At 42.2% G+C, this 72,089-nt stretch overlaps 1 protein-coding gene across 1 annotated transcript; it reads left to right on the top strand.

Annotated features, from left to right (window-relative positions):
* The first annotated feature begins 29,887 nt into the window (after positions 1 to 29,887).
* On the top strand, positions 29,888 to 69,062 carry LOC143133521 (cadherin-18-like). Its single transcript, XM_076293284.1, has 11 exons — positions 29,888 to 30,151; positions 41,939 to 42,233; positions 43,609 to 43,728; positions 47,887 to 48,054; positions 48,359 to 48,546; positions 48,639 to 48,892; positions 60,422 to 60,558; positions 62,216 to 62,337; positions 65,086 to 65,200; positions 67,989 to 68,240; positions 68,545 to 69,062. Exons 1-11 carry the CDS (start codon positions 29,888 to 29,890, stop codon positions 69,060 to 69,062), a joined length of 2,433 nt encoding a protein of 810 aa, XP_076149399.1.
* Positions 69,063 to 72,089: the final 3,027 nt, after the last annotated feature.

Genomic DNA, 72,089 nt, shown 5'->3' with positions numbered 1-72,089 from the left:
AACCACAACCAAAGCCACATGTCTCCACGTGAGTTGCATGTTGTCAGTCTTAGTGTCTTGTGTTTTCAGAGCGCTCTAAAATAACAAACTAAATAAATAAATATGGTTTACTATGCAGGCAGCTTCTGAGGCTCTATTGCTCGCTCAGGTGTTAGGCGTCTCTGTGCTAATGTTGTTGGACTTGGTTCTCAGCCGTGCAGTACGGTGCATCGATTCTTTAAGCTGTACAAAAGAGCCCAAGGCGCTACTTTAACCTCATACAATACAGTACATGAATCTGATGACAGTGCAATGTTTTGCTCATTCAGTTACAAACCATCTGAATTCTGATGTACTGTATGTTACAGTAGGTGTGATTTTGAAAGGAGTTTTGGCTTCAATGAACTCATGATATTACAGACATTAAAACATTAAACATTATGTTACCTCAGGTCATAACTTCAGCTAGTCATTGAAGGTCCTACAACATAGACATAGAAATAATTTATTATCTAAAGTCGATATGATGCTAATGAACTGTGATACTATAAACGGTTTATAATGGATAGTATTTGAGGTTTTCTCATGATTCACTGTCTTGCTGGGATAAGCATATGGATGCACAGGTTTTTATTTCATATCACTGAAGAAGGTTTAATTTTAATATCACTGAAGAAGGTTTAATCAGGTTCAGCATACCTAAAGCAATCCGTATATGACTAGTGTCATCGTGCCATGTGGCAATTAGTAGGTTACAACTTTCAAACTCCAGCCTAATGGTAGACAACCTAAGCTGTTGTTTGATAACTGGCATGATACTTGCTTATGATGGTAATATTACACCTTTACATAGATGTTAGTATTATAATGATTAATTGCAGGATGGTATCTGTCATAGCATGTTTATGCTAGTGTAACAACACTCCCTATAAAATACTGTTCAGTTTGTTGTGGTCGAAGCAGAAGCTTAATTCCATTTCCTTATTTCCAATTTTCCAATATGTACTGGCAGGACATTACACCATTTTGATATTGGTAGTTGAGAAGGAATGCACACCCGAGTTTCATATTTACAATTGTTATGTCCTTCTTGTTTGTTGTTTTTCAAAGGGCAAAACATTGTAGATGTACGGTTATGAATCTTTTGATTTCGTACCGAGGTGGGGAGAGCTGGCGAGGCTCAGGCAGGGGACTTTCTGCTTGCATCCTGCTTGCATGGTGAGCTGCAGCTCGCTGGTGGGTGGAAGGCTTCATCTTCAAGCGTAGGTTCGAGTCTTCGTGATCGCTCAAGAATGCCAAGAGGACTAGTTTTTCATGATCTGCCTTTACCGTATATAGTGGCCCGTAAGAACATAATCGCGGAGAAAGGTGATTGGAGATCATTGACGACGATGATTAAGATCGATGACATCATCTGAGAATGACTTCCCATATGTTAACATTGAATGAACTTGACTGAAAGAGAACTAAACATTCTGAACAGATACTAACATTTCAGTTAATTTGCTCTCCTTAACGTCTATCTTCATGCTTGCCTCAGATTATTTGATATGTTCAAACAACTCAGTTCATGGATACATAGGCCTACATACATTTGAGGCAATATGTAAATCAACTGCTGTTTCACTCTGATCTACTTCCCATAAACTTCAATGGAGAGGGAGCGAACTTCCTGGCCCATGGAAATGAAAGAGCCATGATTAATGGATGTGATTATAAACCCTGAGCATGTGGTTTTATGGCCCAGTGACTCCACTGTTATCACTTAAACCCAGGGCAAGACTTTTCATCACACAGCCAAAGCTGATGACAGCTCCTGCATTTGAGAAAACAGGTGCCTGGGATGACCTATGATATGCAATATGATATCAGCAAATCAGGAAGTCTCATTCATTTAATCCTTATGGGCCGTGTGGTTAGGAAAATATCTCTACAGACTTTATGAACTTTTGTGACAAAAAAGAAGAAGAATGGGTGTGTATTTGTGAGTGTATGTGTGTGTGTGTGTCTGTGAGAGAGAGAGAGAGAGAGAGAGAGAGAGAGAGAAAAGAGAGGAAGAGAGAATGAAATGACAGTTAGGCCTGTGTAATTTCACGGGGCATTAATACATTTATAAAATACTTTAGCAGCCTGGAAGGAGGTGATGGCACAGAGACTTTTTAAGTTGGAACAAAAATGGCCATGGCTGCCTGGGACTGTGTGCATTTGGGACACTCAGAATTACCTGTGATCTGGGTTCACAAGCTGACAAGAAAAATAAAATTCATTTTGTAGCCGTTTGACTCATTCATGCATTCAGAACACAAGGTTTCAGTGTAAAGATCACCGTGCACTGTATCAGCGTTTACCTTTCCGCATACATTCTGAAATGCTATAGGCCAGTATATCTTAACTGGTGTGTCGGGATCCAAAAGTGGGTCGCGGAACCATTCTGGGTGGGTCGCGGAGCTTGTGGTTAAAAACAAACAAAAATAAAATCACCCATTTAAAATGTTACCTCAGATCTAATGTTGGACCTTTATTTTGATAGACATTTGTATGTCAGTCATTGCCATGGATATAGACAATATGTTTGTGACAGGTCATGTTACACATAATTTTAGCGGTAGCAAGTAGGCTATGACCCTGAATATTTGAAGTAGGATATGTTTTCACTTAAATTGAGACTAAATTGGACAGAAACCCCAGTGTGCGGTATTCACTGAATTGCTGGCACATGAGAGAAAATGCCACATGGAAACAAAGCACCCCTGTCAAAGACAAACCTGTCGAGTACTTTGAAAGGTGACATCAGGAGTTGAAGACTTTACAAATGTAATGCCAAACACCGAGTGCTGAAGATTAATCTGAGACATGTTTTAAGTGTCAATCTGATCCTTGTGCTTGCTGAGTTTTGGGCTAATATGAAACATTTCTCTAGTTGATTTCAGCCTCGGTCAGATCCTATGTCACCATGTCACTTTGGAGCTCAGGTTGTTAACTGAAAGAAATAAACCCTGTCACCCGAGAAAACACATAATCATTTGTGACTTTTCTGTTAGATGAAATTATATATAGTCTTTCATTTATCCTATCCTAGTAGCACAGTGACATGAAGTTCACAAGGTTTACTTATGGTGGCGATGGAAGACAAATGCCTCATCATTAGCACCGTCTAGGCAGCAGGATTACCAAACACGGCAGGGTGCTTTACAAACTCAACAGGGTGCACTAAGCCAGCCTCATGCTCAAGTGTGTCTGACTTATCTTACATTTCTGATCAAAGAAATTCCTTTGATTAGTTTGTGAGCTTTCATTCCTTGCAGTAAAAAGGGGGCACGCTGTCTAATGAGACTCAGCATACAATATATACTTTTTATTTGCACATATTCCTAATGTAAAAGTCAAGTCAAGTTAGTTTATTTATCCCCCAATGGGGCAATTTGTTGTGCAAACAAAACAAAACAGGTTATTTTGGGTAAGTGAGAGTGTTTAAACTATCAGACTATATAAACAGTAGCTAGGCCTTTGTAAAGATCATTGCATTTCATTTAATAGATGTTAGAGCAGCATCCGTCAAGTGTACAGCGGCTACATGTTAGCAGAAATATCTGCATATCCAGTGATATTATACACATGTTGAAACCATCTCATTCATATGCAGAAATCTATTCAATTCTTTCTTTACTGATAGAACCTCACTGAAAAGGCAATTTATGAAAGAACTTATTGAATTGCACATATTTAAGCAATTTCATGGTAGCTTCATATTCTAAATGTTAATCTACAGATACCCACTGGCTCTCCTGAGGTATTGAACCACATACAAATATAGTGTTTCTCATGCTGATGAATGAACAAATGACTTCCCTGTGCTTGTTATGTTGAATGAAACTCTTCACCATGGTACTTAAGTATGGTGAGGTCATATTCATAATGCACAGTGCGACCTCTGAAAAATACTACCGGTAAATGCCACGATTAATATGAATGTTGCTTCTCAGTCAGCATTAAAAATATATTACCAGCACCTACTGAGGACCTGAATACAGCAGCAGCAGGAATAAGTGCTGTTTATTCAGATATTAACTGATGTGGCCATAAGCCTCAGCTTCACAATCCTGTACAAGTTAAGAATGATGTCATGCTACTCACATGCAATGCTTTCCCAAAGCATACTACACGTAATATGAGCATTATGATGCATTACCCTGGATTTAGCTATAAAACGCTAATGCTTGCCAATTTGACTAGCTTTTTTATTATTCATCCTATAGAGTAACTACAGTATATATCTTATCTAAAGTTTCTACAGTCTTAAAGGATTTAGTCTCACCCCAAATAAGGCTTTGGGATTCAGTGGCATTTTGAACCGTGTACTTACATACTAATATGTTTTGCAGTTACTTTATTTTAATAGATTGTAGTGTAATAGATGCAAACATAGGTTACTATAAGGTGTAATGTAATGTATGTGAAAAATAAGTTTTGTTGATCATGTGTGACAGGCCATATAGTGTGTCTTTAGGAATGAAAGAGATATCAAAATACAACGTACAATAATGACCTCAGCCAAGCCAAACTTGATAATCTCTCTTGGTTCATCAATACTTGCATACCCCATTGCTTATGATTAACAGAAAGATAGATAGCAGTTTTTTTAATCCCCTTAGGAAAAAAGAGGCAAAACCTGAAGGCACTGAACAAGTTGATGACTATCGCAAATGAAATAACAAGTGGAATAATTTTCATATATATAATTAGGCCTCCACTCTTAAAGATAACATAGAGTGGATGAATGGAGTATTTTACCTTGGTCTCTGATGTTAACCCAGAAGGTATGCAACTTTGGTCTGTTATAAGCATGCTCAGATGCTATTTTACAAGCCCATTTACAACCCTAAATGGCCCATTTTAGCAGATATCTAGGGCCTCATGCTTATCTGTTACTGTTAAGAGTTACTGTACATGAATAATTACGTGAGTATTACCGCTATGTGTGTGTGTGTGTGTTTGTGTGTGTGTCTGTGTGTGTGTGGTGATCTGAGGGATGGCTTGCGTCACAATCTGCAGTTGTGTCAGCTTCTGTATTTGCGTCACTGTCTTTGTTAATATTCACATGTTTTTTCAAAAGTCTGAGATTTCCATATAAAGGAGGAAAGAACCGTGTTTCCGGTTCACAGTAGCTTTGTAGCCATGCACCAAACTCTCCTTATTCAGCAAAGCCAAGGTAAAAATGGTTTTCCATTCTATGTCTGCTTTAAGTGTTAATTTCTTAATAGAAGATTTCACAAATCTTCACAATAGATTTGCTGTTTTGCTGTTCAAGGGCTTGTACTGATCAAGTGAGGCGTATTCACACATTCTCAGGAAACACCCACACAAAAAGGTATGATGGCCAATGTTTTTGATTGGCAATCAAAATCCTTGACCAAAAGCAAGGAGCCTTGGTGAGCTGTTATGACGGTCCATCTTAGTGGGCAGTTTTTGTCGGAGGAAAAAGTGCAGTTGTACAAATCACCAAATTGTATTAACCACGTGACCTTGGCCCTGGACCCAAGAGCTGAGTGTAATTCAATGGAACAAAATGGGTGATAACGGGGTTACACAAGGAGGAGCAGGTTGGGTAATGGACCATTTGACCAGAGGCGGGCACTTACTTGAGGACGATGAGGTCTGAGATGCTACACTGCACCGCAGAGGTCTGGGCGAGGATGTGGACAGGCTGGGATATGAATGGGACAAATGCAGGCAGAAGTGGTTGGTCTGGAATCACAATCATGGTATTGAAATTAGGTCAGATTACCACTCCAGCGACTGCTACAGTGCACCGTTCACACTCCCTTGCATCTGATTGTCATTGTATAAGGATGACATTTAATAGTCTGTTGCCTTGATGCAACTTCACCATAATTAATTTACAATAGATTCCATCATAACATTTAAGCATAAGTCAAACACACACGTGCGTTTATTTTTTTGAATATATTTTGAAACTAATATTTAACTGGAGATAGAGAGGACCTTGGCACACTCCTCCTTATGATGTACACTTGAATAAGGAAATGTGACAACTCAGAGCCAAACCCATAGAAGCACAGCTCTGAGCAGCGGACCATCACAAAATTGCTATAAAAGTGATTATGAAAATGTCAGGTTATGCAAGGGAAGGAAAAAAGCTGGTCATGATGAAGATGTGAGATATCTGTAGAACTTGAATGCATAAGGCAGTGCGTTTAAAATGGGAACCAGTTATTGAAAGGTATTGAATGGTGTCGGCTGTTTTCAATCTACTTTGCATCATGCTACTGGAAATATCCTCTGCTGCAAATGCAATTCGTGTAGCATACAGTGTCCCATGTCCTCTCCTTCATGCGTCAGGGTCAGATTGTAAAATTGCAAGTGTTTTTTTTTTATTTTCAGTCCACATTGGTTCTTCTCCACTATGCTATGATACACTTTTTAATTTAGGAGCTAACATGAAGCTTAAAAAACAAACTGTAATGGACTCCTTAGCTCTCTGCATTATACTGATGGCATACATTAAATGTGTTCATTTAATAGCATTTACAGTAAAATGATTTTGCTTGTTCTGGTTACTATTAAGTCCAGTGTGTGTGTGTGTGTGTTGTTTGTTAAATCTGGCAGAGGTTCTTCATCAGTATCCTTTTCTGCCATGATCAGTACATGCATTTACCGTATTGTCACAATTAATTTCATAATAATAATAATAATAATAAGCTCTATTTATTTAGCACCTTTCATACACAGAATGCAACTGAAAGGGCTTTACATCTGGATCATTTAACACAATAATAGAGAGAAAAAATGGTAATAATACAAACAAACAAAACAATACTGTAAATAAAACATCAGATTTAGAATGAAGTAAAATGAGAATGGTAAAGAGATACAACAATACAATTAATGCAGCCAGTGAGAATAGGAAGACCCTGTAAATAGCAACAGTAGAATGTAAAATAATGTGAAGAAATAGGCTACAAGATAAAAGTGAGTTAACTAAAAGCTCTCATATAGGGTATGTTTTCATATATAGGTATGTTTTCAGATCTTTTTAAAAGATGTTTGCAGAATTTGCCTGTTTGAGGGAGGGTGTTCCATAGCTTCGGTGCATAATGGATAAAAGCAGCTTCTCCGCTTTGCTTGTGGAACACTTTGAGCACAATTAAAAGATTAGCATTGAAAGATCTAAGGGTTCTTTGTGGTTGATAAGATATTAAAAACTCAGAGATATATGAAGGTGATATGCCATTCAGACCTTTGTAAGTAATTAACAGAACCTTAAAATCAATTCTATAGGAAACAGGGAGCCAGTGCAGTTCAGCTAACACAGGGGTGATCTCTCCTCCTGGACTTAGTTAAAAGTCTAGCAGCAGAGTTCTGTATAAGTTCCAATTTCTTCATATGCTTTTTTGGGAGACCAGTAAAAGTGCATTGAGGCAGTCTAACCTACTAGTGATAAAGGCATGGATTAATTTCTCTCCATCTTGTTGGCTGCACTGGCAATGTGGAAATAAGCTGCCTGGGTAACTTTACTGATATGGGGATTGAAGCTTAACTCTGTATCTAAGATGACACCTAAGCTTGTTACTTTTGATTTGATCTGGTGTGCCAGGTTCCCAAGATGATTATTATTATCATCGCTTTGATTTTGGTCTAACCAGAAGTAGCTCTGTGTTGTCGTCATTTAGCTTTAAAAAACAAAAAGATATGCTCATCCACTGATTAATGGAGGCTAATTATGCGATAAAGGAGCAAAGGCCACCTGGGTCTAATGGCTCCACAGAAATATATAATTGGGTATCGTCTGCATAGCTGTGGAAGTTTATTGTCAGGATCTGGCCCGGACTGCTGATTTTGTGCCACCATGGTGGCCATTTTGTGTATTGTCCTGTGTTTGTTTTTGCCTGTTCCCCATATGCTTTGTGTTACCTGCCTGTCACCTGTCTTTGTCTCCGCCCCATCTCCTTATTTGGTCTGTGCTTCCTGTCTTGTTAGTTTTCCCTCCATTTCTGCCTCCTCACCTGTTCCCTGTTATTGTCTCGTTGGTTTCGTCCAGTCCTCTGCCTTTCTGTTAATTGGTGTGTATTTCTACCCTCCTGTTTCTCTGTTCCTTGTCGGATCGTCTCTCTGTTTCTTCTTGTCTAGCCCAAGTCCTGTTTGTTGTAAGTAAGTCTTTAATTGTTAAGTTTGTGTTAAAATAAATCGTGTTTTGTCCGTAATTCTGCCTGTTGGAGTCTTGCACTTGGGTCCGCTTGCACAACCCTGACAGTTCATATTATGTTGACTTATGATGTTTCCTAATAGAAGCTTATAGGGGAAAAAACAGAGGACCAAGACACCTCCCTTGGGCCACACCGAGACAGACACATGATCTCCTAGACTGACATAAAAATATCTGCCAATAATGTTTAAAACCAGTTTAAAACATTATCAGAGAGACCAACCCACTTTGCAAGGCAGTGAATAAAATGTATGAATGTTATCAATGTATGAATGTTATCAATGTTGAATGCTGCACACAAATCTAGAATAATAAGGATTGAGACTTTGTTTAAGTCAGTAGCAAGTCTGAGATCATTAACTATTTTTACTAGGGCCATTTCTGTGCTGTGATTTGATCTAAAACCTGATTGGAATTTTAGGGGAAGCTGCTTATAAGCAGTGGTAACTGGAGTTGAACAACCATTGCACAAGATGTATAGAGATCGTGAGGGGGCTTTGTTGGCCCATAATGGAGCATGGACAGAGACTCTGGCCTATGTAGGCATACAGTAACTAGGCCAGGTTGGGGGAGAGGAGTTATTTTGCAAGTTAGACGTTTTTACAGAATGCACAACATTCCTGTTCTTGTGCACAGTAGGATCATAGTCGTGCACAGTGATGTCCATCCAGAGGACTGGACTCATCCCTCACATGTAGTGAGAAGTAATGGAGTCACTTTACCTTGTTCTGTGTGACGCCTAGTCATGAAGCTGTGCTCAGCGGTATCTATCTCTTGATTGTGTGAAAGATGATCTGCTCCATGCAGCCTGTGGCTGTGGGGTAATATTGGCTTTCAATGAAGGGAAACACTGTTGCCAGCTGTGTAACTTTGCAACATGTCAAAATTACAAAAAGAGGCAAAAAGATTATTCAAGAATACAAAGGTGCTTAACTGTTGTTGTTCTGGTGCTTGACACTTGATTTGTAAAGGATATGAACATGTTGAACACAGGAAAGATTTCAAATTGGAGACTTTTTTTATTTGCCTATGAAACCACTCAAAATGACATGCTGAAATGTCTTAAATGATAATGTTTGCCATGGATGACTATTTCAAAATTGTCTTTAAAATCCCTTTCTGTCTACAGTCTGCTGCAGAATGATTCTGTTATGTCAAGATCCTTTATCGTAAGTAAATATAGTTTTCAAATTAGTCATGCCTGCTGTTATGGTAGTTATGTTTTTGAAGATACTCCTCAGCTCTATCTGCCATGGGAAGCTTTCATTCACACACACGTAGATGTCCATAGCAGGTGCATGTTTAAATTTGACTTTAATTTTGATTGTTCATGCTTTGTAACAATTGTAACCAAACACATCATCTTTCTCCCTTGGATTCCTCAAAAGACATACATATGATGCAGAATGTTATTTCATGGCCTTATCAATGGGCCAATGTGGCAATAGGAAATGGTGGGAAAAATGAGCTAGTTCAGTGGAAAATGAAATAAAATATTAATGAATGCTGTGTTTGGAATTCAAAGCAGATTACTGTAATTCATTTTTAATGATTTATTAGTACAAGATCATTTGACTACATGGAACCACTGATAGTTTGGATTAATTGAAAGCCATTTTATCAGCACAGTGTAATTACCATCGTTTCCAGGCTTGGTATGTTAAGATTGCCATATATTTGAGGTCCTCAATGAGGGTTTCTCCAGGCGTTTTAAAGTCATTCAGGATGCATTAAGAAAGTGTCAGTCATTTGTGTGTAACAGTGTCATGTCGTGATGGCACTGATAAGTGATGAATTACTGAAATCAGTGAGCCACTTGTGATATGACAAATAAAGCTACTTCAAATGCTTTATTCGAAATGGCTTGCCAAGTACTCAATTCAGCAGAGGCATGTTTTTCACCCCTCATCAATGTAATATTGCTTCTCTCTTCACTGTGAATCATACTGAATACTGTAATCATATTAAATAGTCACACACAGACACCTTACCTCCAAACTGTGCCAACTACTTCCACCCATCATATTTGCCAAGCACATATCTTGCACCTCTGATGCAGTATTTAAATACCCCCCCCCCCCCACACCACCACCACCACCCCCAGCAAACCCTGTAGCCTGATGCCATTAAATAATTATTGTCAAGCTATTGCTGTAATTATAGTCTGGACACTCAGATGAGGAGAGATTGACTTAGCATATTTTCTTTAATCAGTAGGTTATGGGAGATGGTTCTACTGCTCTGTTTCAGCAAACTCAACAAGGTGGCTGAAGTGGTTAGCAAAGGTGCCATTAGAATCTGTTTGTCTCTTTGTACACCATGGACCCTATCTTGGCGATCTGAAACGTCTGGGCAGAGGTGCAAAGTTTGAAGATGTTTAAGGCGTGTCCAGTCCACATTCGCTAATTTAATGGTGTGATTTTGTGATCAAACGCTGGGTGCAAAAGGTTTGTTCTTATGTTTCTTAATCAGTCATGGTTGTGTTTTGGGCGTAACATCCTTTAAAGTTTAAACCAATGAGAATGAGAATTCCCTTTAGAGCCAGCAACACATCAAAATCAGTATTTTGACAGTCAACGCATCTGAAGGAATCTACTTGCACAATTCCACTAGTAGGCTACTTGCTTTGTGACTAGCAGAGTATAGCCTACAGTACATGCATTCTGCACTCGCCTATTACTGTATTAACTCATAGGCAAAATGAAACTAACTTCACTGTGGGCTCTTAGTCAACGGCAAAACAATTCTACAGTTATTTACTTTCACTATTGACTGAACTGGTTAATTGAAAACCTAGCCTGAAAAAAGCAACACTTATCCAAATAATGTTCAAATGACTGAATAAAAATCCTAAGGATATTTATCCTGCAGAGGAGTTGTTTGGGACTGGTTGCAAAGGGCTGCTTACACATCATGACAGTGCATCTTCAGCTGTGCTTTATGTGCCTTTCGCTATAGACCAGGTTTTTCTTTGTCAGTGGCGTAATGATTTTTAGAGGGTGTAAGATAGCGATTTTTGTCCCAGACCACACCTTATATCGCTAATTACCATAACCATGGGCGCAAGGTTTAATAAAAGTGGAGCGCATGGCGAAAAATCAATCACTGACTATGTTCATCAATCACTGACGCTTTGCGCCACATTGCGACACGTGCACGATAGGGCCCCATGTGTGCAAAGTTCTATGGCAGGCCACTCAGAGGTCCAGATGGTCAGCGTGTGACTGAAATCAGCATAAACATTTTGACTAAATGACATGGACTGCATTAAACACAGCTTAAAACTCTGTGTAACATGGCATACATCCGGCTTTACTCATCAAATAAATCTGTTCAGCTGTGTTTTTGCCATGTAGGCCATTAGTGTGTGTATTTCCAGCTTTTCTCTGTAATCACGTCAATATCAAGTGGTCTTATGGCCCGGAGGAGAGCACTTTGCAAAGATTAGTGATTATTTCAAAGTGAGGTGTGCATGTTGAATCATTAATGGGCACTCTCGGATGCATTACTATTCCACTCGTTAGAAAAAAAGCTTTCGTATACAGCCGACCCAAGACACGAGATGTTCTCATCAGGGATGGACAGGGACAAAAAAAGGCCCTGGACTTTCTTCCATATTGTCCCACTACCATACGCAGTATAAGCGCACACAGACCCTTGCTGTCTCACATACATTGCCAGTCAAGGTATCACATTCAAAAATAGGTGGTCTTAAAAGTCACACCTGTTAAACTCACCTTAACATGATATTTACTGAGGGTAGAAGAAATAAAATCTTATAAATCTTATCTTATAGCCTAAACAAAGACTATAAGACTTTGCCTTTGACCTCGAGGCCATCCCTTCAGGTTTTACCCCTAGTCTATAGGCAAGGCAGGGGTAGCTCACTGCAAATAACCCCTTATAACAAAGATGATCTGTTTACCGTACATGTTATATTCTTGTTTTTTTATTTAATATTAATTTAATTATATATTTTTAAGAATTAAGTGGCCTTCTGCCTAGTGTATGTACTGTAATGCTTGATAGAATCCAGAAAGGCTACAGGTCTCATGAAGAAAGTTTGATAACACTTTATTTTAATGTGTCGCTGTTACAGTGTACCTACCTAATTAGGTACAGTGGTACAACCTGTGTAACAACATGTACTATCAGGTACTATCATTGTACTTGCATTATGTATTTGTGGGTACCTACATATAGTTGTTACATTGTAATACTGAGTGCTTTTACAAAACTTTGCCAATTTGCCTACATTTTCATCAGAGGCAAAGAGCTGACCTGAGACCTGCTGGATGGGGTAAATCTGGTCATGATAGATTTGATATACAAACCATTCTTAGCTCCAGTCAAGGCCTCATTGTCTTCAGTGTACATGTAACAGCTGTGCTGCTACAACCTTGTTACTTTTTGATACAGTGGAATAAACCTATTAAGTGTACCAGTTAATTACTTACATGTACATATGACATGTATGTTGTGTCTTCGATGTCTTGGAACAGGTCTACTAATTCACATGTACTGTGTGGTGTAACAGCAGACACATTTCAACATTTCATTGGTTTTCATTTTTGATAAGTTCTTCCATGAATACATATTAACTGTTGAATTTGGGGGAAAGCTTTGGTGAAATTGATACAAACTTATCTCCTATCTCAAACATTTCTCCTTGGTATCACTGGTTCTACCATTTGTAAGCAGGCAAAAAACGGGCAACAGAGGAGGAAAATAGAATATGGATGGTTGCTTTGCTTATGGCATTTTTGCAAAATTAAAGCTAATGACATCAACATGAAACCTTGTGCAATACTATCAAAAAGGTATATTGCAGATATACATTTCAAATTTAATATATGCATAGAGTAGATGACGGGTATTAAGGTAGCCTACTGCTTTTTGAGCTGCTGAACTACCTGTAATAATAGCAATCAAAAAATGCATGTGCCTGCTTGTCAGCGATGTCTCCCCCATTACAGACAAACGTATCGACGAAGACCTTGTAGCACAAAGCAAGCGCCAGAGGACAATGTATGATTTGTGCTCTGGCCTCACCGCGCGCTGAACGAAGAGTGAGGGCCGGCAGCTATGGTGCTGTGCCAACCTGACACGGGTATAAATCACAGCACCTGTCTGGTTACAGTGACATAAAGCCCCCCCGGCCATGGCCATGGCCACCGCAGCGCCACCTTCCCCCCCCCCCCTCCGCTCTGGAGGCAGAATAAACAAGTGATTAATGTCTGGCACAGCGCGCGGGTTCCTGCTCTCTGGCCAGTACGCCACTCAGGGAGAAAGCTGCTTTGTCACGTCGGCGGGAATAGGAAGAGCCTACAGACATGGCATTCAAAGCCGCGTTGGAGGAAGAGGAGGAGGACTGGCAGTGCTGTGGGATAATGGGACAGGGAGGCCAGTGCTGGAGCAGCAGAGTAGCCTGCCGCTAGAGTTTGAAGACTGAGCTGAAAAGTGCTGACAGCTGAGGTTCAGGTGCTCACTCTCTCTGGAGTTGTTTCCTTTGACAAAGTGTTTTGAGTGCCCTTTTCCCCTACGGTGGCCCACATACTGTAGGACAACTGTGTATAATAAGAGTACATTGTTTGACATCCAACTCGAATTAGGCTCAATCAGACAGTGACTTATTGAGTGCATGATATTAAATAAAACAGTCGGTTCGGTTGTTGTTGATGTTGCACACAATGCATTGCTTATTCAAAATGCTGGAGGCTATCTGGTCTGTAGAAATCAGGTTGCCAAATGGAAGGGAGACATTTACAATGTTCACATTTAAAAGGCCAGCTCATAGTAGTCCATCAGCACGTGGGAAGATTGGATCTGTGTCTTACTTTTGTATCAATCGGCTACTCTGTAAGTGGTAATGGCCACAAAGGCAGGCACAGTTTGGGCATTCTTTATTTGAAACTTTTCTCATACACACAATTAATTAACACATCAAATTAATGTATAGCCCAACCTAAGAGTAAAAGGAATGAACAGATATTCACAGACAGCTACTTTATCAAACATATCTTTGGCATGTCTGGTGAAACACATCTGATCGGACAATGTATTATAACTGTAATTGTTAGGATCTTTTGTTGGGATCATTTCAGGGCCATGTAACCCCCAAATAAATAAATAAAATCCAATAAACATAATAATGTGTTGTATAAAGTATTGCATTTAGATATGAAGTATGAAATTGAATCTGAGTAAGAGATGAACCATTTGAATCTGAGTAAGAGATGAACCATTTGAATCTGAGTAAGAGATGCCTCCCAACTCCGGGTTCACACTGGACTATGCTTTCACTTTGATTAAGAGCATTAGCCCTGAGAAGTACTGCAGTTGAACAGAAAAAAAGTCTTCTTGCCAGACCTGTCACTTTAGCTGACATTAATATATATCACTTTCAACTACGAGAGAATCTGCATCAGTGTGGTCACATGCTGAAAATATTATGGGTATTACAGATTAGCGGAAGGGCAATGCAAACATGAGCTATGATACAGGAAAAATACATATTATATAACATGATGATTGGTTGTAGTAGTATTTGACTGTGTGAGTAGTACATACTGTACAGTAGACCACTGATCACTCACAACATCAATCCATTATGATGTTGTAAATATCTCTATTAATGTCGAGTTGTATGATCAATAATCCATGTTTCATGAAAACTGGGCTTTCATGTTACCTAGACAGAAGAGACTAGGTGGCAAATCCAAGCCAAGGGATTCTCATTAATTGAACAGTTGAGATTTACCTACAGAGGTAAAATAAAGGTGCTGTATTTGCTTTGCAGCCATGTTGGTTCCACCACATGATCTGTTCGTTTGTATCCGTTCGAAACTAGGCCAGACTGAGAGCATACTGTAGCATTATGTTTGTGTACAAGTTAGCTGGAAGAATATAAGTGGCTTTTGGAGTATAAAACACACTAACGAGACAGCTGACAGCTTTCAGTGGCTTGACCTTCACTGTGATATTATAACATTCATCGCCACAGGTTATTTCCTAAAGCTTGTGTTTAATGGAATCAAGCGAAGCAAGTAAATAGGCAATATGAGTGTGTAAAGTCTTGATGCAGTAAGACAAACATCACGGCATGGAGTTCAGCCCAAAGGCTGTGGAGCATCTTGGTAGTGGGTGATTGAGGTGAGCCATTGTGACATATCATGAGTACCTCCTCAGTCTTCTCACAGGGACCAGGGTGACAGTGTGTGCTGTTCACGCCCACATGTCCTTGCATGTGATGACAGTGATGTTTCCATCCGTCTACCACTGTTCGCTGCTTTGTCTCGTACCTTAAATCGGCCTGATCATTTAATGGGATTCTCTCTCTCCATCTCTCTCTCTCTCCATCTCTCTCTCTGTCTTTCTCTCTGTCTGTCTCTTTGTCTGTCTTTCTCTCTCAGTTTGTCTTTCGTCCTCTTGCCCTCAATTTGCCTCAGCTTGACAAATAATTGAATGTGATTCCGTCTTTCCTCTGGATGTACAGTATACGTGTTAACATATTACTTACTTTCATTTATTTTTCATGAGAAAAGTGTTTCCACGTGTTCTCGATGCCATGCAGCGGTTCACTTTAGATTGCAAAATGCAATGCCAACTCAAGGGCAATGTGGTAGGACAACTAAGCATTAAAGGTGTGTGTGTGTGTGTGTGTGTGTGTGCGCGTGCATGGGTGCATGAGTGTGTGGGTGTGTGTGTGTTTGGGGGGGGGGGGTAATGATGTATAGCCACTAATAGAGATCATCTCATGTCCTTTTACACAATGACATGTAGAATTACTGGGAAATGAATAGGAGTCTTCAGCATGTTAACAGCTTGTCATTTCACATGGTTGTGATGTATAGCATACACCACTGTCATTGTCCACACTGTGCTTAAGCCTGTGCTCTGTCTCCGCAGTAGAGACAGGAGACAGTGGAGTGCCACACTGTGCAGTGATTGCCAGTAGCCTGCTGGCCTTTGCCTTTCTCTGAGCTCTAACACGCCATTACTGTAGCTGTTGGGATGAATCCTGTTTCCATGTCAACATGTATACCTTACAGTACTTCAACACCATTTTGAATTAACACCACCAGACCATGATGGCTTCAGATTACATAGCACCGACCAAAAATACATAGATTTACAACATCCACATCAAGGACAATAAAGGGATAACATTAGATTATGTGCTGCTCTCTTAAGTGGTTTTGTATAGTATTTTCTTAGTTATGAATCACAATGTTTATCAGTGTAATGCAAGCCAAAGAGCTGTTCACATTTAATATGTTGCTCTTGTTATAGTGTAACAGTTGTAATGAGTAACATGTACCTGCACTTGCACTTTTGCACCAATATAAAACAGCTCTTGTGATACCATCAATTTCCACCCCTTTCGATTGCAAGTGTGAAAAAAAAAGACTTTTTTTTTAAATGTGAAAAACAAAGACATTTTTTTTCCAACATAATATTTAATTTAACTTCTTCCATTTTTCAGTGGTGAAGTGTGTTAATGTGGACAAAAGCATTTATTGCCTAAATTACCTGATTGTGTTTACCACGCTCCAGTTTGGCACTGTGCTGTCCCTATTTCCACCCACTCACTCGGTCTCTCAAGGTGCTACGAGGGACATTCAACTACTTCATTAGTTAATCAACATTAGCTGAGATCAGTGGAGAACTACTACAGAAAAATCTGGGGAGAAAACTCAAGAGGTAAAAAAATTAACGTTAGACCGAGAATTCTTGTCACTAAATTAAAATTCCACTACTAGCTCCATGCAGTTTTGTATGCTGTATCACAAAACTGTTTAGATAATTATCCCAATTATTTAGATAATTTAGATACCCTTTTGGGATGGGAGCTTGTGTTTCTTTAGGAATCTGCTGTCCTGGTTAGAAATTAATATTAAGTGGCACACATGCGCGTAAGGGGGCGATAATAGAGGATGGACAGAAATAGGTGACTGTTATGTGTACATCTAGAATAAGACTGTGCTAATACAGTATGTATAGACAATAGCCTGTTTCACATGGTTATACATTTTTTACACTAATGTGTGTGCCTAATGTTTCTAGAAACCTAAGGACAATGTGATATAAATGGTCACTTTACCAGTTTTAGTTTTTATCATCTTGAGTAAAGAAAATCCAGTTTTTTTTTTTTTACAGTGATGCATTCAAATCTGTGTATGTTCTGAAATATTGACTTCAATGTTTTTCACCTAAAAAATCAGTTATGCTACTAAAAAGTTACAGGGTTCCTGTTTGACCATGCATTTCTCATGGATGGACTAATTGGAATTTATTCCTTTCTTGTAGATGTACTTTGACATGCTGTAACAAAGACTTCAGATAAAGAGACTAGATAATAAGCCCTTGTTAATTTTTTTAATCTGAAGGCAGTAAAATGTATTTAGGAGCTACAGTAGAAGAATGTCAATATCCAAATGAGCATATTCCATTTTTGAGAGTTAACAGCAAATGCTGAGAGATGTTGAGACCATACACAGTTATTGTCACCCAGGAGTGTACCCTGTTCATCCCACACTGTTTTAAGCTTTTCAGATCATACAGTATACAATAAATACAACATTAACTCACTCAGTTGCACCATGGAATGAATTCATATACTGTACTGTATCTCCAAGACCCAAATGGATGTGATGTGAACCAATAAGCATAAGCTCTGTATATTCTGTATATTTATTCTGATGTTTTGACTTAAGTCTGTTCATTGCTACTGGGTTTGCTAGAAGGGAACCCCAGTTTAAATGAAATGGGAAAACCTGACTATCCCAATGAAGTCAAATTATTCACACATAGCTGTCTGTCTAAACATAACAAAGCAAATCTAAAAGTAGGTCAAAATTTACATTGCACTGTGCAGTAAAGTGTAAACATAACACAAGTATCATTTCAACTACCTTGACTCATAGTGCAGTCACTGCAATACAGTTAGTCCTTCCACGACCATGTGCAAACCACCAAGAAGACAGTTATCAAAGATGGTTATTGCCTGAAATAAAATACATCATAAAGACTATTGTAGCGAAATGGGGCCAAAGCTGAACAATATGAGAAAGTAAACATGTCTCAGTTGTGTATAGAGTAGGATTCTGCTAATCTTGGAAAGTATTCATACAACAGCTTTCAAGTCAAATCAGTCTGCTGTCACCACCAGTCCCAAAACTCCAGGGCTGAGGAATTTGTAACAGAATATCAACCTGAATTCCTTGTGAAAGTTTTGTTTCGGGAGATAAACAGAACATATCTCTCTTTGAAACTACTTTGAATACATGAAAAGTGTGATGCAATAGAACCTGACAGGATGCTGCCTGGGGCAGAATTTGAGTTCCTGTGTGCTGGAGGCAGCTGCCTTCAAAATTACTAAACTTTACTTTGGCTTTACCAGAAAACGCTGTTCCTGGACCAGCAACCCAATTGAAGGGTAAAATCTCGAGCACAAACCAAACAAATCGTAATCGTAATTAGCGAATAAATCACAAACGAGTAATTTAAAGCCCCTACAGTATATGGACAGAAAGAACCTCCTGACTGCAGCTCAACCTGCTAATGCCGTGTGATTTATAAGATATCCTATGTCTCTTTGACTTCCTAATGGAAGAGAGGTACAATCAATGCTGTCAGTCAAGAGAGTCCCCCTGGTCAACTTGTGTTTTGCTGCCTTATTTACAACAATTTGTGATAAACAAAAAAAAACACTGGCTGCTCTGGAAACAGAACTTCGACTTGAATACTTGAGTACATTACAAAATACACATGACAAACACATTTCCCTAGAATACAATGGTAGCAGTTATCAGTAATTGCAAAGTAGGCCTACATAAAATAATCCTGACTTATACCACAGCTTGATTGAATTTCCCATTTTGATGCACCCTTTAGAATGTCAATTATTTTTCAGATATTTGCACACCTACTGTATGAGGTAGTTCCAGTTTTTTGGCCTTTTTACGCTTATATATAAATTTGCCAACTCATTGCCACGTTACATCAGAGCGATCTGAGAAACATTCAGACCATAGCAACATTGTAACTAAGGTGGCTATTAACTCAGTTACATGGCAGTAAGCTAAGTAGAACAGTGATTTTACAAAACTAAAGCTCAACAGAATCCTGGTATATGCTTGCTTGACAACAGGGGCGTGCAGAGACCTTTGAAGGGGCAGGGGCTCAAATTTTTAAAAAGGGCACATGGAACAAAATTTTCAGAAAACGTGTTAACTTTATTTAAAACTTAATTTTCATTACAACCCAATAGAGAATAGGCTACATGCAAATTTAAATTCTAGCATTATGCTATTTCAATGATGATGGTGGGACAGGCTATTATATGGTTTAGCAATTTGCAAAGTAGTCTAATGTACTGATAAACATTTTATACATTTTCATATTTATTCATTATGTATCAAGAAGAATGGGTGTAAATAGCAGACAGAGCTGTAACACATTTTTCTCATTTTTCTCCTTGGTTCTGAAAATTCAATAGGAGTGCATGTACTGTAGGCCTACTGTAACCAGGGCACAGACAGATAGGTCTTTTCAGTTTTCATTAGGCTATTGTCTACACAGAGATCATAGATCATAAGGCTACATCTTATTGATTAAATTCAAAGCTAATTTTAATAGCTTAGAAATCTAGACGCACCCTAACGGCAGCAAATATGTTATTGCCTAGGCTGGCTTATACTTGGGCTTGTCAGGCTATAATTTTAATGTTTATCACAATGAACTACCACCATAGCAAGCTGGTGTCTTGCAGATTCACGTGCTGTGCGTGTGGCCACTGAGTGAAATGACGCGTAATTTAGCCTACTGTAAATAGAGAACGACGTGTGGAGTTGGGTTAGTTAAACAACTACAGTAGCCTATGTCGTCGGCTTATGACGATTGAGAAAAGGTTTGCCTACTCTGTTTTATGAACTAGGTCTACTAACCTATAAGCTACTATAACATAGTAACCTAAACAGAATATGTTATGAACGTTCAGCCTTAGATTTTCGAAGCTGCCAGGTTATTGCAATGGACATGGTTAAAAAGGGTTCTGATAGCCTACTTCATTAAACATGAAACAACTTTAAACATTTTATTCTCTATCTCTAAGCTGAATACTATTGCATGTTCAGACTCTCCTTTCTCTGTTATTTCTACTCAATATTTTTATTTTTTGGCCTCAAAGTTGAATTTATGTTGACAGTTTACAGAAGCTCACAAGACTTGGTTCATGCTTGTAATGTTTTCATGAAGTGCTTTTTAATTTAAAGCAATTCTAAACCTGAAGGCTTTTGAGAAGTTGTTTTCATATACCTGACAGAGGAGCCAGGAGCAATGAAGAGGTATTTTGTCTTTTTTATGCAACCTGGCATGCTGTATTTTTCTGTGGTCTTTGATGAGTTGTATTACGGTGTAACCTGTAGACTGATTTAGTAAAAGTACATGCATGCAATAAAACAACAGTCAGGGCTGTGCACAGCCTCACCTGCCACTGAAACTGTCCTCTCTCTGGAACCTGAGAGGAACCATACAGTATGCCTGGGCAGAGTGCATTGACTCCTGATGCGCTGTGGAGCTAATGCCTTCTCACTCATGCCTGGCCACTACACTTCATTAACTCAGGTGTGTGTTAAATGGAGGGGGAAGAAAGCATTTGCTCTTGGCATCAGGAAACATGTGCAGCATGACCGCACATGTCTGTGGTGAAGGCCACACAATATGAGCCGCATTTGCTCTTGGCATCAGGAAACATGTGCAGCATGACAGCACATGTCTGTGGTGGAGGCCACACAATATGAGCCGCATTTCAACACTGGTGGTGCTTCCCTGCTGGACTTTTCAGCCCCGTGTAGCCTTTCCATGGCTTTGGATTTATTTGATTGTGCACATGGCACTTAACTAACCTCTCATTCTGCATGTCAGGCACTTTACAATCTGAGGCTTATAGTAGAATTAAATGGACAAACAAAATTATTTTATACATACATGCTGTATTTCAATGGGATGGGTAACTCATTAGTAATGTCAAATCCCATGAAATATCACAATTATGCAGAATACAGTGGACTTATGTGGACCCAGTATTCCGGAGGTGTGAGAGTTATCTGAGGCTGCTGGTTTAGTAGATTAAGTGGCAAGGAGAGAGAGAGGGATAGAGAGAGGGATAGAGAGAGAGAGGGAGAGGGATAGAGAGAGAGAGGGATAGAGAGAGAGAGGGAGAGGGATAGAGAGAGAGGGATAGAGAGAGAGAGGGAGAGGGATAGAGAGAGAGAGGGATAGAGAGAGAGAGGGTATGGCTGAGGCACTCACAGACTACTTGGGCTCATGCTGTAACCCAAATTGACTTTGAAATGAGATTTAGAAATCGTGTTGCTGTGTTTTTGGAGTGGTAATTGTTGGTGTCTGCATCAAGAGCCTGTGTTGTGTCTGGTTATGTTGCTGATCGGATAAGAAGCAATGAAGAGGAATAAAAATTGGTTGGTACAGGATCCATCATGAGTGTGAAGAGGGGTGGATCTGGAATGCTGTAGAGCCTTTGGGAGGTGTCGTGGCCCCAATTAAAGCAAAATCACAGATGAAGGTAGGTGCCTGCTTGATAACCCCAGTGAAATGCTCATGAAGGCTTCTCTGTTGGTGATGCAGTTTTATGTGCACAAAGGTTGCTTTGTTGTTAATTTTGTTTTTGTTGCTTTGGTTCTTTGTTTGGGCATTCAGGCTACTAGTAGGCAGCGCATGTGGTACTTGTGAAAAAGGTGCGTTGTAAAGTTAAATAGGCTTGTTGATTGGCCACTGTGGGAAATCGCCTACCTACAGCACATGGAATTTGAGGCCAGTTTATATGTGAAATCTGACCGAATATTTTAGCATGCAGACCATGTGAATTTTGTTTTTTAGTCTGTCTCAGGTTTTAGTTGGCCTGCCTTGCTTTTAGGTCTGTGCCCTTAACGTCCCCATAAACACCCAGTCATGACGTTTTTTATGCATATTCTGCAAGGTACAGTATGTTCTGACACAGTGGGACAGTTTTACACTGATCTTGATTTGCACATTTAACTCAGAATACTTAAGTTGTCCTACCAAAGGCGTCTGTAAGATGACAATGTACATTTTCAATTAAATTCTTGTTTTGGCAATGATTTTAATTGCTGCACTTGTGTTTTTCATTGAAGGAATGCAGTGAAACCCCCAGTGGCATTTAAGCACAGTAGTGTTATTTACTCCCACCATAATGGGGAGATCATCTTTCTCTTAGAGCATAATCTCACTTTGGCACCCATCTGTTGAAATAATCTAACTGGCAAAAGCACAAGTTGGTTAACTTCCAACACTGAAATTGAAATCCAGTTGCTCTGTGACAGAAAGCAGTCAGAAAGCATGACAAGGGTCATTGTATTGTATTTTATCGTATTGTATTTATTCCCTACCAGCCTCTCTCTCACACACACACACACACACACACACACACACACACACAGACACACACACACACACACACACACACACATAGAGCAAAAGCAACTCGGGAGCCCCTGTGCATGCCCCTGGCAGTGCTTATCACAGTTCCCTGCTAGGCTGCTATTTCTTCTCATTCTTAAGGATGAATACCCTTAGATTCTCTGATCAATATTGTCATTGTAATTTCATCGTGTTTTCAGAAACCATGATGAATCCTGGCTTGGGATGTGAACTAAAGTACACAGATACCAAGAGTAATAAAGTGCATTTATTTTATGTGCAGTAGAGTTTTTGTGGTCTGAATGAGTTTTATTCTCTGACCAAGCCCTGTGCCTCTCCCCTGTTCTGCCTTTCATTGATTTTCTCATATCTGCAAAACAATAAATAGAGGGAATATAGGGCTCCCTGTGGTTGAATTTAAACCTTTGATTTAGTGTCTTAAGCCCTCATGTGTAACCCTCTGCCACTGCACCAGCCCCCCCCCTCCCCCCCCCATACACACACACGTCACATAGAGTTCTGCTTATACACTACTACACCACATATCTTTCACTGGTGAATAATACTGAGAGATTACTGACACGTTATGACCTAATAGTAATTTTACAGTATATGAGCATTTTCTGAATATGAAATACAGTCTCAAAGCTGTAAAAGGACATTATTACCAATCTCATCTTCTTCAGAGTGAATATTCGTTTTATGGGGCATGATAAATAATAGTTGTGGTGCCACAGTGTGATAGAATCTCCTGTGCTTCCTCACAGCGCCATAAAAACACATGGCCTAAATTAAAATGATAACCCTGGATCCATGAGGCTGTATCATTTTACATAAGTCAAACTCAGGGGGGCCCACCTGCAAGGGCACAGATGGGGGGGGGAGTACATAAATAAATGAACTTGAAAAGATAAATCATCATCCTTTTCCCACCCCTGAATAAGGAGGGAGAGCAGAGACTGCCAGGGTAAATGATTGATGGGCCCTGAGAGGAGGCTGAGGGGTGATGGCTGGAAGCTGTGGTATGTAAACCTCCCTCTTTGCCCCCCTGACAGATCTCCAACACCCCCTTCTCCACCCCCCTCTCCAACCCCCACCCATCAGCCTTTTGTTTCATCACACTCTCATCTTCCATCTCCTGTGCCATGCCTCTCTCTCTCTCTCTCTCTCTCTCTCTCTCTCTCTCTCTCTCTCTCTCTCTCTCTCTCTCTCTCTCTCTCTCTCTCTCTCCTCGAGAGGGAAGGGGAGACACGGCCTTTGGTCTGGAGGGGCTTCACACTCAGGGTGCGCATCAGTCATCCCTCCCCCGCACTCGCACCCGCGCGCCCGCACCCGCTCTCTTCTTCTATTATTAATTGGGTTTCCTTTTGGAACCATGCTGTAGCCTCAAACCAAATGCTGCATGTGCTGTGGCTGCTGTGAGTCTCAGCACAGCTAGTGTGCTGTTTGGTAACAGGGATGGAGAGAGGGAGAGAGAAAGGGATGGAGAGAGAGAGAGAGAGGGAGAGGGAGAGAGATAGTTTGTGTGCGTGTGAGAGAGAAAGAGTGGCTGATAGGATGAAGAGAATGTGGAGGGAGGAGAGAAATAGAGAGAGAAAAGAACAAGACATGCAGAAAGGAGTCTGCTGAGCGTGATAAAAGAGAGAGAATAAGGAAGACAGAGAGAAAACATTAGAGAGAGAAAGAAAGTGAGGGAGATAGCGAAACAGCTGGAAATGTGTGAGGGAAAAAATAGGACTGACTTTCTGTGTATGTGTGAATCCATATGTTAGAGTCAGAGGAAAGGCAGGCGAGCGTGTGTGCATGTCAATCCCTGTTTGTGTGTGTGTGTGTGTGCGTGTGCGTGTGTGTGCGTGTGTACACGTGTGTGTGTTGGTATGACTGTGGGCTGGACTGGCCAATCCGAAGGGCTCTCCTGAGCTGCGGCAGGCTGGCAGATTGGGGAGCTCTGCTTTTGCACCGCTCTGCTCTGAGGTGGATTGGGAGCAGAAAACGCACACAGACTCACAGGGTGGCAGCTGGAATCAGGATGGTAACTCGGAGCCTTTCTCTTCTTTCTCATCCCCTACCACTCTTCAGGGACTGATACAAAGGGTAAGAAGCGCCAGCAGGCACTCCTTTCTCTCTCTCTCTCTCTCTCTCTTGTTGTCTTTAGTTTAGTCATATGCACGTTAGGAAGCAGTCCAAACTATTTTCTGCTTGTTTCCCCATTTGGCAAGGGTGAGCTGGTGTGGAAAGCAGCACCAGGGCAAAGTGTGACAGTGCATTTGGGTGCATGCATGTGGAAGGAAGATGTGATGCATGGAATAAAAGAGAGGAAAGAGGCATCCCCCCCCCCATCGATCCCTTAACCTGATTTTGTGGTCACAGTACTTTATCTGCACCTCCGTAACAGTTAAGTTAGGTGGTAATTCCTCACTGGCCCGCCTCATTTACTGTAGCGTGTCCAGGTCAAAAAATATCCCGAGGACATGGGAATGGGAATCATTTAGAAACTTGGAGATTTGGGCTCATTTCGGTTACCCATACCTCAGTCATTTGTTTGTATTTTTTATTACAGTATAGATTCTCTGTTTCTTTCCTAAATGTGGTAATATTTCATGTGATGGGACGTCTGTTTAAGATACAATTTGAACTTTGCTCTGCTACAGATCTTATTTTTCATCATACAACATGTATAGGTGCGCCTGTACCGTGCATCATTGATGCCAGTGTGAGATGTTCATTGATCAGTATATCTGATCGACTGGCTCTGTATGATTTTGGATGGGCTCCGCTTCATGCTGTGTATAGTGGACATAGAGTCTAAGCTAAACAGCTCTCCTTAAATTCTCACTGGCAGTGCTTTACCTCTGTCTCATCTGGTGTAGGCAGGGTGGGGTGGGGTGGTGGGTCACAATATCCCAGGTTGTTGAAGTCTTTCCTATTTTTTGCATATGGTGAGCATGCCAAGGTGCTGACATGTTTTTCGATCATTTCCTGGAGGGACCCTTTTGTTAATGTTAAGCCTGTAATGAGCAATCAGCTGCTCCCATCCTACTAGGGCTTTTTTTTAGCTGCACAAGATTACACAGTGGGGACTCCTAACTGGGTGATATTCTTAGGTTGCAAAACAGCCACAGCGTTTTTGCCAGACTGGCTCAAAGAAAGTCCTTCAGCTAGAATATTCCTGAGATATTCACCAAAGGCTCCTGTCATCATATCAAGACAGAATTTGTGGTCGGTGTGTGTATATATCTGCTGAGATACGGATGTGGGGAGATGATGAGAGGCGTCACTAATGCGAAGAAGAGCAGTCAATCGCCCAGGCTTTGGCATGTGCCAGCAAGAGGTGGAGGTATTCAGTGGTACCATTGAGAGGAGTGACACACACGTCTAAGAATGACGAGGGTTCCTGACTCACACACACTGCTGTGAATTCCATCCAATTGGAAACATATTTTCAGTTGAGGATGTTTTCAAACCACAGGCACATGGTCTCCTGGTAAACCTATAGTGGATACTAATCAGTATTTCAAACTTTTTTTCAAAAGACCTTGAGAATCCAGTCTGATTTAGTCAACTCTTTTACTCTTCAAACATAGAACAAGGATATATCACTAATGTCACCAGTTATGTCCTCATAAATTTTGACTCTGGTGTAAAAGCTGATAAAATCACTAAACATCTGTCTCTTATTTGAAAGTATTAAAAGGATTGTTCTAGAGTGCTGCAAAAATCCAAATTGCAGAGATAGCACTACAAGCAATTCAAGTGAATGGGAGCCAAATTCATAGTTTCTAACCTTGGAGAATTATAAAATAAGTGTTAAATATAAAGGTGCTTATCATTTTACAAACACAGGAAGCATAAATTGATTATTTGGAATACATATGCACAAAAATACTGTACAGAATTAAGGCTATCTCAGGGCTTGAAAGGGGGCAGGGGAAAAGGTAGTTTCACATACTGCTATCACTAGACTATAGAGCAGGAGGTGTACAGTATATGATTTATTTTTTGTTTATTTACTCTATAGAAGTGCAATTCCATGATAGAGTTGCAAGCCTAAATCCTATTCTTCTACAACATGCTTATCCCAGCTAAATGATATACCTATTTTATATGGTGAACATCTATGTAATCTTTGTAGCACACAGTTTTTTTTTAAAAATTGGCACACTGTGCCAATTTTATTTTGATAACAGCACATTTACAAGATGAATGTGTGGCTAACATGGGCAGTATTGCTCAAAAACCCAGTTACAATACTAAAATCTCTTTAAAGCACCATGCTAGGGAGACCTTTTCACAATTTGCCAGAAGAATAATTGCTTTAATGCATTGGAACAGAGCTGAAATCTGGGATAATTGATAATGATTAGTCTACATTGGTTCAGTTACTTCAAGGTTAGCAAAATGCACTGAGAACTAAAAAGGAATTCATATAACATACTGGCCTTTTATTAGCATTAATCATGTTAAGGCTCTGAAGGGACACTTCATAGCGTGTATGGTATGTGGACATGTAATGCATGTGCTTATGCCAGCTGATTGCCACCCAGCTAGTAGGTTCATGATATATTTAACACGTCTCATTACTGATCAAATGTCAATTGCCCTTGCACAAGTCTATCGGCCCCTTCCAGTAAAGCTATCCAATCATATGACTCCATCCTAGTGAGTTCCTCAGGCAGAGACCACACCTATTAACCATTAGGCAAAATGGTCTGGGCTGGTCATCATCACAACGACTGTAATCTTGTAAGGGAGGCAGAGTGATGCTTTACAGCTGAGACACACTCGCCTTATCACTAATGCTGCTTAACATCTGCTATAGCTAAGTGTAGTAAGTTTAAAATACAGAAATTGCTCTGGTATGTGTAAACAACATATAAGTAAACAGCATATGAGATGCTGCATAACCGACTGCATAACTCTGCAGTGCAGGAACTGGAGTCAGTCTGGCTCCCCAGGCTGTGAACACCTCCCAAAGCCAAGCAGACCATTTTTCCTGCCTTACATTTCATTAAATTACTTTTTTTTAGGATTGATCAGAGTGTCAGTTAAAAAGAATGGCTGTGGCGGTTCAGTATCATCACAGTGTGAGAGACCCTTCAATCTACTGCAATCTTTCTTGCGTAACTGCCCCATAGAGCAGTGGCTTGGGGGAAGTTGCTTGGTATTTTTGAGCAAGCCATCAGTTTGCTACACACTGAGTTACATCAGGAACAGCCAGGCAAAGTAATAAAGTAAATCAATTTCCAGTCATCACACTCCATTTACAACCAGGCGGCTGGGAAGTACGTCTCTGCAGAAGTTTCTGCTATCATTACAGGCTGATTTTTTTTTAACTCGCACCAGTCAAACGCCTCTGCCCTTCCAAGCACTGGCTAGTGAATCATGGTGTGAAAAGAGAGGCACGGCATCACATTCAAGACCACTCGTGTCATCCTCCATTCCCAGTGCCTTCACATGACAACAACAGGTCAAGGGGCATCTTGACATAATAAGCAGCCGACGTGCTTTAAGAGCCCCCTGCCCCTGTGGGCAGCAGACACAGAGGCTTGAGAGTTGCAGTGATGTCAGGTGATGTTTAGACCTGCCAATGGCACATCAAAAATGAATAAGAGATTAGAGAGTAAATCACTGCCAGACTGAAACATGGCTTTGACAGACAATAAATTATATAGACTATGGGGTGCAAGAGCAAGAGAGGGGTGCAAGAGAGGGGCAGAATGGAGTACATGGACACAAAGATACGGAACTACTGAATAAAGTGAATGTTTGAGATTGACTTGATTGATTACAGTGTGACAGAATTATGCGCAAAACCCTCAACACAAATTACATCCCTTTTTTCTGTCCTTGTGGCTGTAATATATTCTTTATTTGTTCTTTCAATAACAATGTAACATCCTACGTTGTTAGAGAAGTGAAAGTGGGTAGGGACACAGAGTAACATTCTCTGTAAAGTTTTTCACCTCAGCCACATAAATTATTTATGAAATAGCATTTTTTCTGAGCTATTTCTCAGCCAAGCTTGTCTGTCACTGACAGGTGTACAGATTTATTTGGGGAAGCTTGAGAATAAACATGAAAATGCACAATGTTTTTATCAGATCAAATACTCCTGCTAAAACAGAAAATGCTTTCGCTGGAGAAAATGATGTTACAGCTTCCCCGGAGATTAACAGTTTATACACATGTCAAGCTTATATATCTATTTCACACACCACTGGGGTGGGGGGTAGACAGAGAGAGAGGGAGAGAGAGAGAGAGAGAGAGAGAGAGAGAGAGAGAGAGAGAGAGAGAGAGAGAGAAAGAAAGAAAGACAGACAAAGATTGCCATGCCAATAAAGAATTTTTTTAATATGAGTTTGAGAGGCAGAGAGAGAAACACTCATGCTTTAATTTCAGCGGGTTCGGGCTCATTTTACCAGATTTATATTATCTGTAACTACCGTATTCATGAGTGAAATCTGAACATCATAAATGACAAGCCCTATATTTCTACATTTTTCCTTTGTATATTTATTGCCAAGATCATACTTACATTCATATCAAGACAAAACCATTTAGGAGTGGAATTCTTAAGTATTTAATTAATCCATTAAATACAATGGCAGTTTTGAATCTACCCTGACTATATATCAAGCCAGATGAGATGTATACTATGTGCAGAGCCAGGGAGTCAGTGTTCAGTGCATCAACGGAAGCATGTGCCACTGTGCCCAAAGCTCACTTTTACTCAGAAGTACAAGTGTTTTGGGCAAGACCAAGAGACATCGTAGGACACATTTAGATAGGGTTTCATGGTCCAATTTGGTCAAATCTATCAAAAATATCTGCATTTAAACCTATTTTATGAGGATATAGCACCACTTGCTGTAGTATTTCCAAATGGCACCTGAGAAAGTGAAGTTTGACCTATTAAAGATGTCAAGTTTTAATCTATGATTCTGTCCTTTTTTCTTTTCTTCACAGATACAACATGGATATATCCTCCTGTTTCTGATTAACCAACTGCACCACCATTTTCACCCAGTATGCCTGACCTCTTTCCTCAGCGTGTGTGATCTAAAAGGAGCTTCCTGATCGGTGGATGTAACACAATGGGCGACAGCAGAAGCCTCTGGATAGGTCTGATCTAAATGCTCGGTGGACAGCTGCCTGTCAGTGGCCTTTGAGTGGACAGTGTGCCCCGGGTGCACAGAGTGGGTTTGCCACCCCTTGGCTCTTACCATGCGATTATCCAGCACGGTCTCTCTCTGCCTCTGTCTGCTGCTGCTGCTGTGTCTCGGTGTGGTGCTGACCACCGCAGGCACACCCTCACCGGCCAGCCCCGTCAGAACTGCACTCACACAGAACCAGAACCAAAGCCTGAACCAAGCCAAACCAGCAGACCAGGAAAAAGACACGCATCACCGGCCCAAGAGAGGGTGGATTTGGAATCAGTTCTATGTTCTGGAGGAACACATAGGCCCAGAGGCTCAGCATGTTGGAAAGGTAAATGGGTGGTTTTTATATGCATTCATAATTAGGCCAATTTGTAAGCGTGTCCTTACACTGGTAAGCATGTAATACATATACTGTGCATTTGGCACGTTAAGGTTAATAATCCATTTCACATTTACATGATGAAATGCTTATACTAAAAGGCCTATATTCATTTAAGCTCTACTGTACAACAACTACATGACTTTAAGTGGCAACCAGATAACCTGAACATGTGCAAGCTTTTTTACAAGCTTTTTTGATTTTGTAAAATTTTAATTATGTAACTCCATGTCACATCACTTTATGCATGGCTAGTCACATTGTTCTGTGACTACCAAGAGGGATTTTGTTTCTTTCTTCTGTTTATCTTTCCTGTCCAGAAACGTGTTAGCCTGGCGAGCCAGACTCACATTTACATGTAGGGTCTGGACACTCACCGTTCGCAGTGCTCAGTCCGAGGGGCGGGATAATCAGTTGTCTTTCAAATTCCCTCTGCACGCAATAGGACAGCGGCAGCGCTATGAGTCCCATGCGTTTCCCACCAGCGGAGCTAGTTGGCTAGTTCAAACGTTTGCCAATTTAATAAAAGCTTAACTCGTGTCACACTGTTCGCCAACAGCAACATCCATCTTATTTGTTTTCAAGTAGCAGGGAATTCAAGCCAAACCGTTGCAACTCTGCCATCAATCATTATGTTAAGCCCACCTACCGACTCCATACATGATTTCATTGGCCCGGCGAAGTCTGGGGATCTGGAGCTCACAAGCCAACGGAGAGTTGCTAGACTAGCCTTTGCTGCCGCTAGGGGCGTGTCTAGATTTCTAGGCTAGAAATGTGTGTTTTCCTTCTCTAAATACTTATATTGCAGTAGAAATGAATTTGACTTCCTAAGTGGCTGACCCATAATCTCACGCTCTGGGTGTGTTAAATAGGAGTATGATGAAGCAGTGTCTCACATGAGCTGGGAGAGATTAATATGAGGAAGATAATGGCATTAATGACTTCCTGTGTACATTTCCGCTTGTGCTTCCTAGATCTTGCGTACCCTTAAAAAGGTCCTCTGGTATTTGAAATGCAAAATATCTTATTAGAACCAGCTTCATTAGGAGTCCTTCCTCATCAAATGTGGTTAAGAACCCCTGGGGGAAAAACTCAACATAGGATATTATAATACCAGACAGCAGAGTGGGTTTTTAAAGCAAACTATGGTCATCACCAAAAGTTGCATCCCACCAGTCCTCTGTTGAGTGCACAAAGTAGTGGATTGCAACAATGTTGCAAATCTATAGTGACATAATGTATTGACAATTTGCGAACATAGCAAGGTGAAGAGGACACAGATGGCTAAGGTCAAAAATGAGAATCAGCAGTGACCCGTGGGTCTTTTCCCAAGACACCTGAGCTGAACATTTGAGTTACAGTGGCTAGATTTGTTTTGACTGCTGTGATGCTAACAGACAGCCATTGATGGCTATAAGAGGCACATCTGCCCAACCACATTATATCTAGATGCCTTGGTTTCAATTTTACACTGGGCACACCGTACATAGGTAAAGTGTAAAACTCATGGGATGACATTCTCATCCACAGCATTAGATATGTATTTGTATTTCTACATGTTTTTGCAGTTTAACATTTAGGAACTTTAACATTTAAGTATCAGCGGTTTTCATCAGTGGCTGCATTGTTTTTGTCAGCTATGGATTTGGTTCACCTGAGATATGAGGTAGATCAGTGCTGTGCTAAGTATGAAATCATTCTGCACACGTAGAACAAGATGAATTTGCTCTGAGGAAATTGCAAACAGCACGTGGCCTCAACTTTCATCTAGTCATGTAGGGTCTGCCAGAATACGGCTGGCCAAACAATCAGACGTCAGCAACTCCCAGATCATCCTCCTAGACACAGGTGTAGGGTCACAGCATAATGCTGTGTAACAATTATAAAATGTGTCCTCAGGGAAGAAAACATTTTTGAAACATAAATGGAGCACTTGTTTCATGTAAGGTGTGAGGGTGGGGGTATAAGGACATGCAATCAAGGTAATCAATCCCTCATGGGTGTTACATAATTTAATGATGTTATGGTATGTGAATTAGTTACTGCGCAGCCTGTTATTTATGTATTATTTATTAATTTATTCATTCATTCATGTGTCTATGTTTGTGAATGTTGTCCGCTCAGACCTTTGTACTGCTCCCAACTTTTTTTTACATTGTCTACATCAGTAATCATACAAGATAACATTATGCCAGCTGCAAAGCTGCGAAATCAAAGAAACTCTGTGTCACAATTTTACCTTAAAGTAAAGATGTTCATATTAAAAGGGTATCAACTTTACAGCTGACCACTCCTGAGCTATGCCATTGGTATCCCTTCATGTTCCTGAGACATAAGGATTAACCATCCCATGTGTGTAGAATTATTACCAGGGCAAAATTAATTGGATTAAAATTATCAGAGTCTTTATCTTCTATACCAGTGTTTTTCAACCACTGTGCCGGGTCACACTAGTGTGCCGTGAGAAATCATCAGGTGTGCCGCAGAAAATTACCCAAATGTCACTCATTGGTCCAGAAAAGCAACTGTTGCATCAAAGAACTTATAACCACATGCTCTTATTGATTGTATGATTGCACTATTTGTGGTATGCAGGCATTGTACAATGGGGGCCCCATATCCAGTATTCACAGAATCATCACATATCCAGTTCATAACAACAGTTAAATTAGATATAGTCACCTACAAATGAAACAGAGTGTGCATGTTTTATTGAGCAGGTCTTGCATAGAAGCCATAATAAGGCCATATCTGTGAAATTTTAGGCTATGGTATGTTTATTTTTTCTTCACACAGGATGTTAGTGTGCCGTGGGACATTTTAAGTGTCAAAAGTGGGCCGTGGCACAAAAAAGGTTGAAAAACACTGTACTATACCACATAAAGGACAAAGATAAAGGTGTAGATAGCGTCTCAGGGACCACCACATGGACTTACATTAACTCTGAACCTGAGTAGCGTTCTGTGCACTAGGATAAACGTGTTAACATTATAGACCATACATACAGTATAGAATATAGCATATGTTTTTGCCTTTGTTCAGACAGGACAGTGAAGAGTGACTGGTAGCAAAGGGCAGAGGGTTGGTGGGGGAGGAGGGTTGGGAAATGGTTGCAGGTCATATTCAAACCTGGGTCCCTGTGGCACTTGAACCTGAATATGGTATATGGACGCTGCATGTGTATGCACCTCTGTGTCTGCAGCGTCTATGAACATTTCTGTCTTTGATGTTAGTGTAACTGCAATCCTTTGGGCTGCGTCAAATTGAATTTCTCTTAGTGTATGGGGGATCAATCAAGGTGTACTGGAGGTACAGCATCTGCCATTACTCTAGAGTTGAGTTGAACAAGGGCGTAGGTTTGGTCTGAGCTTTGGTGGGGACACTACCCACTAATTCCCCCGAAAAAAAAAGGGAACTGCGAACTGTTTATCACAGCAAATAGTGGCTATAGCACCGTTTAAAAGCTGAGAAAAGGCTCTTTCATGTGACACATGTGTGATGAGTAGCCTACTCGAGGAGTTCAACAGAGAAGAATGGATGAATTTAGACGCACTTCATATGCCTTGTAGTGAAGTGAAGCTGAAGCGCAGCGCAGGAGACTGCGGCTGACTGGTAGTTATTATGACCGCCGCGCAGCGAAGCGGTCATATAGGTTTAGTCAGAATAGTTTTTTTTTTTGTTTTTTTTTCTTTTTCTTTTTCGCATGTCCAAATTTCCGTCAATGATTCCCGGGACACTGAAAGACCGGGGTAGACGAAACTTGGTGGGCATGTAACCCCATATGGATAGCATGGAACCATCGTTTTTCGTTTTGATCTGTAGCCCCCCCCCCGCTGGACTGCACCCCCCGAAAGGAGGGTAGGGCAGACACAGTTTTCTGTGAATATCTCGAGAACCGTAAGGTTTAGGAGGACCATTTTTTTTTTGTATGTTGATCTCAAGGGGCCATGTCAACCCATTCCATAACCACTCATTTCATGTATAGTGCCACCTAGTTAAACACAAAAAAGTAAAAATGAGGTGTTGTAATCGTAGGTATCTGTGACCTAACATAGTCAAAACTGCACGAAATTGGAAGTGTAGGATCATTATGACACCCTCTGAATGCACGCCAAGTTTCGTGGAATTCCGTTCATGGGGGGCCACACAATAAATTCAATTATGTTACTATACACCAACTGGCCTGTAGGTGGCCGGATAATAATAATAATAATAATAAGCTTTATTTGTATAGCACCTTTCATACACAGAATGCAGCTCAAAGTGCTTTACATTTGAAGCATGTAACAAAATAATAGTCAGTCAGTCATTATCAATCACATTTCTTCATTGCTGGGGCCGTTTATGATCCACTCAGCAACATATCAAAAATATAGAAAATGACATGTCATAAGACTGGCAGCCTTAACCCTCTTACCCCCCACAAGCACGCCATATGGCAACTGTGGCAAGGAAAAACTCCCATATTCCAGGAAGAAACCTTGAGCAGAACCTGACTTAATAGGGGGAGCCCATCTGCTTCTGGCTGGCTGCGCCCTCCAATAGCAGCAGATGTAGAATAATCTGAAAAAGTAGTCTACAGGATAAGACGAGTTAACTAAAAGCTTTCCTGTACAGGTATGTTTTCAGATCTTTTTTAAAAATATTTACTGAACTCGCCTGCTTGATGTACAGAGGCAGGGTGTTCCATAGTTTGGGGGCATAATGGATAAAAGCAGCTTCTCCACTTTGTTTGTGGAGCACTTTGGGTACGATTAAAAGATTAGAATTGGATGATCTAAGTTTCCTTTGTGGTTGATAAGATATTAAAAGCTCAGAGATATATGAAGGTGCTGTGCCATTCAGAGCTTTGTAAGTAATTAACATAACCTTAAAATCAATTCTATAGGAAATAGGGAGCCAGTGCAGTTCAGCCAACACAGGGGTGATGTGTTCTCTCTTCTTAGTCTTAGTTAAAAGTCTAGCCGCAGAGTTCTGTATGAGTGCCAATTTCTTTAGATGTTTTTTGGGAAGACCAGTGAAAAGTGCATTGCAGTAGTCTAACCTGCTAGTGATAAAGGCGTGAATTAGTTTTTCTGCATCTTGTTGAGTTAAAAAGGGCCGCACTTTGGCAATGTTTCTCAAGTGGAAATAGGCTGTTTGAGTAACTTTACTGATATGGGGCTTAAAACTTAACTCTGCATCTAAGATGACACCGAGGCTTGTTACTTTTGGTTTGACCTGGTGTGCCAAGTTCCCCAGATTACTAAGAACAATATCTCGCTTTAGTTTTGGTCCCACCAAAAGTACCTCTGTTTTGTCATCATTTAGTTTCAGAAAATTTTTGCTCATCCACTGATTAATGGAGGTTAGGCATGCAGTGAGGGAGCAAAGGCCATCTGGGTTAGTTGGCTCCACAGAAATATACAATTGGGTATCATCTGCGTAGCTATGGAAGTTTACATTATGCTGACTTATGACATTTCCCAATGGAAGCATATATAGGGAAAATGCCGGAGACAGTTTTCTGTGAATATCTCGATAACCGTAGGGCCTAGGAGGTCCACATTTTTTTTGTATGTTGGTCTTAAGGGGGCATGTCAACCCATCCCATTACCACTTATTTCATGTATAGCGCCACCTAGTTAAAAATTAAAAAGCAAAAAATTAGGTGTTTTCATCACAATATCTCTGGCTGACATGGTCAAAACTGCACGAAATTGAAAGTGTAGGATCATTATGACACCCTCCGAATGCATGCCAAGTTTTGTGAACTTTCGTTCATGGGGGGCCTTACAATAAAATAATTTATGTGTACATTTAGTGACCGTACACCAACAAGGATTCCCGGGACACTGAAAGACCGGGGTACACGAAACTTGGTGGGCATGTAACCCCACATGTATAGCATGGAACCGTCGTTTTTCGTTTTGATCTGTAGCCCCCCCCGCTGTACTGGACCCCCCAAAAGGAGGGTAGGGCAGACACAGTTTTCTGTGAATATCTTGAGAACCGTAGGGCCTAGGATGACCAATTTTTTCCGTATGTTTGCCTCCAGGGGTCATGTTAACCCATTCCATGTGCACACATGTGCATAAACAGATACACACGCACACACATACATTCACAGTAATCATACGTATGACACATACTCACACAGTAGACATATGTACGCATGCATGCACATGCACAAACACACATACGCAGGCAAACACACAAGCACGCACACACACACACACACACACACACACACACACACACATAAATATAAACGTGTACACGCACACATGCACACAATTCAAGAATTTCTCAGAATTATGAACAGGCAAGATGATTTATTTTTGTGGAAAAAATGTGCTGGACTGGGCGGCGGTCATATTTTGTACCGCTCTGCGGTACATCTAGTTATAGGTAACTTCAAATCAGCGCGATTTACCCTTATAGGCTACTGCACATTACACGATCTGTAAGAGATGATCCGCAGCAAAGTGAGAAAGTATTTAACTCTTTGTAGCGCATGTGAGCGCTTTTCCCTCCATTTCAACCTGAATATTGGTGGGGACATTTCAGTCGTAATCTGACATTGGTGTGGACACGTCCTTCGGTCCCCACGCAAATCTACGCCCCTGGAGTTGCTGTGCTTGGCAACTAGAATTTATAAACTTGCATTCACAGCTTTTCTTTTGCTTCGCCTACACTAATTGCACATGCCTATTTTCCTTGTTGGAGATCAGTAAAGGTATTTGGCTAGCTAACTATTTGTAAAGCTAATGGTAAAATATTTAGCAAATGCACTTATTCAAGGTGAATTCGAAAAAACAAGCATCACCTGGGTATCAAGCCCAGGACTCCTGCATGAGATATACCTCTTCAAACCATTACACCACTATTAACTATTGTCAAAGTGGGCTAACTTTAGGTGATCAGGCTATAAACATAATTGCAGCTAAACATAATATAAACATATAATTGTAGGTAGGCTATATTTTATGTTTAAAGCAGGCTACCGGTGATTTTTGTTTTCATATTGTATAACATTTGATTGTTGAAGAATTTCTGCTGCTTTGCTGTTGTTGGTAGAGCACTTAATTCCCTCACGGGATCAAAAAAGAGTATATATATGTTTGCTGTTGTTGTTATTTATTATTATTTAATGGGTGCAAATCGCATTTCTGTATGGCAAGTGCTATTAGTAACCAGCTGCAAACAGATACTCTGTTATGGATATTGCATTGGCCTATTTCCCAGCATAGGAGTTGGGGAGTCTGCTTGTGTAGATGGCATAACTAAGTATCCGTGCCAGTGTCTAAGACAGGGATTACATTCAGTCCACACTTCTCCACCACCTGCTTCATAGTTCACACTAATGTCAATTTACTTGAATTGAGGAAGCTTTTCTCGCCCCTTGCATATGCTGTCTGGAGGGCCCTGGGGACCTTTCCATCACCACACCCTGTGTAATTTGTGGTTAGCCAAGGAGTCTGAGCCTCAATTTAATGAGCTTGGTTCTTCTTGTGCTGTGGACTTTCCATCAATCTCTACACAGGTCCACATGCACCTTGTTGTCTCAGATCTAGTTCAGAAAATCAGAGCAGTTTAAGTCTTGCAATCCTAATTCTATATCAAACTTTGGTCACACTATCTACAGATGCTCTGATTGTCAACAAATTATCTGTTGACACTCTATTAACTGCAAACTGCAACTCCGTACACTGAAAATGGAACTGGAAAAAAAGACATGACAAATCTGACATGAAAAAAGACATGAAAGTAGTGATGGGCAAATGAAGCTTTGGTGAACCACTAAACCACAGCAGTGTGAAGCTAGCAACACTAATGAAAAAATCCAATATGGCTACCACATGTAGATTTTTGAACATAAAAGTCCTTACCCAAACCAGTATATGAAACCAAAAATATTGGTTTGCTAAGGACTTTTATGTTGAAAAATGTATGTGTGGCGGCCATCTTTTTGCTTTTCAGCTAGTGTCGCTAGGTTCACACTGCTGTGGTTCAGTGGTTCACCAAAGCTTCATTTGCCCATCACTACATGAAAGTATTGTTGTACTATTATTTATTGTTACCTTGACATGGTAATAATATATATATCGCCAACCTATTTAGCACAGAGGCATATTATTAAACTGCAACAAAGACGTGAGACAGAGGCGATTCTAGGGTCTGTGGGGGCCCCAAGCAAAAATTCCAAGGGGGCCCTACCGACAAGTGTTATCACCATTATGTTATATCACCATTAGGTTATTATGTTAAATGATAAAAATACAAAAGGCGTATTATAAAAATTCTTATATTTTGACATGTATCTCACAAAATATAATTTTGAGTGCATGGTGTAGGCTATGTATGAACATGCTTTGCCATAGAGAAACACACGATAGCGTTGGATTATAAACATGCTTTGCCACAAAAACAGACAAAAATTCGTAAACGTGGGGTAAGTCCAGCTATATGAAGTTATTATTTTGCTGTCACTTCGTCTGTTTTATAACCCAGAAGGATGTATATATCAAATGATAGCTCTGTGTCTCCTCTTTCATCTGACGTGCGTGGTATATCTATCCGATCACGGGTCCGCGAGTAATTCAAACAAGAGTAATGGGTGTGCAGCGTTGGTTTGTGTTCATGACGTTATTATTTTGCAGTTACTTCGTCTGTTTTTATAAGTCAAAAGGATCGATATTCATGGTACCAATGGATAGCCCTGTGTCTCCTCTTTCATCTGATATGCTTGCCATATATATGCGATCACGGGTTTGCGAGTAATTCAAACGATAGTAATGGGTGAGCAGGTGAAGCAGAGAAGTATAGACTGTAAATATGATGCAAATTGATTTTATTTTCATACTTAATCGTACAGACACGTGCGTAGTCTCGTTGGAAAGCCCCACTTCTGCTCTGTCACGCAATATAAGTTTTATCTCGATGTAATGAACAGTTCCGGAGCAATGTAACAAAGAAGAAAGAGTGTGTTTTTTGACGCACTTTGCGTCAATCGGGCAATCTAACAAATTAACGTATGAAAGTATGCTTGGTCCGGACCTTACTGCATCGCGATTAACATGTTATGGCTGACAGCCCTAATACAAACATAACGTTAACCATCTCTTTGCTTAACTAGTTGTAACTGCCGCTAGCTAGCTGAAGTTTACTGTCGTATAGATGTAGCAAACCATGTTCAATCTTTCTGCCAATTAACATTAGCCTACTATAGCTTCATTAGGCTAAATGCCAAAATCCGATGTTGATCCGTCATCACTGCACCCTCGATTGACGTTTACCACAGTTGCCTAAATATGTGCGGATTGAACTTTTTTGAACACAGATCCGCTGTTCATAAGGCCATAGCATAGGGCCTACATATGCACGTACTGTTTGTACAACAGGGCAGGAGCACGCAGAATACATCATTCAATCTCTATGGACGAAATTCTCGCTTGACCCACCTGCAAACGCGCTGAGACCAGGTCGGGGGCCCCCTAGCGGCTCGGGGCTCCAAGCAGTTGCTTGGTTTGCCTGTTGACAAGGTGCGCCTCTGACGTGAGAGTTTTACTGAAGTGGCATCTTTTGGGCAATTTGTTATAACAAAAAGAATATGCATGGCACTCATTTGTATTCCAGGCAGACAATACATTTGTTACCATGGACATTAAGATAGAAATAGATAGAATTGTGCATTGTTCTTTGTCGCTCAGAAGATCTCCTCACCTGGCATACTGGTATTGTATTTCATTTGCAGTGGATGTGAATCATTTCTGGTGGTGGTCCTTAAAGGAACCATATGTAAGATTGTGGCCAAAACTGGTACTGCAATCACTTTCAAATTACTGTAGAGCGGTGTATCCCCTCCCCCCTGACTCGAGGTTGCCAACCCGGATGCCGAAACACTACTGACTTTGTGATTAGTAGATAGGTGGAGGGTGGCGCATCAGGCCAAAACACAACACAACATGACAAAACACAACATCAACATCAGTTGAGGGCTGCAACTTCACTTTTTAAATGACAATATCCTGGCCGGACTACTGTTGTAGTTGTATTTGAAATGAACATGATTTCTTAATGTCTAGTGACATATCAGGGCCATTTTATGATTAATTGAAATACATTTCTTACATATGGTTCCTTTAATGCAACAGAGTTGAAGGCATCTCTGACTTAAAGCCCTCTGTTGTCTGACCACTAGGTCATGCAAGGGATGTCAAGTGCTGTCCATTATGTGGGGTAGTCTTTCTCTGAATCACTCGAGTTGGTGTTGCTGCCCGAACAGATGGCGGCAAAGAAAATTGCACTCGCAACAACCGATCAGCATCTTGATACACACATTAGAGGACCTCAGCTTTATCAGGAAGTGCTGTAGCCTAAGAGTCTGCTCTGCCATTCCTGTAGAACACCTCACTAGATGAATTTACTGTACATGTAGGCTACACTTTTAGTCCGATTAGAATTGGGAAAATGGATCAATCAGAATAAAAATGACACATATTAACACCTTGATCTGAATAAAACTGCCGATCCGATTACATTTTTAATCGTAATGAAAGAGGTGGTTTAGGCTACTGTATCTGTTTGCTGTGCCTGCTGTATCTTCTTAAGGAAAAGTAAAGCAACAATGGCTATTCCGATCAAAGATAGAGTGCCTTTAAGCACCTGATCAGAATAGAACGTAGCCTACCCCATGTGAACAGATGGCATACATTTTCCAATCGGAATAGTTTCGGAATGACAAACGATTGTCCACGTAAACCCACCTAGTGTTAGACTTTCAGATCAGGAACCGGATTCCCTATAATGACAAATCTTTGCGGTCGGAATGATTCAATCACTGTTTGGTATGTTTCTACAAGTATTTCCCAAACAAGCATGCAACAGTAATATGTGTGTTCCACTCAAGTGCTTAGCCAACATTGTCCATGTACACAGTGATGAATGTTACTTTATTTGGTGACATGAGGTGAATCTCATAGCAGATGGCTGTCCACACTCAGTTGCCTACTCAGCGCTACTCAGTCACCTCCTTACAACTGGATTTTTGCAGATGACAGAACTCAGAGTTGAAATGGAAAAGAGCCCGGTCTGGATTCTGAGCTCCTTAGCTGCATTTACCGAATGCTCAGACACAACCCCCCTCAACTGCGGTCTTTCTGTCAGGTAGTTTTTGATTGTGTTTAATTAAGCAGTGGAGAATTCAAAGAACATAATCTTCACAATGTTGCCAGCTTTGTGCAGGTGAGAGGGGGCTTGCTGAAGCAGGTACTGTAGATCATGGCATCCACACAACACAACACCCAACTCAGGGTGGTATAGGGAAACTGCGGTTCCAGAGAGGTGGTCTGAGGGGTGGTATCTTTTGATCTTTCATGATGTGAGATGTTAAGGCCACTGGTGGACAGCTAGAGAGATTGCCATTATCAATTCACAACTTAAAATACACTGGAGACAGCATTTGTGGCATGCATACTTTCCTTCTTTGATGGGTTTCATAGCTTTGAATTTATTTCATTACAATTTCTCTTGAATATTTCAGAATCAGTATGACACTCTGATCATGAAGTAAATGAAAATGCCAGAGTTTAATAAATTGTACCGGTAATGATAGAGATATGAAGTTCTAGACCATGACTAGACCATGGTTGAGGTATACTATATTATCTTTCACTCTCTCCCTCCATCTCTTGTGTGTGTGTTTATGTGTGTGTGTGTGTGTGTGTGTGTGTGTGTGTGTGTAAACTCTCTCAGCTACATTCTAATTCAGACAAAGGCGATGGATCAGTGCGTTACCTGCTCTCAGGGGAAGGTGCTGGTACCATATTCATCATCAACGAGGTCACCGGTGACATCCATGCTACCAAGAGCCTGGACAGGGAAAAGAAGAGCCACTATGTCCTCCATGCCCAGGCTATCGACCGGCACACTAACAGAGCCATAGAGCCTGAGTCGGAATTCATCATCAAGGTCCAGGATGTTAATGATAATGCGCCCAAGTTCCCCGATGGCCCCTTTACAGCCTCTGTGCCGGAGATGGCAGATATTGGTGAGACTACGGGGATTCTGGGATCACGGAGGAGGCTTATTAACCTGACTCTCGCCAGATGAATTTCGTTCCGCCTAGCTCCACTCATCCATCTGGGACCAATCCATTGGAGAGTTGCTTCAGAAGGCTGGGCCTAATCAAAAAATGCTTGCATATGATTGAATAAGCCACTTGTCCGTCATCTATTGACGTGCTACTTCAACCACTCACATCGAAGACAACCCGTGACGCTGATAACAGTATCACAGTCGCTTCTACGCTATGTCACATCTATGAAACTCCCGCCCTGCGTCCTGATTGGCTGTACCATAAAATCGGTGCAGAAATCACTCTCAATGGAAGAGGTCCCAGATGGATGTGAGTGAAGCTAGGCGGAGCTAAGCGGAACGAAATTCATCTGGCGAGAGTCAGGTTAGAGGCTTATGGCTGGTGCCTTGAATGTTGTTTTTCTGAACAGGGAGAGCTCATGTGCTTCACAAGGCTCTGTGTTCTAGTGAGATGTGTAGTGGTCCCATGATCCTTTAGGGGTTTATCATAGTTGTCCCATAGTGTAACTGAGATAGTGGTAATTGAACGTGTTGACATAGTTGACATGACAAAAAGGATGTAATACTGTGGGTTTCCTTTTCCTCAGGCAACTTGACTCATTTCTGAACATTTCTAAACAAGGGGCATTCGTCCAGCTCTGTTGAAAACTGTGCATTATACTTCAACCTGTTTGATGTCTTAGTTGTCTGCATGGTCTTTGCAAATGTAAAGTTAAAAAGGAAAATTATCACTCACTGCTTTTTTTGTAGTGTCTAGTTCCTAGATGTTTTTCCAAAGAATCAGTGAAGTACTGATCTCAACATGCAAAAGATGCCAGTAATATGGCAATATGGTAAAAGGATTGACTGGGATGGCAGGGATTTTGTGTTCAAGAGATTAAGGGCTCGTTTACACGTATCTAGATACTTGTATAAAAGCGTGACTTTTGTATGCTTTTGGCCCTTTTGTTTACATGTAAACTGAGTTTTAGCTCCCTCAAACACATGGTCTCAAACAAATTGTTTATAGTTCATGTATCTAAGTCTCATCTTGTGACGCCAACATAGCCTAGGCTAGGCCTACTCTATGGATTATAACATGTTGGATTGTCATCTTCATTTCCAAACCTAGAGGATTTACAAGTATGAAGAAGATAAGGTAGGCTATGTTTGTTATTCTGGCCTGCTGTGACATGATTAATTGCAGTATCTGAGAAGTAGCAAGTTATGAATTGCTATGGTGAGTTTTGGCTATGGGTTTGCTATTCTGGTCAGTTTTGGCATGTGTTTAGACTGTAGTTTGGTGAACCAAACCCTTTTAACCGTGTTCTTAAATCTACTCTTCTAAGGAACATCAGTGTTTCAAATCACTGCAAACGACTCAGATGACCCTACCTATGGAAACAGTGCCAGGATTGTGTACAGTATTTTACAAGGACATCCATACTTCTCTGTCGACCCCAAAACTGGTAAGATCTTATTGGATTTTTTCTCCATTGCAGGGAATAAAATAAATCTCCTGTAAGAGAGATCTCCTGTAGAGACAGCCTTGCACATAAGCAGGAACAACTGTGTGATAGTTGCTTCAGAATATAAATATATGTACATATACATATATTTATTGTGTATATATATACATGTGTATATATGTATAGCTTCACAGCGTGCCGCAAAACCCCTAAATGTAGAGAGCCTGTGGAATATCTTCTACCACCCCAGAGTCTCTCCATAACAGTGCTGGCCTTGCTGTCAGTAATTGACATGCTTTCAATTGTAGTAAGGCTCTATGAAATGCTGCCCCGTCTTTTGACACAGTCAGCCTGAAAGAAGGCTTTTGAAAGAGCAAGAAAGCAACCACCACTGGCAGAGTATGTCTTTTGTTTGAGGCTTTTAAAATAGCCTGGTCAGAATTAACAGCATAAATTTAGAGCACCACTTAAATGTGTGTGTGTGTGTTTTATGCGTGTGTGCGTCTGTGCATGCATGCGTTTTGTGTGTGTGTGTGTGTGTGTGTGTGTGTGTGTGTGTGTGTGACAGTAGATGTATAAACAGGGGAGGAGAATGATTGAATGAGTAAAAAATAAGTAAAAAAGGATGATACATGAGAGAGAGAGGGAGAGAGAGAGAGAAAGAGGGAGAGTGGGAAAAATAGGCTGATTTGTTTGAGCTCTCTTCCTCAAATGTGAATGACTCCTGCAATGTGCCAAATTGCTGGGGCCATAGAACACAGAGAGTGGAACGGCATTATCCACGCTCATTTACAAGAATTGGATGAAGCATTGAGTGCTGTACGCATTCTACAACCCCACCGACTCAGTTACAAAGCCCAGCAGTACATCTCAACAGACATTCCTTTAATTCTTTCAGATGTACCGAACACGATTCCATTGGTAATGTTTGGACACGGTATTGTAAAATGGACCCAGGTTATTCTACTAGGCTTGTCTCATTTTAAAAATGAAGCAGTGCCACCGTGTTATTATTCTGCCCGTGGGGAATACTGCTCCAACGCATGACAGAGTGGGGAATCGACAGACAGAGAGTGAATAATGGCTTTGGGTGGATTTCAGTAAGATTGCATATGATGACAATTGCACTAGATTTGAGAGCCAGACATATAGACATATGCATGAAGCCCAATGGGAGGCGGCCTTTTATGCAGTTGTGCCCAGTCTGTGGAGTTGCCTTTAATTAGTGTCAACACTGTCATTGCATTAGTGATTTAGAGTAACTCTCCAGGCAGCTCCATACGGCAGCACTATCTCTTAACGTCTCATCACTGTATGTCAACATAAGCATTAGTTCATTCAAACCTACCCAGCTGTACATGCCACATGAACATGCACTGAATGTAAAACAATACCATTTCACATGCCATAGGCTGTTTGGTCAGAGTTATCTAGTGCAGTATTGCATGTCATATGCACCATGTATGGGGCATGCGGTAGTGCTGTGATGAGGTCTGTTGCATTGGTTCACCCATGTTTGATTTCTAAACGCAGCTGCTTTGGATGGAAATGTCAAAAACTGATCTCCTGTTGAAATGAATATGCATGTGTCTGTAACTGTGTCTGAGAAACATTTTAGTTTACCTGAAAGGTACACCTGGACTATTTTTCATGGCATTTAGCCCGTGAGCAATTTCATCCTTTGATATGACTAATTTTATCCTTTTGATATGACTAATTTTTAGTCTAAATTGATTCTTCCACATGTTTATTGATATTAATCACAGTTACTTACTGTGTGAAATAGTATTGTAATAGATTTAGTGTAACACTAGAGATCTCTTGGCAATTAATTAAATGCATTCAAGCATTTTTGCTGTCATTATTGCCATCATTAATTTATGTTTAACACAGATTTTTGAACAGACTAGGTCTAAATGAGCTAGCATGCACTATCCAGCACTAATAAATGCACTCTCATTGCATCCACTATTGTCCATTGTCCACTATTGTTGGTTTATTTACTTCTGGCCTCTGGCTGTTAGCTGAATCCAGAAAGACAGGTCAACATTAGCATGTCTCTTAAAAAAACAAAGCTTTCGAGTGAAATGTCCAGTTCTGGCAGGTGTGATCTGGCCTGGATGTGCAGGGTGCAATCTGTATGACATTCTCTAGGCTGTGCTTATTTGTTCTGGCTGATTGAGGTGTCTGGCTTCACGTTTTCTCTCCTCCATTCCTACAAGAATGTACGACACAGCCCATACTAGCATAGAATCCAAATTCTCAAAAAAAATTGTTGAGTACAATTTTCTACTTCAAAAGACTAACAGCTTACATGAATATATGGCACACCATGTTCCCACAGAATACATAAATAAATAACAATGGAATCCCTGAAGGTTTTTCACATTAACATCAAAGTTGTATCATCAATTCAAATGTTAACCTTGGTTAACCTTAGCGCTTCGTTTAAAGTATGTGTTTGTACAGGGAGACTGGGGTTTTGTGTTTGGCTCTTTAATTGGGTCACATTTGCCATGGCTTTGAACCAGATGAATATGCTACAGCAACTAGAGGCTCATAGACAACTGTCTGCTTTAAATTATTACAAAATGACTTGACCTCCCAATCAGCCAGCATCTCCATGAGGCCCCTTGGCCTTTACTCACTCTCGAGTGCTCTACTCCTGAATCAGCTGTTCAAGTTAAACGCAGTTCACCGTCACCTAACTCTTCCAATCAGTGTTTGCTTCCAGTCCAAATGTCAGAAGCTGCACACCTCAGCTCCTGGCCTCGGGGGGGGGGAGGGGGGGGGGGTTGTGTTCCCTGCGGCATCATGCTTGTACAGGTGCACCGTGCAAACTCAATCTGTTTCCCCCTGCCTGCTGCGGCCACTCCATGGTCTGCTGAACCCCGGGGCACGATTCAGGCAGATGGCTCACACACTTTTCTGAAACCTGTGAAGCGTGTGGGAGCGGCTTGGCAGGATGGCATGCAAGGATGGGAGAAAGGCCAAGGGGGCGGCTAAAGGGGACAGTTAGGACATGGCCTTGTAAGGACCACCCCCATTCCCCCAACAATCATTTAGTTTCCAGTGAGAAGTCATTACTGTCATTACTGCTCCTCATGTGCTCTCCACCAGGAAAGGTTCAATGTTTGTTTCTTCAACAGAGATGAACTGCAAACAAATGCACTAGCAAACATGCACAAAGACAGATACACCCAGAAACACATCTCTCTCTCTCTCACACACACACACACACACACACACACACACACACACACACACACATTCATTCAGAAGGTACAGGATGTTCTCACAAAGCGCATCTGCCTGTTATCTGAAATGTCAGGGCGGTGCAACCACATTCATATTTCAATTGAATTGAAATTTCATAATTGAAGAAAGAGTAAAGAGGATATTGCCCCATCAAGAGGACCCAAGTGACCTTTACTGATGAGTGAAAAGTTTGTAAATCTCCCTCAGAAAAAAATAAATAAAAATAGCTACTTTCTTTTCATAGTTGGACTTGTACAGTTTATATGTCGTGGTACAACCAATGTAGAACTGAAGAAAACGTTATTTTAATTTAAACTCTTTATTGTATTGGAACATTCAATGGATGAACTTGCTAGCAAAGTCAAAAGGTTATATAGGTGTCCAAGAAGATGTCTGTATAATTTGAAATTTGAAATTATAATTTTAAAGTCAGGTGGCACAACCGCATCGTCAGGTGGTACAACCAGATAAAATACTCATTTAACCAATAAATAGTAGATTAAAGTGAACAAATGGTTGAAAAATGTGTTGCACCTAATTACTCATATTCATAAGTTACTTTTAATACCAAGGTCAACTACAAAATAATAATGTGTTAAGCACTGTAGACACTCTCAGGTACAATACCTACCAAAAAATAGAAGCGTGGGGTTTTTTTAGAAACTTTTGGTTGCGCCACGTGACATTTTTTGGGGGTGTATTTAAACCCCTGTAAATATTGCACAACCATTAAGACTTGTTTAAACACAGTCTTTCAACTTCAAAAAAAAAGCTTTCTGTCCATTTTTAAAGATCATTTTGAAAAAACTCATTTTTAAAAGCCTCATTTGTCAATACACACACATTCTCTTACTGTATGGCTACAAAACACATGATCATTAATCTTTTTTTTTTCTGCAGGTATCATTAGGACTGCCTTGGCAAACATGGACAGAGAGACCAGGGAGATCTACACTGTTATCATCCAAGCCAAAGACATGGCTGGTCAGGTGGGAGGTCTGTCTGGATCAACCACCATCAATGTCACTCTGACGGATGTCAATGACAATCCCCCCAGGTTCCCACAGAGTAGGTGCTCATTTTCTCTCTCCCTCTCTCCAGAATCCACAGATTTCATTCAATTACATCCAGAGCATGACATGCAATGAGTAATTATAATGTCCTGAAAATAGCATATGAATTTCCCTCAATGTTGTTTGAACGCACAATGCGCCGGTACTCAGAATTACTAACTAATAAACGTTGTAGAGAGCCAGTTGCTCTCTCACTGATGTGCTTGATGAAATAGATTGCTCTGACAAAGCCGTGTCTGTGGTCCATAGAGTCTAATGATGAAATGAATGAGTGGTTGTTATGATTCACTCCACTACAGAGAACTACCAGCTCTATGTTCCTGAATCAGCACAGGTTGGGAAAGCAGTGGGCAAAATCAAAGCGAACGACGACGATCTTGGTGTCAACGCTGAAATGACCTACCGCATCACCAATTCAGAGGGAGCTGCCATTTTTGCTATCTCTACTGACAGTGACAAGAAAGAAGGCGTTATCGTGCTGAAAAAGGTTCCTGGCTTACATACAATTATTATGATGTAAAAAAATGTAATTATGACAGTTTGACAGCCATCATTTGAACTTGTCTGCTGATGTTTCAGCATCTGGACTATGAGAAGAAGAAGGCTTACACTCTTCACATTGAGGGGATCAACACCCACCTGGACTCCCGTTTTTCCCACCTGGGTCCTTTTAAAGACACCACCTCTCTGAAGATCATCATTGGAGATGTGGACGAGGCGCCACTGTTTTCCATGGACTATTACATCCTGGACGTCTACGAAAACGCCCCCGCAGGGACAGAAGTGGGCATGGTCTCTGCGCAGGACCCCGACAGTACCAAGAGCGCTGTAAGGTAATGCTCCATGAGATGCTTCTTATAGTGACTCTACTACCCTCATTGTAACAAGTCATCTATGATGCAGGAGGTAGATGCAGGTTTCTTTTATTGTGAAGTCACACCAGCCAACTTGCAGCAGTATTAAAGCCAAGAGTAACAAAAATTACAACAACACTACAGTCCAAACTGTTTAGAAAACAAAACACAGGACAGGGCTTCACACTGTGTAGCATTACAAATGCTGCTCAAAGAAGAATTGAAACAAAGGAGTTTAAGTACCAAAACATGTGATGACTACAACCAATAGAGAGTCCCGGAGTTCAGGTGCTGCTCGTTAGGGTGACAAGGAAAAAACAAGGAAATAATTCAATCAATAGGTGGGTGATGAGGACCTAATTGGGGCTACAGCTGTTTGAGTAGGCCCAGGAGTCATCACAGTACCCCCCTCGATGCGCAGCTCCAGCTGCAGGTGGGTGTCGACCTCAAAGGTCGACCTCTACGGCGTGGGGCTGGTCGATCTGGACGGCGTAGATGGAAATCCCGTATGAGGTTTGGGTCCAAGATATCAGCTGCGGGAACCCAGCAACGTTCCTCCGGGCCATAGCCCACCCAATCCACTAGATACTGAAGGCGACCCCCACGACGTCTGGAGTCTATGAGGGACTGGACAGCATACGCAGGGGACCCGTCAATATCCAGTGGAGGCGGTGGAGTTTCACAGGGAGCTGCCCGTTCCAGAGGGCCAGGAACCAGGGGCCTGAGTAAGGACACATGGAAAGAGGGTGAAATGCGATACTGACGCGGCAACAAGAGTTGGTAAGTTACCTCATTGATCCTCCGGGTGACTTTGAATGGGCCAATGAACCGAGGGGTCAGCTTCTGACAAGAAAGGCGCAGCTTTAAGTTCTTTGTAGAGAGCCAGACTCTGTCACCAGGTTGGAACTCTATGGTCTCACCACGGTGACGATCAGCCTGACCCTTCTGTCTGCAAACCAGGCTTGTGCAAAATTCCAGAATTGAATTGAAACTGGCTTTTAAATTCCAATTCAATTCTTGAATTTCACTTGCATTTCAATTGAGGTAGCAAAACAGGAAGCAGAATTGCAATTCGAATTGTGCACAACCCTGCTGCAAACTGCCCTCTGGAGTCGGACATGTGCCATATCCCACACTCGGCTAGACCTCCGGAACCACTCATCAACTGCGGGAGCTTCGGTTCTCTCTGGATTCCATGGGAGTAGAGGAGGCTGGAAACCCAGGACACACTGGAAGGGGGTGAGGCCAGTAGAGGAATGTGTGAGAATTTTGGGCATATTCCGCCCAAGGTAGATAAAGTGCCCACTCGCCCTGTTTTGCCTTGGCAGTAGCTTCGGAGAAACCTCCCAATCTCTTGGTTCATGCGCTGTACTTGACTATTGGCTTGAGGATGGTACCCTGAGGTTAGGCTGACAGCAACATATAATCTCTGTATAAAAGCTCTCTGATGTGAATTGAGGTCCTCGATCAGAGACAATATCTATAGGCAAGCCATAGTGCCGGAAGACCTGTTCGAACAATGTCTCTGCAACCTGGAGTGCAGAGGGAGAAGTCGGCAGAGGAATACAGCTGCATGATTTAGAAAACCTGTCAACCACCACAAGAATTGTGGTGTAGCCATAGGATGGGGGCAAATCAGTGATAAAATAGACAAATGTGACCAAGGCTGTTCAGGGATTGGAAGGGGATGGATTTTTCCTGCTGGAGCTTGATGTGGAGTTTTGGAAGTTGCACACACTGAACATCGGACATACCTGGTTGTTACGACCCTCTGCTCCCCCTGCTGTCTGTGTAGAGGCCTATGCATCGATTGTGGGGTGGCGAGTTGACTGATTGCACCTGGAGTGGGCGTGGTCGATATAAGCCTGAAGATCAGCCTCACTGTGGCTGGGACTTTTTCCGACATTCTGACTCTTGCACTCACACACACATCGAGACTTTCATTCACCACATCCAGACACTCAACATCCATTAATTTGCACACACGCTTTTCTCTTTCCCATGTGCTCACACATCCATTCTTTCAAACTCTACTCCGTCATTGCCGGCATTTCCATCTTTGCAACTGCAACCAGTAGACCTATCATATCCCCTAGACACAGTTTATCTGTTAGTAAATAAATGAAGTATTGAAATTGCATTTGGTGTTGGCCTCCATTTCATGTTTGCTGCCCCCACGAGCCTGGGCCGTAACATGATTGGGTTCTCAGTCTGGAACTGGTTGTCTGAAGTTAATCGGCAGGAGTAAGGTGAGCAAACTGCTTTGTGTGTCTTTGTGTAGCCTATTTTGAGCAAGCTCCTTTAGAAGGTGCTTTAGCTGATTCGAGCTAGCCCGTCTCTTCTGAGGCACTGTTTCTTATTTTGCTTGTTTGTTATTTTGCCTTTCTTGTGTTTTACGGTGAACTGCTGAAGGTACGCTTCGGTTTGTGGCATTAAACCGTGCATTTGTTTCTGTCCTTCCACAAGTTTGCGTTTAAATATCCCCAGTTCGGTGATCCGTAGGGGGGCTAGGTGGGTTTAGGAGCTGCTCAGACCCATGAGCTCTGGGGTTACGATACGATACGATGTGTTTTTCAAGATAATAATTGAATTAGCAGGCGAGACGTCGCTTGTTGATTTGCATTGTATCCTGCACAGTGTTGTGTGTAACGAGTTACAAAGTAACGAGTTACAGTAACGTCACTACTTTTTTGAGTAAAAAGTAGTGTAACGCGTTACTACTGAAAATTTGGTAACGTAACGTAGTTCCTTTTTCATATCGGCGCAACGTTACTTTTCCCAGGGACAGATTTGACAGCGACGCTGCTTTCTCAGTTGCGCGCTTGCGCAATAGGCACGAGCTTCACACGGCAGCCTACGTGACAGAGGCTGGTAGCATGAAATGCAATTATAGCTCCACACGGTATGTGACAGAGGCTGGTGGCAATGAAGAGCAATCATAGCAAGTGAGATGCAGCCAACGCTAACTTCTGAGGGATGGAGGTAGCCTAGTCAAAGATAATGAATGGTAGCAAGATGGGTCGTCCTAGTTCATGTCTATGAGGGCAAAGTGGAGTTCAGTCAGAGACGGGCTCTGGTTCAGTTCCCGCCTGCACAGGGGCGTGTCACTGACGTATGACTTACGTTTGAACGCCTCGGTTCCACGCCAGACAAGCCGGAGTACAAAATAAACTTGGTGTACACCTTCATTAATGTTGATTTTCTCCCGACTGGAGGGTCATACTATCACGACATTCTACTGAAATAGGGAAGAGGGTTTGGAGATCATGATACCGTGTCCGAAATGTGCATCCATTGCTCAGAAAAATAAGGCTTTGACAGATTCTGGGAAATTCTTGGATTCTGCCATAGACCTCAATGTTAAAAAGAGAGCCCGATCACTGCATAAATGTGCGGGGGCGTGTACTGCTACCCTATTTGCATACATTTCCAGGGACAGGAAATGGCCTCTCATGAAGTATCTTCGTAATCAACGAAAATCTTTGGCCTAGTACTTCGAACTCATTGAAACTAAGGGGAGGAATGTGAGTGTTAGTTGTAGCCTAGCCTAGCCTAGAAATCTAGACGCACCCTAGCGGCAGCAAATGTGGGTCTGGCTCGTCATGCTAAGCCTAGCCTACACTGTCCCCTGATTTTGTCTACTGCCGTTAACTCAACTGCCAGCCTATTGATACGATTTGCACAAGCTTTGCACCAAATTTCGGAGGAGCGCCTGTTTAATGAAAGAGTATAAGGCTATAAAATAAGCCCTCATATACAGTATTTTGTGTTCACCTATATGCCCAAGATGTAGCGAGGCTATGTTATTTGATATTGTTTCATAGGGCTTTAGTGGTGGTGTTGAAGCCTATAACCCCAATGTTTTCTTGTCATGTGCTGTGTTTGTGGCATTTTTTATAATAAAGAGCACAAAATAAATACCTGTTATGTCCTCCATAGTAGAACTTTATGTAGGCCTACACATTTAGGAACAGATATTGGGTTCTGCCCAAAGTCGAGCAACAAAAGTAACGTAAAAGTAACGAGTAACGTAATAAGTTACTTTCCATAGAGGGTAACTAAGTAAAATAACGGATTACTTTTTTGATAAGTAACGAGTAACGAGCAAACACTACTTTTTAAAAGTAACTTCCCCAACACTGATCCTGCAGTAGGCTAATTGGGGTTAGTAGCTATTGTGTTTGGTTAGGTTGCAAGTAGCATGGCCAGTCAGAGAGGGCAAAATCTGTAAATATGTGTTAGCCAAACGCTTTGGTTTAGATTGCTTGTGAACATATGGCGCCAGAGCAGGTAGTTTAAAATATGTGGCATTAGACCTTTTACATAACTGAGTGGTTAAAAGTTGGATCAGATATTTCATACTGGTAATCCTTAATGGAAATCTTTATTTCTGTGTTGCACCGTTTTCATTGTAATCAACATTTAATCAACAAGTGCTTTTAGCTTGCCAAGAGTTACCCATACCTATGCTACTGAGTTTCTACCTCTTGTGGCGAAGAGAGGAATTGTTTACTTTGTTTAGGAATTTTGCTTAATTTCCACTGTATTGTGTGTGTTTGTTAGTCAGAGATGTCTACAATAGTGGATGAGTTTGTTGTAGATCCTTCTGAGGGGACACTAGAGCAGTGTACGAAGGAACAGTTAATACTGATTGCTCAACATTATGGGATAGAGCTCAGTAGTGAGGTTAAGAAAGCAAAAGCTTCACTTTTTAGTCACCTTAAGTCTGCATTGGTCGAAAAGGAAGTGTTCTTGTCTTAAAACTGACTGAGCCTGTTAGTCCAGCATCACTTGCATCTGCAGGGAGTCAGGGCAGTGAAATTAGACTAAACAAGGAATTGGCAGTGAAGGAAAAACAAATGCAGCTCGATGCAGCCAAAATTCGTGCTGATCATGAAGCTCTAACAGTTAAAGAGAAGCAAATGGAGAGAGAGCTGGAACTTAAGAAATTAGAGTTTCAACGAGAACGTGAGCAGGCAGTACAGGAACAAGAGGAACGTGCTGACCGCGAACGTGAGCGTGAACAAGAGTATGAGCAACATCAGAGAGAGCTTCAATTCAAAGAGCGTGAGAGGCAATTTGAATTAAGGAAACTAGAGCTTGAACTGGCAACGAAAGGTACTCCTGTTCCTTCGCTATCGCCTGATTATAGTAATGGCATTCCAGCTCCACGGCCTTTGCCTGATAATCCTGTACTTCCTACAGCTCCTGTGTTTGATGTGTATAGAAACATCAGAATGGTTCCACCATTTTCAGAATGTGAGGTCGAGAAATATTTCCCTCATTTTGAAAGAGTGGCTGTTTCCTTTCGGTGGCCAAAAGAATACTGGACTCCGCTTTTACAGAGCGTTCTGGTAGGGAGGTCTCAGGACATATACTCATCGCTTTCTTTAGAGCAAGCCTCTTGTTATGACACTGTAAAGTGTGCCATTCTCCGTGCGTATGAACTTGTTCTTGAGGCATACCGCCAGAGTTTTCGTATTTTTAAGAAGAGCGACCAACACACCTTTGTCGAATTTGCTCGAGAGAAAGGACACTTGTTTGATAGGTGGTGTAGCTCACAACATGTTGACTCCCCGGAGCTGCTGAGGCAGTTAATCTTGGTTGAGGAGTTTAAGAGTTGTTTACCAGAAGCAGTGACTACCTACTTGAACGAACGAAAGGTCCAGACGCTAGCAGAGGCTGCGGTCTTGGCCGATTAGTGTGTGGGGACGCACAAGAATGTGTGGGATGATTCAGATGGTGCTACTCAGCGTAAGCATTGGTCTCCTTCAGGTAGTAAACCAAGGTCTGGTGGGGGAGCATCTGACCCTGGGTCTTACTCTCGGAACCATGGTAGCTCCCCTGTTTCTAACAATCCCATTGTCTGTTTCTATTGCCAGAAGGTGGGGCACAAGGCTTCTCATTGCCCTGCTCTTAAGAATGTTAAACCCACAGCTTTGGCTGTTTCATCTAGGCCAAAGTGTGGACGCTCTCAGAGTTCCTTTGTTCCTGACATTCAAGGTTGTGCTAACTATTCCTCCTTCATCACCTGGGGAACTGTGTCTCTGCCTGGTCAGGATCGAACATGTGTGCCTGTGCGCATACTTAGGGACACTGGGTCGGCCCAGTCTTTTCTGGTAGAGGGAGTTGTTCCTCTGTCCCAGCTACAGGGACTAATGTTCTAATTCAGGGTTTTGATATGAGAGTTGCTAAGGTACCCTTGCATTCTGTTAAACTATCTTCTAGTCTGGTGTCAGGAACAGTAGAGGTTGCAGTGTGTTCCACTCTGCCTGTGCCTGGTGTTGAGTTTGTGTTGGGAAATGATCTTGCTGGAGGGAATGTGTGGGGAGAGCATCAAATTGCAACACCAACTAAGATTTTGAGTGCTAACCCATTGTCTACAGGTCCTCTGGTCCCACCTGATACAAACCACTCTGGTAAAATGAGTCTTAAACATGTTGGTGTGCAAGTTGAGAAGTTGGTTCCTCAGGTACTTCAATGTTCTGAGATGGTCTGTGTGGACCAAAGTGGTTACTTGTTCAGTAGAACCTGACCCTTCTAGCCTCACTGTGGGTATGACTGGTGGTGAGAACCTTGTAGAGTCTTTGAGTGGTGTTGAAGAACATGGCTCTTTGTCAGAATTCAAGGTCTTCAGTGATGAATTTATGTCAGAATCATGCGCTGACAGCAGAAATAAAATTGTTGAAGGTAGCGTAGGTGGTGAGCTGTGCAAACAAACAGACGTTCTCTGGTGAGATCAGCAGCCCAACTACCATCTATCCCTACATTGTCTGTGCCCTTTGCTTCTCTGCTCCTGTATCTGTGTGTGTTACTTAGTGGCTTGACTCAAGTTTTTGTTTGGTTATTGATTTTCGGGGGTGTGTGGTGTTTACTATCCTACTTTGGGTTGGTGATACGACCTATTGAGGTCTGTCTATATTTCTACTCTTTCCCTTTCACTGACCACACTGATCACATTCCTCCTGAGCAGAAGGTGGACATCTAAACAGCAGGTCACAAGCTGGAGCTTGAGCCTGCTACCAAATCCTTGAGCCATATCCTTTCCTGATTGATGAAATTATTTGAACATATAATTGAGTTAGTCTAATCATACTGTAGAGTTTTTGTTTATTGTTTTGAATTGCATGTTTGTTTGGTGGTCTGTCTCCCTTCGACTTTCAGTTTTTCCTAAGGCCCAGGATGCTGGAGGGCTGAAGGTGGGACGGGTTCACCAAGGGTCTTTTTTTTATTTTCTTGAGTCTTCCTAGAGGAATTCTCTCTGCTCCCCCTGCTGTCTGTGTAGAGGCCTATGCATCGACTGCGGGGTGTCGATGAAATTGAAATTGGTGTTGGCCTCCATTTCATGTTTGCTGCCCACACGAGCCTGGGCCGTAACAGGTAACATCCTGGTTCATGTTTGGCCAGTAATACCTCTCTGCCAGAAGTGGTCTGGTCCGTGTGATTACCGGATATCCAGCAGCTAGTGAGGCATATGCCCAGGTCAACAGTCGATCTCGTTCTCCTGCTGGTACATACATACGACCTGGGAGGCAATTTGCAGGGATTGGATCCTCCTGCTGAGCTCGCTGTATCTCCTCATCCACATCCCAGCTGATAGGAGCCACAATATGCGACTTGTTGATGATAGTTCTTGGCTGCAAGGGAAGTTCAGCACCCTCGTGGAGTCTAGACAAGGCATCTTCTTTCAGGTTCTTGGAACCTGGGCGATAGGAGAGACAGAAGTTAAAGCGACAGATAAACATAGCCCACCTTGCCTGTCTGGATATACTCCGGATTGCGATGGTCCGTCAGCACAGTGAATGGTTCGTTGGCCCCCTCCAACCAGTGCCTCCACTCCTCCAGGGCCAGCTTGATTGCCAGAAGTTCAGGGTCACCCACATCATAGTTTCTCTGAGCTGGGGTGAGTTTCCTGGAGAAATAAGCACAAGGAAATAGCTTGGGGGGAAGTACAGTACCTTGTCTCTGTGATAGGATGGCTCCTACGCCGGTTTCGGAAGCATCGACTTCAACCACAAACGGTCTAGAGGGATTCGGATGTTTGAGCAGGGGGGCTGAAGTGAAGCGCTAGGAGGGATCCGGATGTTTGAGCAGGGGGGCTGAAGTGAAGGGCTCCTTTAGGTTGTGGAAAGCAGAAGCAGTAGCTTCTCCCCAGGCCAATTTGCGTTGGCCCCCTTTCAGGAGTGTAGTGTGAGGAGCTGCCACAGTGCTAAAACCCCAGATGAAGCGGCGATAAAAGTTGGCGAAGCCTAGAAACCTCTGCAGCTCTTTGATGGTCTTTGGTTCCGACCAGGTCTTGACAGCCTCTACCTTCTGCTCATTCATTCTTACACCCTCAGCACTGATTTCATATCCCAGGAAAGAGATACTGGATTGATGAAACAAGCACTTCTCCAGTTTCACAAAGAGGTGATTGTCAAGGAGTCGCTGGAGCACCTTCCGGACAAGAGGGATGTGTTTGTCCAACGTGGCAGAATGAAGGAGTATGTCATCAATGTACACCACCACCTGTCCTCCCAGAATGTCACGAAAAATTTCATTAATGAATGCCTGAAAGACAGAATGCGAGTTAGACAATCCATAGGGCATTACCAGATACTCATAGTGGCCATTGGTGGTACTGAAAGCAGTCTTCCACTCGTCTCCTTCGCGAATGCGGATGAGGTTGTAGGCGCTGCGGAGGTCGAGCTTGGTGAAGACAGTTGAACCACGGAGTTGTTCAATGGCAGATGGCACCAGAGGGAGAGATATCTGTATTTGACCATCACAGCATTAAGACCCCGGTAGTCGATGCATGGCCGCAAGCCTCCGTCTCTTTTGCATAAAGAAGAATCCTGATGAGGCAGGAGAGGTGGAAGGCCGAATGAATCCGTGACTCAGTGCCTCTTTGATATCCTCGTCCATGGCCCGTGTCTCTGCCACAGACAGTGGGTAGATCTTGCCACGTGGAGGAGAGGCACCAGGTAGGAGGTCTACGGCACAATCCCATGAGCGATGAGGAGGCAGGTGGGTAGCCCTAGCCTTGGAAAAAACCTCCTTCAGGTCGAGGTAGGGTTCAGGTATCATGGGTTGATGTGAAACTGGGGGACTCTCCACTAGGGTCGAACAGCATGGCAGGCTGACACAATTCCTCTGGCAGAAAGTTGACCAAGTGATACTCAGGTCTGATCAGGAGATGGAAGGGTTGTGAAGTTGGAGCCATGGAAGGCCAAGAATTATTCTATGGACTGGGGCTTGAATGACTAAGAAGCTAAGACTCTCCTGATAGATCTGGTCAACAGTTATGGAGAGGGGGTCAGAAAAATGTGTGACTTGTCCTGTTCCTATGGGTTTCCCATCCAGGGCCTTCACTGGTACTGGAGATTTAAGAAGTCTGACTGGAATCTGTAATTCTTTTGCTAAAGCCTCATATATGAAGTTCCCAGCAGCTCCAGAATCAATGAGTACTTAAGTGGAGTGAGAAGCTGGAGAACAGTGTATGATTGCAGGAATCAGAAATGGCTTGACTGACAAGGGATTTGAAGGTTTACTTACCCCAGGAACAGAAGTTGTTCTGTCTGCATCACCACTGGGATTAAACCTTGAGATGGTTTCAGCTTGCAGTCCTGTAGTTGATGGTCAGCCGCACCACAGTACCGACACAGGCCCAATTGAATGAGTCTTCGCCGCTCTGCAGAGGGTAAATGGGCGTAATTCACCTCCATGGGCTCGGGCATTGATGTTGTGGTGGGGAGGAGTCGTGTATCCCGGCGGCGCTCTCATAGTAGGTTATCAAGCCGAATTGCTAACCCAATGAGAGCCTCCAGAGACATGTGATTATCTCTGCAGGCCAGCTCTGTCAGAATATCTGCTCGCTGACCTCTTTGGAAAAGTGTACACAGAGCCAATTCATTCCAGCCACTTGAGGCTGCAATTGTTCGGAATGTGAGTGCATAGTCTGCTGCTGTTCGTGCACCCTGTCGCAGCTGCAACAGACGCTCACCAGCCTCTTTGCCTTCGGTTGGGTGATCAAAAACTGATTGAAGCAGTGCCACAAAGTCATCGTAGGAACGAAATTCTGCATCGCCCTGCTCCCAAACAGCAGTAGCCTACTCAAGTGCACGTCCAGTCAGTAGGGTGAGTAGTAAGCAGTAAGTAAAGAGAGCATTGAAACAAAAAGCCCTTGCATTTGGAGGGGTTACCATCATACTTGTCGGGGAGCGCAGGTTTGTGCCGTTCAGAGGAGGAAGAAGTTCGAGGAACTGAAGTCCGTGACTGGGTTGAAGCTGTAGATTGAGCAGGGTCCCCAGGAAGCCTTGTAGACATCTCATGAAGTAGCCTCAAAGCACTGTTCATTGAAACACTCAGTTCAGTTAATTTGGTGTGGTGCTCACCGAGGAGACGGCCTTGTTCTGCTACAGCTGTTTGGAGGCCTGGCTCACCTGATACCTCCACTCGTGGAGCAGCATTCTGTAACAAGTCATCCATGATGCAGGAGGTAGATGCAGGTTTCTTTTATTGTGAAGTCACACCAGTTTGGGCAGCCGTGGCCTACTGGTTAGCGCTTCGGACTTGTAACTGGAGGGTTGCCGGTTCGAACCCTGACCAGTAGGCATGGCTGAAGTGCCCTCTAGCAAGGCACCTCAAGGCCCTTGAGCAACCCCTCACTGCTCCCAGAGCGCCGCTGTTGTTGCAGGCAGCTCACTGCGCCGGGATTAGTGTGTGCTTCACCTCACTGTGTGTTCACTGTGTGCTGAGTGTGTTTCACTAATTCACGGATTGGGATAAATGCAGAGACCAAATTTCCCTCACGGGATCAAAAGAGTATATATACTTATACTTATACAGTCAACCAGCCAACTTGCAGCAGTATTAAAGCCAAGAGTAACAAAAATTACAACAAAACTACAGTCCAAACTGTTTAGAAAACAAAACGCAGGACAGGGCTTCGCACTGTGTAGCATTACAAATGCTGCTCAAAGAAGAATTGAAACAAAGGAATTTAAGTACCAAAACATGTGATGACTACAACCAATAGGGAGTCCCGGAGTTCAGGTGCTGCTCGTTAGGGTGACAAGGAAAAAACAAGGAAATCATTCAATCAATAAGTGGGTGATGAGGACCTAATTGGGGCTACAGCTGTTTGAGTAGGCCCAGGAGTCGTCACACTCATCAGGCAGATTGTTTTTTGTCTGAGAGGTAGGCTACATTAGTGTTACATCACATTTTATTTAGGCTCGACCAACCAGAATATTTTCAGCAACTTCAGCTCCCTCCACCCACTATCAGGTCGATATTGGTGTTAACGACAAAGCCCTATTCAAATTCTGTATTCCTACTGTATGTGACAAGATCTCTACAGTGAAGAATACATATTTTTCTGACAGTTATTCTTTTGTGGAAATGTATTTGTTTTGACAAAAGATGGAATATGTTGTCCATTATTTTCAAAGGACCCTTCAGGGCCCATTGTGATTCACACAATGAAAGTAAACTGTATTTTGGACACTTTTTGTCTTATTTGTTCAGGTATTCTATTGACCAAACCAATCATGCAGATACGAGTTTCAGCATTGATGCCAACACTGGGCGTATAACCACTAAGCAAATGCTTGACAGGGAAGAGGCCGCCTGGCACAACATCACAGTGATGGCATCAGAGATTGGTAAGCCACACTGTGTCTAACATTTCCATTCATTTTTCTTTGACTTCGCAAAAACTATCATCTGCTTTGTATTGTCTTTGTCTGAAACATATATGTAGATGATATACAGGCAGATTATTCCATAACTTCTGACACTTCTGACTAATGCTAAGACAGTCATTGTCACTGTGTGATGCTGGAGATGTCCCAGACTCCAAGGTCAATCAATTTCTCTCACTTTGTATCCCTTCATGCTTATCTAAGCAATTACCCTTTCCTTTAACCTTTTCGGCACAATGGTGTTCAGATAATGGACTGAAACTGCTGCCTATCGATACTGTCAGCTGGCATGGAAATGATTAGGCTAGTCTACGTACAGTCTTCTGGAGTCTAACATAAACTGTTCATGAACAGTTTATGCAGTATACAGGTGGAGACATGGCACATATACAGGTGGAGACAGTGCACATAATGATCTGAGTATTTGTTTGTCAAGTGGAATATAATTATGTAGGGCCATGTTTTGGCACATGTCTTGTTAGATCAGTGGTTCCCAACGTGTTTGGAGGGGGGTGCCCATGGGGGGCGCTGGTTGAGGGGAAAAACATTGACACATTTTGGCTGTTTGTCTTTCTCCCCTGCTGTGACAACTCAGCGGTTCCTTATTAGATCTTATGGATTTAAAACAATAAAGTCAATTCTGAACATCATGATAAGATGAATGATGTTGGGTGGATGGAAGTTAAACATATAGAATGATTACAGAGGGGTGGAAGTAGCCTGGGGGAACCCAGCAAATTCAAATTTTGTTAACAGTTTTGTCTGGGTTCACCCAGGCTAGGATTGAAGTTAAGCATATAGAATGGCTAGAGAGGGATGGAATATAGAGAGATGTTTCTGTCTGGATCCAACACAAAGCCACATCCAACATTTAGACTATAGGATGCTATCGTTGACCTACTGTATTGCTGAATGTTGACAGGGGTAAGTGTAGTGTGAGACCCTCATGTGCAATTAAAAATGTACACTGAACATTGGGCTGGTTGAGTTTGCCATTGCCTGGTTGCAGAGAAAGTCATATGCAATAGATAGTATATCTGTCTTTATATATACATATACTGTATACAACTGAGAAAGATGTTTGTGTCCTCTGTCTGTATTTTGTTATGCTGTACTGACAAGTCGTGTTAAGTCATATACTGAATGCTGATGTGATGTGAGAGACACTGAATCCTGACATGATGTAAGAGTAACTTAGCTGACCTCGAGAAATAGAGTAACAAACTGAGTCCAGAGAGGATTTGAGCTCCAAAAGGAAAAATGAAAAATGAAAGTGAGTTATTCCCAGTGCAGCCAAGCCATTTAGACTGATGAATAGAGAGCTACTTTGCATTACATTACATGTAGAATTCACTGCAGTGCATTCAGAAAACGACTCCCCCAGACCCAGACAAAGTTATTATTACAACCCTGAACAAGCACGATAATTAAACAATAACTTCATGGCTCAGAACTGGCAGCATAATGATGTCTTCAAATTTATATATTCATTTTGCACTGATTTAAGTAGTATTATATCAGTATGTCTTATGGCTGTAAGTATTACTATATCTATTATTTTGCGAGAATGAACCTAGTCATTAAGATTAATTTTCTGTATGTTCATTTTTCTTTCTAGATAATCCCAGCCTTGTCAGTTATGTTCCGGTCACAGTACAAGTCTTGGATGTGAATGATAATGCGCCGTATATTGACACTGAAAACGACATCATTGTGTGTGAATCCTCCAGGGTTGGCCAAGTAAGTCATGTTCTCTCTTCTGGCGTGTTCTTCCCTGCTATCTGATTATCTCATCTCATTATCTCACTTCTGAAACAACCCCAGTTCTTGTAATTACCACCATTTAGTTTTTACTTTAGACAGTAGGACAACTCTAAAAAAAAACTCCACTGCACTCCTCCCACCTATCCCCCCCCCCTCTCTCTCTCACACACACACACGCACCGCACGCAGGCACACACACACACACCCTTTATATGTCTGACACCATCAGGGATGGATTTATCTGTGGCTCTGCAGACGTTGCAGCCTCTTGAACCTATACATTATTCAGCATGCACCAATGTCTTGTCGCTGGCTTGCAGAAAATGTTAATCACTCATTCAAATTGGGTCTGTGCACAGCAAAGAGCGGCTGCCCAGATTCACATCACACAAGCATTTTCTCTTCATATTTTTCTCCTTGAATGAAGATTACTAACCAGGCAGTGGCACATAATCTGTGCACTGAGGGCACGTGACAGACGAGGTCTGTTTAGATTAAGTGTCAAGATGCTTCTCACAAATAGCAGTAACAAATTAACTGGAGGTAAAAGGGCTGAATGATGAATTGGTGTTTTATTGTGATCTTGTGATGGTGATGCAGTATGAATTGATTTTTAAACAGTTGCACTTCTTCAAAATGATGACAGGACTATTCTCAATTTCAGACTAAATATAGTCTACATTTTAATTTTCCAGAGAATATTTATATGGGTTAGTGGAGGAACTACCTTAACAGAGGCTGTGTAAGATTCTGTAGGATTCAAGTAGTTTTGAATGTACCATTTGTAGCAGGGTGGAGGTAGATGTTCTCATGGAGCTAGTCGACTACGCCACCTGCGAGAGTTAGGCCCTCCCAGGAACTAATTTAGAAACCTTGTTGGTCAGTTTAGACCCCTTTGGGCACACAGGTTCGCAACACTGAGACTACAGACATGGTTCTATAAAAATAAAATGACAATTTATTAACACATAACAGGTCCATTATGGACTGCACAGAGACAACACAAACAGGAATACAACCACAAGAGACTAATCATATACAAGATACACCCACATACAAGCAGGTTGCACACAGATATTGCACAAGGTCCAATAGGCCGGGAACAGGGCAGTGGGCTCATCAGGGCTAGCAAGAGGCTAACAAGGGGTAGGATCCAGGCACAGCACAACACAGGTGAACACGGCACACACTTGATAAACAGCAATTACAAAGGACAGTGAAGGGAAACCACCACCGGGGAATCAGCTTGCCACCCACTTTGGCCCAACAGCTCCTGGAGGTCAGGCTGCATGGGCGCAACCACCTGGTCAGCTTTAAGGTCACAACCTGCATGTATGCACAGAGAGGGTGTTGCATTCACTCACAAACATTCAAGACTAGGACAAACACGGTACGAACATAAAACATAAGCAGCAGTAGAAGACAGGGCGACCGCATCAGGTGGCGTGGGAGCAGCAAGCTTGAAGATGGTCAACCACCAGTTCCGGGTTTGCTGAAGTACCGTTGTCCCCTGCATGTGGAGGAGGGGCACAGCCACAGTTCTGAATTGGATACGAGGCTGCCTTAAGCAGAAGCTCGAATCAGAGCAAATGACTCACTGCTGAACCACGAGACAAACGTACTCAGAATTGTTCCTCAAACACCCAACAGGACAGCACCAGCCCAAACAGTGGCTGCTCCCACGCCACTACCACAAAGTAGGTTCTCCGCAACAAGTGGAGAAATGGGAGACATGCAGTCAGCTGCCTAGATATAAGGTGGCAGGTGCCACCTGGTAATTAGCAAGATGGTCTTCAGCTAAGTCAACAATTAAGGCGAAAAAGGGGCGGAGACCCATCCTGCTACACATTACATTAGCAACAGCACACTTCCATTGCCTTGCACTGTATTTGATTCTAGAGAGGTCTGAAGCTACTGGTTAGCATGCTACCTTTAGGTGAGCAACACAGAGCATACAGCATGTAGGCGTTTGTGACATATAGCATCTTTAAGGCACTGCCAGTTCTAATGGTGAAATTCACGTATGGGTCTCATCAGTCCATAACCATAGGATGCAATCAGACCATCGTGACTCTCTACGGCAATTCACATTTCACCACGGCAACCTCATCTCTCTGCTACTAATAGTTGCATAATATCTGATGTAAAAGCCACTGTGTCTCTTGCTTATTAAAATGGTGGCTATTTTTTCACTTGGGCATCCCCAAGCCTACAGGTGAGCAGGCAGAATAATTGGAGCTCAACAGTACAAGGAGGTTCTCACTGTCTACTCATCTGCTAGTGGGAGCCAATTAGTTTAACAAGCTGACACAATATCATCGGCTAGGAGCCCTAGCATGTCGCCCACCACCCCTGATCTGCCCACAACATCCTACTGAGGCACAGCAGAACTGGACACAGCAGCAGAGAGGTAGAGAGGGAGGGAGAGAGAGAGGGAGGGAAGGAGAGTTGGAGGGAGAGAAAACAAGAGAGTTGGAGGGCGAGAAAGAGAGGGAGAAAGAGGATAGAGTCTGTTTTCAATGTCCTTCAAAAACTAGGGGAAGGAAAAGCCCCAGGTAGTCCAATTACACCAGTAATCCTCAAACTCTATCTGAGTCCCCCTGCCTCCCCTCTCATAACATCCTGCCTCCCTGCTCTCTCTCTTTACTCTCTTTCTTTTCTCCTTGTTTCTGCTTTATTCTTAATCTCTTCTTCTTTCTTTCTCTCTCTCTCTTTGTCATGAAGGTGATTCAAACGATTAAGGCCACAGACAAAGACAACTTTGCGAATGGACACTTTTCCTTCACCCTGCCCAGTGACCCCCCGGGGAACCCCAATTTCACCCTGAAGGACAATGAAGGTACGACCTGCGCCATGCTGTAAACACGCTGAGTCTCGAGTGTATTCATTTATGTGGGGCTTTGAAGCAGCTCACAGATGGTTCGAGTACACATACGCAACGCAAACAGTTTGCGATAGATCATTAAAAAGTGATTAGTCCTTCAGAAAATTGTCACATGATGGATTTGCGAGGGTGTTCCCATTTACCCGACTGTCTCAAGAGAGCCGGTTTGCTGGAGCTTCTCTGTAATCAAAGCCTGTTTGTCAATACAAGCAGAGTTTGCACTGGTTGTTGTCACAGGGATAATCCTCATGTGTACCCTCTTACCCCTGGAGTCCTTTTTCCTTCTTTACGTTTTTTTTTTTTTTTTTTTTTGTCATACCAGAATTGTATCAATGGTGTCGTTTCCCAGGCAACCAGTATTATATTTCCTCACTAGCTCAAGGCTTCCTCTGTTTAAAAATCAAGACACATTTCTTTCTCGCCTTCCCCCCAAGAAAACTAGTGTTGCGCTTCTGCATGGATACGCTGGCCAGCAGATGATTCGGTGTACTTGTCACAATGCAGAAGACAATGAGTGTACTAAGCTTGAGATGTTTAGAGGCTACGTGCCTTTGGTTGTTTTTGTATCAGGGGTGTAGGACTCACCAACTGTGTGCCTTCAAGCCCAGCATGCTGTCTGCCCTAAGGCAACATCATCCCCATGGAGGGATTGGTTCAGTCCTGTTTACTCATCTGGGAGTCTCCCCTTGTAACACTTAAGAGCACTTTGGAGAAGTCTTTCCTGCCACTGATTGGTACAAGGCCAGCATCTTTGATCAATGAAGCACCACTGAGCCTGTAAACAATAAAACAGTGTGCTTGTTTAGAACGAACAGGAACATTCTGGTTGGTTTGTTTTTGTTCTTATTCATTTCATATAAATAGGGTGTAAATTAATTAACACCCTCAATTAATTCATTCATTAGTACATTAGGTAACACATTGGTTTAATTAACACCCCTAATTATCCACACAAAGGAGGTTATATTGGCAGTGTGGTTTGTCTGTTTGTCAGTCGTATTGTATCTGCCAGTCCAATGTCAGTGTAGGATGGAAAGGTGTACCATGGGCCAAGAATGAAGATGTTCAATTGTGGAGTGGATCCAATTCTCAAGGTGGCATGACAAATTTTGTTTTGCATTCGTTAAGGTTGTGGGATATGCCATCCAACCTTGCTCTTTCCAAGTGACCTTCTTAGTTCATTCTTTGATTACTCGGTGCGAGTAGGGCGACTCTCTCGAGTTGACACACACGTTTCACGCGGCAACACAGATTACCAATGTGATCATCGTCAAGGGGAGTGCGAGGCTGCTGTAGAGCCCTCTAAATGCACATCCACGTCTCCCATCTGTCACACAGGGGACATGAGTGACAGAAGTGTCTCTTATGGGCTCTAGTCCCCTCCCCCCACCCCCCATATGCTTCATCTGTCGCCTTCATGAAATCCTTTTTAACTACACACTTTAGCTGCTGCACTCATGTTTTTGGGACCACTACAGCTATTAAGAGTGCCAAGGCTATGTTCCTTCACACAGGATCCCTCTTCGTAGAAATTAATTGCACCACTTACAGAAGGCACTCCCCTTTGCATTTAAAAATACACCAACTCAAAAATTCGCTGTTTTTATGCAACAGAAAAAGTAGACGTGTTTACAGAAAGAGGGTTTAAGAGTGTTTGAGTGAGTCTCCTGTGTTTTATGCCTAGAGACCAGTGGGTGCCTGTTCAGCTTCAACAAATGACTCAATTTTATTACTAATTACTAATAAATAACATTAGAACACCACTGTTGCAACCAGTGGAATGAGGGTTTGTGCTTTTATTTGTATTATCATGCTGGCAGTCTCCTCCACGGCTCTGCAAATTGCCTGGCATTCAGCCAGCGCTTCTAGGTAGCTAGCTGTGGGTGACGGTGTCGTAATGAATTTCAACTCCCAACCTGGCAATGAGCATTGCGTTGACCCCTCCTCGGCACGGATCCAGTGTAAATCAGACAGGGGTTCTGTGGAGGAAGGTACCGGCCTCCAGGGGCTCCAGTTTGCACATGGCCGTGTTGACATTCACGAGTAGGCAGGCTCTTGCCTGGAGACTGGCGCTCCTCCCCCTCCGCCTGCGTCTCCCCTGGCGGCCGCAGGCATCGGGCTATCGGGAGGCTCGGCACTCCGAGGGGAACATGAATCTGCATTTTCAAGAGGTGGGCCGTGATTGCACACACTGATCCTCGGCTCTAGGGAGGCGAGGCTGAAATGCTCACCACACACACACACACACACACACACACACACACACACACACACACACACACACACACAAGCCTCCCCGGTACGAGCTGAGGCCCAGGCGCCAGAGTGGATTTAATAAGGTGTGAAGTTTCTGGCGCCGCACAGGCGGTTTTTTACGGCTCCACCGGCTCCTTCTATTTTATCAAAAGAAAAAAAAAAAAAGCGAAGAGCAGCAGAGTGGTGAAAGACATGGAACACAATCTCGGGGAAAAAGCTTCCTGATTTTATGCAGTTGAAACACTTTCATCTCCACCTGTCAGGGGAACAGTTCTGATATATAATGATGTACAGTTTTGCCAAATTCTAGTTCTCTTTATTTCAGAGCATTTTGTAGCCTCCCAATAATGAACTAGCCGACAGCTTAGTTGTCCATCTGCCGTAACACCAAGCGCATTCCCTTAGGTTCCCAGCATCTGCAGACTTCGACAACAACAAAAGCAACCAAACCATAACAACATCTCGTTTGTGTTTCGTCCTGCACCAGATAACAGTGCGAGCATCGTGTCGCAGCGACGCGGCTTCAGCCAGACGGAGCAGGAGCTGTACGAGCTGGCCGTGGAGGTGTGGGACGGCGGCGAGCCGGCACTCAGCAGCATCAGCACCCTCACGCTGCGCGTGTGCCCCTGCCAGAGAGGCGGCCGGCTCAGGGCCTGCCAGGCACAGGCCTTCCTGTCCTCTGCTGGACTCAGCACCGGAGCCCTCGTCGCCATCCTCCTCTGCATTGTCATTCTGCTGGGTAAGAGCAAGAGGGGGTGGGAGATGAAGGGAGAAAGAGAAAAGGAGTCAGAGTAAATCTCAAGTTCAGAGACCAAAGTATTTTTGTGTGTTTAGGAACTTTTTTCATCTTTTCTTCCTTTGTAAAACACTTCAGAGCTTGAAAGCAGTCATGCAGAGGTCCACAAGGAGATCTGGTTGGAACTGCTTTGCTTCCATCACTGCTCTACATACTGTCTTCTTGAGTTCCCAACTGTCTCTCACTGTGTTTCACTTGCTCCAGGTGGTACACAGTAAAGACTTCTGCTCTTTTGTGTTTTATGCAGCCATCGTTGTGTTGTTTGTCACCCTGCGGAGCAAGAAGAGCAAGAAGGAACCCCTCATCATCTCAGAGGAGGACGTGCGGGAGAACGTGGTGACGTACGACGACGAGGGTGGAGGCGAGGAGGACACGGAGGCCTTTGACATCGTGGCACTCAGGAACCCAGCCGCCGCCGAGGAGCTTCGTCTCCGGCGGGACGCTCTGGCCCAGGCCTGGGAGGTGGCCGCCGCTGCTGCTGCCGCTGGGGCCAGCTGCACGTCGCTTATGCTGGACGAGGAGGACATCCACAGGGTCCTCAGGGAGAGGGTGGTGGTGGCCGACCGGGACACGAGAGGGCCGCCGTACGACTCCCTCCAGACGTACGCCTACGAGGGCCACGGCTCCCCCACTGGCTCCATCAGTTCGCTAGACCTCCCTGGGGTGCCGTCTGAGCTGGACCCAGCAGAGCTGGACGACTGGGGCCCGGAGGTTCACACACTGTCCATACTATTTAAGGAGCACGACAACGAGCACAACCCCTGACATCAATCAGTGTTTGATATGAGGCCAGGAACAAACAAAAAAACAAAAAACTACTTTTTGTTACCATCTGACTCATTTCCTAATGAGAGGATTCAGCAGAGACTCTGTTTTTTGAAACTGTGCAGATTTGTTCACTTTTGATGTACTGTATTGACTGTTCTTTTTCACTAGGTTCTACAAGTGGAAGGAAACAACATGTGTTTTTCGATTAAGAAGCACACAATTATGTAAAAAATATCTGAGACTGAGAGAGGAAGTTATTTTCCCTGGTGTATATTTTATATTGCTTAATAAAGTTAATGACTCCTGTATGTGTTCTGTGGTACATATCATAGAATATCAAACACACTTTTAATATTTTCATCCTCAACTCATCCTCTGATCAAATGTCATCTGGCTAAATCAGACACAGTGAGTTTAGACATAATGGGCTCTGCTTCATTCATATAGGAGGAAAAACAGTCAAAAAAGTTAAAGTTCTTATATAATAGTGTTTGAATTAAAACCCTCCTGGAGCATTTCTTTGTACATATCTCCAGGGTACCACTGTATCTCTGAAAGTGGTCCGAAATTGTATGTATACCACCTTTGACAAAACCAAGAAAATAACTTATTATAATTCTCCAGCACAGAGAGAGTTTTAATTGGATAACAACGGCATTCCAAGAAAGATAATTGGATTCAAATGCTTGAGTGAGCAGCTTTTATTACATTCCCAGGACTTATAAATCAACTGTGAAAAGTCTGTGTTGCAATCCGGGCATGATCAACTCCCATGAAGCCCGAGACACATAAATAACAGACCCTTAAGATTCCTTTAATACCCCATAGTAATGATTAAGATTGTGTTATTGCACTGTTTTAATGGGCTTATATAATATTTAGACTTCACACAATTTTATCAGACTTTCTTCAAAATGACCAAACAACAAAATGTCTGACCTATTTCAGGGGGGAATATGGGGAAGGCCTCTCCCAGGATTTTATCTTCATTTTTATTCAATACACTTATGTTTACTTAGCAAATAATATTATATTTGCACCTTTATACTTAATTTTCATCTCTGTGAAGTTTTTTCTGATATTACCGGTAAGCCATAACCGCAGTCTGACATTGCCGATAAGGAGCCACTACTTGTGAATTACCTGAAGTAGTTTGCCTTCATTGTCGAGACGATCATGAAGTTTGGCACAGAACTAGAATTATGGCATTTCCTTAATCTGAGTTGCACTAAAAGACTTTGTGTTGTCACTTAGTGGCATGCCTATTATTGAACAAGTGCAGGACAGCAATGTGGCTACATCATGATGTTTATTCAAACTACATAAGTGGGCAAAGTTAACCGCCTGGCTAATGCCAGATGGTCTGGGCCCCAGCAGTTCATTTTTGATTTCCAAAGAGCATAGCCAGTACTAAAATGAGTACTACCTTGAGCATAAAGTCAGTCTCAAAGGACAGGGGCCTCATTTATAAAAGGGTTGCGTAGAAACCATCCTTCATTTGATCTTAGATCATTTCTGAAATGATCGTACGTGTGATTCAGAGAAAACGAACGTACGCACAAAAAAACGTGCGTACTGTACGCCACCCTTCCAGATGTGCCCATTATAAATCACAAATGAACGTCAACTTGTGCGCAGCCGGATGGTTTTAGGTCTCCGCCTTGTAAACACCCCCTCATCAATATCATTAGCATATGTGTTAATGAAATCAATGGCCTAAAAGCTGTAGCTTATGTAAAATTATATATTGAAAACATTGTATAGGCCTAGCCTTTGCCATCTGATGTTAACTAACCTATATGCGTCAGTTCGAATAGCTTACCTAATTATGTTTTTTTCCAGCAAAGCTTTCTGGAAAGAGATCGTATGCATCCATGTCTGTTGTCCTCTGCTCGCTTTCATTCCTTTTGCTTGCAGTAATGTGAATAATCAACATTTCGTATGTTTAGGCCTACTTTGTAGAAAAAAAGGGTAGGCCTATGAAGGAAAGACCTCTAGGCCTATATAATCCTGTACGTTATGGTACAGTAGGCTACGTAACCAATATGAACCAGGGTAATATGGTTTAGCCTACAAAACAAAGGACTAAATTATAAGCGTGATATGTCATGTAGGCTTAACGTTTCTTTTAGGGTAGGCTATGTTTTTGCTGAAAAAGTAGCCTAGTTCGCCGGTCATTTTTCATTCATTCTGCATATCTTTGCTATCATTTTCTTTCAATAATGTCCAATGGCTTGTCCTTTATTGTTTGCTTTAGGCTTACCTTTATATTGTATCCTACATTATTCAACTCACGTATTGTCATCTGATCTTGGGCACTGCCAGTCAAAAAAAGCAAACAGGTGCGCGCTCTGCACCTCTTTACGCAACTCCGACGCAACACTAAATATGAAGATGCCCTGCTTTCAGAGGATAACTTCCGTCCCTTGGTTGTGTAGGCTATATATGATATAAAATATCTATAGCCTATTGTATAGCTTACAGTCAAATATTACCTTTCTGTTACGAAGCTGGGAATAGGCCTATGAGCGCAAATTAGGATGTAGTGGAGGCTAAACGCGAGTAAACGCAGTTTATCCACCTCTGAAATTTCAGAAATAGAGTTTAGGCCTACCCACCTCTTATTAGAGTTTATCCACCTCTCAAAAAAGTTTATTCACTTTTAACATTCAAAACTGTATGATCAAATACTATCCTATATTCCCAATACTGCACAATAACCTCCAACATTATCAAACTGTTCGAATGCCTTTTTGAATGCCTTCCTCTCCTAAACGAGGGCAATTAGATATTTGATGGTCTAAATACTAAATATACTAGATCACTTGTAAGAATGTTTCAATTATTCTATCGTAGGTCTTGGTGTTTTTTTTTTTTAGATATTGTGAAATAAGTAAGCTATACGTCTTTTCACTTAAGTGGGCTATAGTTCTCATTAGCAGTTTTATGCCAAACCATGAAACAATAAGCTGCGTCCAAAAACGTCTTTAAAAATCTTCTGATATTGATCATGCATATGGCAAA

Source organism: Alosa pseudoharengus, unplaced genomic scaffold, assembly GCF_046254945.1.
Source record: "Alosa pseudoharengus isolate Yale_2024_CS ecotype anadromous, Long Island Sound unplaced genomic scaffold, YU_APseudo_1.1 YU_APseudo_1.1_scf_2, whole genome shotgun sequence".
NCBI classification, from domain to species: Eukaryota; Metazoa; Chordata; class Actinopteri; order Clupeiformes; family Clupeidae; genus Alosa; species Alosa pseudoharengus.
The sequence above is the reverse complement of the archived record's forward strand: the minus strand, read 5'-3'. Positions and strand labels throughout refer to the sequence as shown.

What these genes read in the sequence shown, in the direction of transcription:
- LOC143133521 (XM_076293284.1), top strand. Translation starts at nt 29,888, where the DNA reads ATGCGATTATCCAGCACGGTCTCTCTCTGCCTCTGTCTGCTGCTGCTG. An exon ending in AGTGATGGCATCAGAGATTG is followed by an intron (nt 60,559 to 62,215) that starts GTAAGCCACACT and finishes TTTTCTTTCTAG; the next exon opens with ATAATCCCAGCCTTGTCAGT. An exon ending in CTGCATTGTCATTCTGCTGG is followed by an intron (nt 68,241 to 68,544) that starts GTAAGAGCAAGA and finishes TGTTTTATGCAG; the next exon opens with CCATCGTTGTGTTGTTTGTC.